A 72,089-nucleotide genomic window follows, 5' to 3' on the forward strand; every position below is an offset into this window, starting at 1 on the left:
TAAGCATCTTCTTTTTCCATGTTGACTTTTTTTTTAACTATTCCACGTTAAAACGCGAGCAGACCATGTTATCTAAGTATAGTTTCTCAGCTACTTTATCTTTAAGGAATGTCTTCATTACAAGGACATCTTCAAATTTTATTATTTAATTGACATGATGTGCTGTTTACTTAAGACAACAACAAAAAAAATCAATTACAATCCAACTGCTGAAAACAGAATTACATGAACTAACCCTAATTTATACACTGCATGGCCATATAAAACAGACATATTTAATTTCAAAAACACTGTTAAGAATAAAGAAATAGCATATCATTTTCCTGATTAAATGTATCTTAAGAGAGAATGGTGTACACTAGAATCAAACAAGTGCATTTCCTAACATTCTGTCTCTCACCATATCCAATCATCCCATTTGTCTTTGCTGTCTCACAGGTGGAAGTATTTATGATCCCCTATTTGCTTGTAATTATCTGACATGCTATTAGTTCTTTTCTGATTTACTGCCAGAATGTTTTTCACAGTATGACTCAATTTTATTTTTATGTTAGAATGGGAACAAACATGCAACACTTCAAATAGTAACATTTGTGTTCAAAAGTAATTCAAGAGTTGTCCATTTCTGTCTAAAAAGATACATGAAATTATTTTTTATATTCTTCCCATTAAAAAGCTTCCTACACCGACAATCTTATTTTTAGATTAATAGAGGGATAGTTTGACTTAGTTTAAATGCAGAGGAAAATCTCATTATACAGTGAGAAGATGAGCATTCCTGAAATTAAAGCCAAAGGTATTAAGATATCAGCTGTCTGAACAGTTAACATACTGACACTTTCTGAAAATCAAAGTTTGGTCAAAATTGTTCCTATTATTCTTGCTTAAAAAAAAAAAAAAAAAAGAGAGAGAGAAAAAGTAAAAGAGGATATGCTTTGAAAATTTTCTTTATTCAGGAACAAGCATATTATTCCACTTTTTGCATTTTCTCACTATGAATATGACCAGTGGTTAATGAAATTGTTTGTGGAGAAATGTCAGATTTTTCTGTCTTACATTATGTAAAATTGAAAGCAGTTTGATTAATTTTTAAAAGGGAACATGTATATCTGAATGAATAATAGCACACTGAACAGGGAAATTTTTTTCAATTTTATAAGTAAAATAGGGAATATTTATCCTCTTAAATGATTGGAGTAATTACAACTTTAAGATATGCATTTACCTGCTAAATGCTCCCAAAATTTAAGTGTAATGCTTTCTTTTTTCATATTTCTTTTTTTTTTAAAAATCAATTCTAGTCAATTACAGAGTGTGAAATCTGTGATTGCATGAAGAGTTTCCACCAGAAGCTTTCAAAGATTAATTTATACACAGATATGTAAACATATGTAAAGGAGATCAGCATCTATATTCATGAAGGTGATTTACACAACTGATAACTGATGCTTTCCAGCAGATACAAATAGCTAGGTCAAATTTGATAGGTAACCTGACACACAAGACTAACAATGATTCTTAAATTACAGTTAGAATCCTATTTGCATACATCTCCGTAACAGTTTGTGAAAGGAATATTTTCAATTCATCTGTGCATGGTATGAAAAAAATTATGGGATTTGTAGTTACTAGTTTTAGCAACAAAATTGATCAAAATATTGATGGAAGTTTAAGCCTCTACTACCTTACCATCAAAATCTACCTCCGATGTTGCAGGCTAACATGGTAAAATAGGAGGCATTACTTCTAGAGCAGCCCTACTGGATATTTAATGAACTGTCTCCTCTCCTCTCTTCAAAAAATTATTGTACAGGACACCTAAAAAAGGTGTGTTTTCTTATCCAGTAATCTGAATTACAGCTACAGCTTTATTCAAAAGCACTTCTTGCATTAATGTGCTTGTTTAAAAAAATAGAAATTCCATAACGGGTGCATATGTTGCTTCTTAGTATTATTTCATTTCCTCTCTCAAACTGAAAAAAATAGAATAGAATAAAATAAAAATAATAAAAAGAAAGCCACCCACTTCTAATTTTCCAAAGTTAATGTGGACTTTTTTTGTCATATCCTAAATACAGACTTTTATTTTTATTTATTTATTTATTTATTTGTTTATTTATTTTCCTTCAAATTCATATTTAAGAATATTTCACTTTTGGAATATAGCTTGTAATGACATTGGCTTACTTTTGTGAATGATAACGTTACATCTCCAGACATTTTAAATGTTCTTTTGTAAAGCTTTTAAATTGGAATTCAGGAGTTCTTGTAAATTGTTTTGAATTAGAGAAAAACTAGAGATGATTTTCTAGTAATGGGAAATCAGACAGTTTGAGGGATGTAATTCCTCAGAAATGCTATGTATGTTATTTTAGTTAGATGTGAATGGAATTTGAGCTCATTTGGAAGATTATGGTAAGCAAACTGCTTGAATGACAAGACATTATAATGGAGCAGCACAGCAAGAACAGATTGTAAATGGCACAATACTCATTACAGAATTTACGCGAGATTTTAAGAGATAACAGTTGTAACTTGTTTCCAAACTTTTCCTTGTTCTTTGTTAGAATATACTATTGAAAAACTAATGCATGTTAAACTGGTTATGATAAAGGTCCACATAAGTAATGAAAAATTTGATTAAAATAGCAAGTTATCAACTACTGGTAGAAAAACAAAATCAGTTTTGAAGGGTGAAGAACATATATCTCTAGGTTTATCTTCTAGTATTTGTATTGAGAACTAGCTAAGGGGCAAGAGCAAAATGTCAGAGGTTAAAATCAAGTAAATGCCTGAGGAATACCTAAAACTTTACCTCCACTATTACATTTTAGGGAATTTATATTTTAAGATGAGATTATCACATTGATAGGAAACATGAATGTAAACCTGGTTTTAACTTGTAACTCTATCTGCATGGTGACCAAGATTATATGATTCTGATTATAAACATTTTCAAATGCTTAACTTTCTAGATTAATTCTCCCATACAGTTTTGTAGGAAAACACAGACATTTGAGAGGACATTACATTTTTCTATTTTCCACGAGGACTAACCAATAAAGAACAAATTTCAGAGTATTAGCATAGATTAATAATTCATGTTCATACTCTCTGTATGTAATATATTTGAATATATTGGTATAAAAACAGCCTGCTATTTGAAATGGCATTGTTTTCCATTTTTACAAAGTTTTTGTTAGCTAATTACTGCATAAAAGAACCTGTAATTTTTCTGGTCAATTTCTTTTGTATAATTATTCATATGTTCATATCAGTTACTCTGATTAGAGGAACATATATTTAATTTCATCAATTATTAAATGTAGGATAAGTTACTCTTAAAGAGGAAAAGATTTGAAATTAGAAGGCATCACTCAGAATCAAAATCTCTTAGAAAAATCAAAGTGATGAATATGCAACACAACCAGCTTTACAATGTGCTTGTTTTGTTTAATATTAACAAATTTTGCCCTTTTATTTTTAATATTTGTTTGGAATGTGCCTTTTTGTACTTAGTGAATGATTCTAGTATTTTGTTAGAATCACATATTCTGTATTTATGTATTTAATAATTGCACTGAGATAACTGGCAGTTTGATCAAATACAAGCTGGTTGTCAACAAGCAACCTTAGGTCCCTCTTTGCTAGGCAGCTTTCCAGCCTTTTGTCTTCCCTCCCCTTCCTTTCCCCCCCTCTCCACTCTTATGCCCATCCATCTGCAGGGGGAGAAGGTTGAGTGGCTGTGTGGTGTTTAGCTGCTTACCAGGGTTAAACTATGTCTATAATAGGAGCTACAGGAACTTACAGTGTCTCAGAATGAACTCATCTATAAACAGGTAAAAGCTTTATTCATTTATGTATTATCAGACAGCTGACAAAGGGCCAGGGACAATATAAATATTTTCCTTAACTATTCAAGGGAAAGCATGAACATACATTGCAGTTTACATTGTTTTTTGATCTATTAATGATATAGAATATAATTGTGTTACTTTAAACACAACACAGCTTTTTTTGCTAAGAATTCACTGAATATAGCTATATACACGATACTTTATAACATCTTCACTAATGAGCTAATATTCCTTAAGGTATTCAAGCATATGGAGGTCATTATTTACAGATAAGTTTATAGAGAGGTTGCTGTTTTCCATCTATAGCTGTTGTAAAGTGAGATGGGCTGTTGAGGAGCCTCTGAAGTGTCTGTAGACTTCACATATAACAGCCAGAAAGTTTTCCCTGCCTTCTATGCTTGCTTAGTAGTCTCAGGGGGCAATAAAAGTAAAACAGATTATAAAATACAACATATGGACAAATCTGCTGTTGCAACCAGCACAGCTTTTAAAATCAGAGACAAATATCTGTTATGAAAGGAGCATGAGCGAGGTGCCTAGTCACCCTATGATACAAGCTGTTTAGACTTTCTATGAGTTGTACGTGAGTAATGAACATTTATCTGGCAACAAGCCAGTAAATTTGTCCTTCGTTTCACAATTATCTTCATGGCCTGAATTCCTACCTCCTAGTCAAGTCTTAAAACAAGGGCATGCATTTGCAAAGTCTCATTACCCTGTTGGCATGTAGGTAAATCAGATGGTTAATATACAGTAGAGCTAGTGTCTGGAAGAGTCTGAATACATGTGTTCCCATAGATCAGTTTGAAAAGTAGGGCCGAACTGACTAAGCACTGCACCATTTTTATTGACTTCAGCCTTAGCAAGTTAATATAATAATAATGCTGTGACCTTCCAGGCATTGCAGTGCTTTACCGATGCTGCTGTCTGTACTTTCTTGACATATTTTAGAGTGGTTGAGCACTTGAAAATATTATTCATAAATCTTTTTTTTCCCTTGGAAGAAAGCAGTATGTCCTATTATAGCTGTGCCTATTTTTTAACCACAAAAATGAATCCTGTCCTGATTCAAAATGTTGCCATTGAGTACATTTGTGCAATTCCAAAATTTGAAACAATATTATAGCTAAATTTTAGTCAACTTTGAGAAGAATTCAGATCTTTTCCCAGTTTTAAGATATTTTATCCTATTCCTATAATTTGCTGTAGTGAAAATGAAACAAAAAACAATACCGTACCCAAGTACCTTAGCAGAATTTATTCATTGTTATCTTGAGCAAAGCTGAAAATGTTAGGGAGTTTTTTTTGTTGTTGTTGTTGTTTTTTTTTTTGTATTGGTCTTTTTTGTTTTCCATTTTATCTTCATTAAGAGCACACTGTTATTTTATCATGTTGTAGGAATTCTGGCATTTGTTTTTGACTTTAAAACCCATACTTAAATCTCACTTGACTATATGGATTAAATACTTTTTTTTTTTTTGTGTTAAATTAGATGTTTTGCTGAATTGGGTCTTTAATTGCTAATTTTTCTTTCAGAAAAGTTTTATTGATATCTGTATTTATTTAAAAGAGTTATTTAGGATTTCAGTATAAGTTTTTTATTGTAGGATAATTTCCAAAAAAATACCTGTGTGAAAGTATTGGAGTAGTATTAATTATTGAGAATTTAGAAATAAAATAAGGCAGGAAGCAATAAAACACAAAACACATATACTTGCTTAGGAATTTTCCCTGTTCAAAGAGAGGTAAAGTATACAAACAATGCATTATTTCAGGTATGAAGTTCTTCCATATCTGTTTTCCCTCATGTACTATGGAGCAATTTTATGGCTGATAAAAACAAGAAGGTTGCTTTTTTTTTCTCCTGACTTTTTGTTCATATTTGATTGTTTGCTTTATATAAAAATCGGCACAATAAAAACTACATTGTAAAAATAAAAAAGATCTAATGAAATTTGTGTCTTCGCCCTTGTAGAAAAGCAAATTTTTATGTCTCCTTTACAAGAAAGAAGGAAAACAACTTGCAAGCCAAATGAGATATTTTAAAACTATGACCAAGATTTTTTAGTAATATGGAAAAGTAAATAATAAAATATGCTGCATAAGATAAATGCTGGAATTAACAAAAATATGTATATTTGAAACTATGATCTGTTCTACTGACAACATAAAACAGACTTGGCATAACAAAAAAAGTATAGTTGGTCACAAAACAAAAGCAATCTAGCCAGATACAGACATCATTTCTGTCAAAATGTAATAAAAGCAGAGATCTAGAGATCTTTTGGGTCACTGGATATCCTAACGATAATTATATGCATATGTGTGTGTTTAAAAGAAAGGGAGAATGAGGAGAAACCTGTAGATACCATTTAATATGATTTTTTCCCCCTTGTGCAAGTCCACTTTCAGTGTTATATTTTAAGACTTGAACTGGTCAAACCAGTTTTATATTTGGTTTTGCCTTTTCTTTTTCCCCCTGTCTGTGCTATGGGATTGCCCAGGTGATTTTGAATTCTGATGTAAACTGGGAGGAGGCTCCTATTCCTGTAGTAACTGCTGATGAATCACAAGTTGGGACAGAGGTGGTGGAGGCAGTGGGTCCTGGCATTCAGGAGAGAAAGGGGCTGCAGTGGTGATCGATACAATGTCCCTTTCAGCTAAGAGACTCTATGTAAAATAGAAAGTATCCCTGATATGTTTTGGGGATTTATAAGGCTTAAACATTTTATTTGTTTCAGTTCTCTTATTCCTGAAATTACTTTACCTTTAAAGATGTTATTTTTAAGGGAGGATCAGGAAAGTTTCATTCAGAAGTGGTCAATAACCTCTTTTTTCAATTTACCTTATATTGAATAATCCAGAGGAATGAACATACAAGACATATTGATTCTATAATCATCAGAATGGACACTTTGCAGACCATTTAAATTAATGTTTTTATATTGTTCACAATATGCAGATCTAGGTGATATTTTGTCTGTACTTCTAGTTAAAAAACTATTGCAAAAAAGGAAAACAGGCAAGGCCTTCCGGGGCAGTCAAGGCCATCTGTATAGTCACTATGCTGTTCTGTTGTAAACTTGAAACTTCTTTTTTCTGAGAGTAGAAGTGATCTTACGTTTGCCTGTGTTGTATAGATAATTCCTATGCAAACTGACAGCAGAAACAGTTTCCTACATTTCTTCTCTAATTTTCTCAATGAAACAGCTCCCATACCGCCTGGCCTTTGTTGTAGCCCTTTATACTAGGTCTGTAAAAAAAATTAAAAATGAATTTGTAAGTAATGAAATTAAAATAATCCATTTTCTACTGATGAAAATAACTGTATAGGTATGATGGAAGGCAACAGAGAAGCCAAGTGCCATACCTAGAAGCAAAATTAAACTAAAATCCATATCATATTCCAAAAACAAAATCAACTACTTGACATCATCATGTTTACCTTTAGAGTACCTTATTGAGTGTTGCAAATGAAATAGATGTTTCATTAGAAAAGCATGTTCAAAATATTTTTGTGAACATAAGACATTTAAAGATTTTTTGGTAAATTACCTAACAATTTGAAGGTCTTAATAATGCTTGTGTAAAGATCAGTGTAGATTAAAGACAATCAGAAGAGTACTTCCTCTAATAAATCCAGATCATTCCAAACAAAAAATAATAATATTTTTTTAAAAAAATCCAAAAAACAGCACAAGTCTTTTGGGAGCTGGCACTTGTTAGAAAAACAGACAAAATTCTGTCCTATTAAAAAATTGGTAAAATTCTCTCCTGACAAGAAGGAAAGTCCCTGAGGAACTAGGGCTACCATTATTTTTTCTGGGATGAACTATGCCATTTAAATAGAAAGCTGACTGCGATAACAATATGGAGGTAGGATCCTGATTATTTAGGGCAAAAAATTAGGTATTTAAGAATAACTGTTTGATTCTATTTCCTGTGAGACCCAAGGCTGGCAAATATAAGACAAGCTCTTCAAGACCTGGAGTAGCAACTGGTAAACTTCCAGGCTGCCACAGGAACTCTTGAACCTGTGTCTGGGCTCTGCAGGAGCAGCAGAACATCTCTCTGGGTTATGCTAGTTGCATGGGACAGGTTTCCCACTCCTCTCTAGCAGTTAAGAGTCAGGCTCCTCGCTGGTGGGTCTTGGGTCTGATGTTTGAATGACACTGAATCCCATCCCAAATTATTGGATTTACAAGTGTATAACCTGTAGGTTCCTTAATGAGAACTGTTGATTCTGCAGCAGCATGTGAGAATGACAGACCACCACTCCTTCAAAATAATCTCTACTGTTTCTTTTTCCTTCCCACATTGTCCCAAGTTGGAAGATTTTCCAGAGGTACCTTGAGCTGTTCACCATGGTTGTCTAAAACCATAGCTCATTACCTGAGTATTATTTAAAAAACAGTATTTTTCTCATAATGTGTGCTGTAGGTATAAAAATGACAGTTGTTCCCACCTGTTAAGATATCTGAATCCTGGTGAGGGCCGCTTGTGAGAAATGTTCAGAGGATTCAGAACAGTTCCTGTGAATTGAAACTATGCCAGGGGTTATGCTGGTGAGGTCAGTCACTAGCAATTTTAGAGGGATAGAATACACTGAATAAGAAGAAAATTATTAACAAACTGCATAGCAGACCTGCTGTGTGACAGGATGAGGCTGAGTTAAAGTTCAAACTTAGCTGAAAAAACAATGACCATGCTGTTTTTCTTACCAAGGAAACATGAACCTCCAGTGAGTGACAGAGAGCTGCAAAGAGCAGGGATACCAGTCTTTTATTCTTTTCATCAGAAGTCTAAATTTATCCAATGGTAAACCATCTTAGGTGAAGTTTTCCTATAAAGAGTCTGGAAATTAAACAACTATTTTGAAATGATGTAAAATATGAAACCAAGACAAAGCCAACATAATTTATTAGGATTCAGCATGAATGACAATGAATTAATATTGTCTTATAGTTCGTATCTTTACCCTATTAGTTGTGTACACTCTATGAAAAAAAAGAAATCATATATTCCTACATATACAGTTCAAAAGAACAGCTAAGACTAGAATAAATCTGTTTTTGTCTTATATGAACTTTTGCACAAGACAGAATGGGACAACTTGTAATTGAAGTTAACACTTTTCTAAACATGCTGTCATGCAAAATTAAAAGATGGAAAACTTTTCGCAGGAAGACAAGAAAATATCCTATGCTATATTGGGTTGCATTTTCACTTTCTGTAAGCTCTCATCACTCCTTTTTTTCCCCCACTAATTTACAGTCTATTCTCTTTACTTTGTTAACCATCTGATAGTATTTCCTGAAGAACAGAATAAGAGACTCCATTACTTGTCTTGTCCATAAGCAGTCCACTAAGTTTGAAAGAAAGCTTTCACAGCAATTTTATCAGCCAAATGCAACAGCTTGTTTAAAAACCTCTTAATTAGAGAATTTTTATCTTCTTCATGTAGGCAAAAAGTTATTATAATAAGAATTAGACAACAGACCTTCCTAATTTTTCTTTCTTTATTTTTCAATCTTGGCTTAAGTAATAGCAGTGCTAACTGACCATCTCTCTTACCCTAAATAGCACATTTCACAGGTGATACTTATAACTATGGCTGTTGAACAAAGTACGTCCTTGGTGTGAGTCAACAATTATATTCAGAACAGCAGCAGTATATAAGGATTATTTTTAGTAATTCCATAAATATTCCATTTTTAGGATTTCATATGACTAGACTGTTCATTGTTTCAAAGCATTTGTAGGTTGTAATGTATTAAATATGGTTAGATTATAAAAAATACTGAAAATACTGGAATAAATATTAAAAATACACACCGACAGGTTTGTTCCTTACTTCAAATGCCATCTTCTGGATCTGTATGCTAACTTTTAAATTATACTTTGTATATAAACATATATATATATGTATGAAAATAAAAATAATGATATTCCAACAGCACAGTGGGAAAATGCATACTATACTAGGACAATTTGCATTTGAGGACAGAGACATAAGATCGTTTGACTTTTGGCAGATACTTCCCAACACATGTTATAATACATGTTAAAGAGTTAAGTCTTTCACTTGACTAAATAATATTATGGAAAATTTGCAATCCAGTTTGTTTCATTAAACTTAAAGTGATGTTTAATTTCTAAATATGATGACATTGCCTATAGTATAAGCTAATCTGGAGTTAATTCCAGTTTCACTGGTTGCAGAAATTGTCCTGTCAGCTGTATTATATCTACTGCATTCACCATAGAAAAAAATTCCTTCGTTTGCAGAGAATAAGACAGAAAGAAGAGGAAAAAAGGATCACTTAGTATATTTTAACACGTGGCACCCATTGACATTCATCAGCACTTACAGAACATTTATGGAGATCATTGTGTGTGCACAGTGAGGTGGTTGTTGGTGCATTTCAGCAGTGGGGAAGGGGACAGTGAGTCACCTCCACTGGTGCAGATTTACAGGACAGCATGCAGACCCCTCTTTATCGCTGGTAAGAAGGCATAGTTAATAGTGGTGACTATGTTTTAAAAAGAGTGTTTTGTTGCTGAGAATTAGCTCTATCAATCAGTGTTATTGTGCTCCTTTTTTGTGCTGTAATTCCCATGGAAATAAATAGGAGGCATTACTTCCAGAGTGACCTATGTAAAAGCCCAATAGCTCAAGCAAGAAGCACTAAAACAGTTAATATGCACACTTTAGAGATTTGTCCTGGAATTGCAGAAGACTGTGAACAAGTATTCAAGCAAGAAACTTGTAGACGAAGCAAATTTTACATTGGTCTCAGCTGAATAAATTTAGTGTTACATCAGCCTTTTTAATCAGTCCAAAATGAATTCATGATTATAGTTACTTCTTACATCAATTAAACAAGGAAATAGGGTTTGTTAAGGTAAAGATATGAAGTTCTGAAATAACAATATACAGCATAAAACAATCAAGTTTTTGGGATAAAAAATAATTATTAGATTTCTTGCCTTTGGAACAAGAGTGTTTTTTTCTGAACTGTTTTCCATATGATTGAGATAGAGTCAGTTTCCTACAGTAATCCTGCATGTGGATTCATTAATAGCTCTCTTTGTATTTTTATGATTTATCATCCTGATCACTTGTGACAATAAATTATAGCTACTGTGAAAAACTCTGAGTTAACATCAACTGTAAACATTATAAAAACAGTTATTTTAATTGCTGTTGGAATTTCAGAACACACCAGATTTCAGTTGTTGATAACAGTCCAAAACACCAACTACTCTGTATACTTAAACTGTTTTCTTTACTGCTGTGCAGATCTCAGAGATGTTATAATATCTTTGTTCTCAGCAATCCTGATAGATATAAAACTGTGTCTATACAGTATTATAAATAGGAAATCAAACTATAGTGGAGATAATTGTTTAAGTCATATATTTAACATTGAAGAGAAGTGAATTAAATCTTTTAGATCTTAACGTAGGAGATAATCACTTTACTATTGATTAAATTTTTATGGGGTGAAAAGGAGTCATTTACATCAGCTCTTCTCCATTTGTATATAATACTTGTCTGATAAGATGGCACAAAGAAAAAAAAAAACAAAAAAAAACAAAAAAAAACACAATATATTATCCCTCAAACCTTAAAACATTAATTTCAAACAAATTTCAGAAAGAATTATGGAGAATTTTTAATCCACAGTAGTAAAACAGAAGATACAAAACTGGTAAGATATGGTTTTAAATATCCATACTGATATTATTCTTTAAGCTTTAGGAAATTGTATCTTTGTACAGGGATTACATTAAGACAAATAACAGAACAAGTAAGTACAGTGTACTCAAGTCAAATTCTTGGAAATGATTAATGTTTTCATTTTGATTAAGTCACATGTGAGGTCTACACCAGAAAAAAATAGAAAAAGGAAAAAAAAAAGAAAAAGGAGGAAAGTACATACTACCATCTTCTGATGCCAACTAGCATGATTTTCCTTTTCCCATAGACAACCTTCATACAAACCATTTGTTTTCAATTAAATGTGTTCAGAACACTCTAATATTTCATGAATTGCAACACTTACTGCAAACTCTAAAGTCAGAAAACAGATTTCATGAAAACACAGAGTAATTCAGGCAGTAAGGGACATTAGGTGGTCGTTAGTCCAACTTTCTTCAGGATCTCTTCTGAGATAAGACCAGGCTGGTCATGGCTTGGTCCACTTGGCACTGGAAACCCATATCCTGAAAAGTGACAAGGCGGTATTCTAAATACAGAGATTACTACTAACTTCACATAAATAAGACCATACTTCTATTGCCTAGTAGCAGTGAGCTCTGCTTAGCCACAAACAAGAACTCTGCAATGGAAGTGGCAGAAAGATTTTCTGTCCAGTATCTTGCTGTATTATGGCTGTTTTGAATTCCAGTTTATCATACTTACTGTCAATAATTACATAAAATTATATTAAAATATTTCTTTTAAATGTAATGATATATTTAATTTTCTGATTTACTTAGTGATATTGGCAGGAATGTAGAAGATGCTATTTCTTTCCAAAGCTTATTCATTAAAAAACTGAACCTAAAATTTTGAATGTAAATGTTAGTTTAACTCTTCTGTGTTTTACTATTAAACATATACGATGTCAGAAGTCAGTGTGAATATAGTTGAAAATCTTAAAACCAGGGTGGTCAGTTCTCAGATGAACAAGATACCTAGTATGAAGTCAGCCTTCATGAACTTGTCAGTGCCAGCATATTTCAGGTATATTAATTATTGCCAGTGAACTGTGAAGGATCAGTATGGGATTTTTACTGCCAAAAGCTGATTTTAGGAAACTCAAGCAGTCATAAACTATCCTTCTGAGTTTAGATAAGATCTGATTTGTTCATGTAAGTTTGTAAAATAACCTACATCAAATGCTACATGGTATTGTATACTACTGTATTCACAACTGAAGTCGGCTGAAATGGAGTTACTCTTAAAAAGGTCTCTTAGAATTAGCTCAACAACAGGACATTTCTCTGAGCTGTGGACTGCAACATGAATATAACCTTAGCCTAAAGATATTCTTTACCTGTTTTTTTATTTTATTCAATCTGTGGTTTTATAAATTGTAATTAAATCTTACTGATTCTAGGCAATTTTTCTGATGCCATAAAACCTCATCAAATTACCTAATAATTAATAAACATTTGTTCAAAAGTCATAAAAAGTTCAAGTGAAACAGAAATTCATGTTGAGATTGATATGCCCATCTTCAAATGTGGACCATTTTTTTGGCTATGGAATGCAGAAAAATATGTCTTCCTGAGTTCAACATTTTCTTCAATGGTTTTATTCCATGTCCATCAATGTAAGCCTGCATAAATATGAGGCTTTTTATTTCCTAGTAGCAAGGGATGCCTGAAACAGACACAGCTGCCCTTACGGATTCTTATTTGAGGTCATTTAGGAGGAAGATTTACTTCACATAGATAATAGAAATGATTCAATAAAACATGTTCCTCATCAGAGAATGGGTGGGGCTGCACTGTAGCTAGTAGAGTTTGAGTATGAATCTATTTTTCAGTATCCTAAGAGAACTTTTTGAGTTCTGCAAGCTGATGCCATTAACAAGCTCTGTTGAGATGAACAGGAGGCTGGAAATGTTATTATTTGAGACCCACTGCATTACAAAATCTGAATCTTCAGAGTTGTTCTCTACTGAAACCTGTTCTTTAGAGAGTAGGCAGCATTTCATTGATGATCTCATCTCACTAATGATCTACAATAAGCTGGACAAGTGATTCTGATAGCTTTTCAACACTTGCATTACTCATTGTGATACTGACAATCCAAACCAAAGACATTTTTTTGAGTACGCAGGGTTGAATTTGCTTCTGATGCTTAGGTTTTCCTGTGACCTTTGGAATTTGCTATCCTGTAAAGAAACAATTGAGTTACTGTACCATTGGCATTGATGCTAAGGCTATAAGCCTGTTATATACCTATGTTATCACAGACTGAAGGGGGACCCTGGATAGATAGCTAAAGTCAGCTTGAAAATCGATAGTAGTCCCACTGGCAGCATTAATCAGTGCTAATTTCTGTGACAGTCTGGCACACAACTAAGTGAACATTCATATATATTTTTGTAACACATGTCACTGGCAGATCTAAGCTATTAATAGAGCTCATTTTGAGGGAGCCAGTTCACAGCAGATGCTTCCTTAACACAACAGATTTAAATTTTGTCAAATGCTACCTTGCCAACTATGCTCACCTAGATTGCCCATTTGTCAAATTTTTCATAAATAATATTATATACTTTTTTTCCAGCACAGTTTTTATGCACAGAATGTTCTTCTTGTAAGAAAATAACAAAGTTCTGTTGCTAATATTTTTGAAATTTCTTCTCAGCCACCTTATGACCAGTACAAAATACTTAGTATTGTGTACATGGTGGCTCTGTAGGTCTCTGTAGTCACTGATTGCTAAGCTATATTTAATTCTTATTCACTTTAACATACTAAACAGTGCTTGTCCTAGGATTGGTGCTCTTCTAAATAGGCACTGTCCTTCTGTACTTGCTCCAACAGGGTGACACTATGCTACCTCAAAAACAAGCTGCTGGTATTATTAGTGCATAGGTTTCTGACTGTCTACCATTCAATCAAAATGAACAGATTACTTAATTATTTTGTCATATTGGATATTATCCATTTTTTATTTGTTTTTCCTTTGTAAAAATAATTTGACAGTGGTTATAGTTTCTAATTAAAGCAGTTGAACAAGATTATTTCCAGTTCTACCAGAACTGTGGTACAATGCACTTTTGGAACAGTACAATTCATTATATCAGTTATTCATGTCTTTTTTAGTTTATTCTGCTTTTCCAAATTTATTGGTAATGTCATTCTTAATAAATAGTTTTCACGACTTATCTTTAAAAGATTATGACATGAGAGCACTGACATGACATTTTAATTAAGCTTAGACCATATTTCATTTACCATTTTTTTCAGCAGGTAAAATGAGACAAGAGGAAAGGAATAGACATAAGACAACAGTACACAGCAAATTAATGGCAAAAGAACTGGGACAAATATTAAATCTGCAGAAAAAACAAAACAAAACAAAAAAAAAAACAACCCACAACCAACCAACAAATAAAAAAGGTAACATGAAAGTATGGAAAGGATTTGAAACATAATATTCTTTGCAGCTTCAGCATGCAATATAAGGTTGTACAAGGTTATTTAAACTACTATTCATAAAGGCACTGACAGTCTTGTAACACTTTAGGACCACATTCTGCAAAAAAGCTGATTGCTTTCTGACATGAATTTGTGGCAGTGATAACAAGACTTCATAAAAGTCATTGTTTTCTGAGTAAAAATCTAAGACCCAGAAGAAATGTAGAGCAAGAAATAAGGTGAGAAATGTATCACTGTTATTAAAAGTACAGTCATGGGAGCTTAGGAGAAATTGCCTGGCAAGAAAGCACATAAACCTTTTGGATAATTTAATAGAAGCCAAGGGAAATGTTAAAGAAATTAGGACAGTAAACTGAGATTTTATAAAAGAGAAAGAGGAGATTAAAAAAAGAGCAAGAACAATGAAATGGAAAGTTGTGTTCTGTAGTTCTTTCTAGAGGTTTCTTGACAGATACAGCATAGATTGGATGCTCAGCTCTACTATTGTTGTATCAAGTCTTTTTAAGTCTTCTCTGTTTCATTTTAGACCAGATTTACTTGCTGAGGTAATGGGCAGCTATTCTTGTGATCTAGTATGGGCCTATGGGGACTTCAAGGACAGTGAATGTCACCAGTCACAAATTAAGGATGAGATGCTTCCTGTTTATGGGACTGTATAGCATCCAGGAGAGGAAAAATTAACATACAACTTGTTCTATAATTTATCAATCTCCTATATTTGTTTAATGTTAGTGGAAAAGAAAATAAGAATGTCCTGATACTTTGGTTTCTTGCACATTGGCTGTAAATTATATACGATGTCTGCAAAAAACACTTATTCTTAGACAAAAAAGACCATATTTGTTGATCACTGTCTTCAGCACAATAAAGTTAGTGATGTTATTTTCTGTTGTGAAGACCTCAGTCATTGGGATTGTTTTCATTTTGTTCTCTTGGAGACAAGAGGAGAAGTGCCTGTGGTCTTGGTGGTAGTGGAATATGAAGGGAAGCAACCTGAATCTATGATAAAGAACATATTTAGTCCATTTACTGAAGGCATTTTTTCTCCAGCTATTGATAGAATTAACAGCTTCAGAATGTTGTTTCAGCAACTTCACTTTCTGCGTATAATAATACTGTTTTGAAAGGATTGTTTTAGTTCTGTTATGTTTACTGACTGCAATATATTTGTCTAGGTTTTCTATTGTAGCTTATATTTACCACTTCAAATCCAAATGACTAGAGAACTTTCTACAATAAATAATTTCAAATCCTACTGATAAGTAAGAATTCAACAGTCTGTTATACAAGCCATGTGCTGAATGGGGTACTAGGGCAAGATTAGTTATGTGAGGAGAGAAAGAAGCAGCCAGTTTCTAAACTCTTTATTAGCTGACAAAATGTCTTGTGAACTCATTCTTTCATAATCTAAGAAAAGCAGGCTCACCTTGTGAGTCTCTTTTAGCACTGTATCTGCATTTCAGCTGTGAATAATACTAGTTGTCTGCTATATTTTTGAAAGAATGTCTGAGTTACTGATTTCTTCCTGTCTTCTAAGAAAATATCTCTTAATGCCTGCTCCTGAGCACTTGTGAGACCAACTCTTTTTTGCTAATGTGGTGGCAAGTGGTGTTGCTTGAAGTTATATGAGATTAGAACCCAGCTCTGTTGAACGATATGCCTTTCAGAATCTATTCTCTGGCTTGATAACATTCAGATCATAATGTAAAAAAAAGTCTTTCTACTAAGGACAGTGGAAATGGAATCATATAAAGGCTGTTACTTCAGGCTGTGATTTTTATATTTTTAGGACAACAGCAATGATGTTCTATTTTTAAACTGAGGATAGAATCTGTTGTGTAGACCTTTGTAATACCCTTATAAGTTTATAAATCATATTAGGAAAAGATTATTTGCCAGAGGCTGCTTGGCACAGGAACAGGCTCTCCAGGGCAGCGGTCATGGCATGAATCTACCTGAATTCAAGGAGTGCTTGGACAACACTCTCAAACATATGGTTTGCATTTTTGGTAGTCATATGTGGAGTTAGGAGTTGAACCTGAAGATCCTTGGGATATTCTATTACTCTATTTCAGAATCTTGCTTTATGGCCTCATAGATCTAGCACTAATATTATGTTCTCTAAGGGGCTTCCTCAGAGTCGGAATAACTGAATGAGATTTAGAATCTAAGTCTCAAGAGAGCTTTGCTTGATATTACATTGCATGTCCTGTCTAATGTGATTTTTTTCTGTTTTTTAGCTTTGGGCTTAGAACAGCCTTCTACTACAGTGTCAGAAATAAAATGAGTCCAAGTAATGGAATTACTTAACTCTTTTATACTCCATGACTCCAATATTTAAACAACTTCTAGTCTTTATCAAAACCATATAAAATATGAAAATATTCACTCTCTTATACATGAAAGGAGAGAAAGAGTAAGGAAGTTAAATGGATCAATCTTAATTGCACAAGAAGTCTATGACAGAGTGAAGACTTGAAACAGTATTCTCATGTCCTGGGTGATGCATTTTATGCAACAGTCTTGGAATATTTGAAATCTAATCATCTGAAGTTCAAATCCCCTTGAACATAAAACTTTTGTGGTTTTGAATTAACCTTGCAGAAATGAGATTTGTATATACAAAGTAGAGAAATCCTGAAATTAAAAAAAAAAAAAAAAAAGAAGAAGAAGAAAGAAATCTTGCTTTTATTTATATTTGTCTTAAATATGTAAAACTCTATTTTTCTTCATAAGGAGTGGAATAGAAGTGGAGATCAAAAGTTGTCTGAAATACACAGCTAGACATGTCACTGCTCAGGTCAGTGAAATAAATGGTATTATAGCAATGAAAGCACCAGCCATCAACTGTATTGCTCCTAATCACCATTCCTTCATTCTTTTGCCTAGAACTCATTCAGGAGGAATTTTTTATAAGAAATATTTAGGATGATTCATCCTCTGTGAGAGAGGAGGTGTGAGGTCCACATAATAAAATGTTTGGGACGTTTTCACAGTAGAAAAGGAAAACAGTCTGCCTCTTACTTCTTTTCTCTTTTTATCTGAATTCTGAGTTTTCCAGAAGCTGTGATAATTTTCAAGCTCTGATTCATTCCATTGTCAGGCTATGACAATTGTTTTAGACTAAAATCAAAGTGATGCACTGTTTAGGTGAGCATGTGCCATAGCAGTATAGCTACGTACATTTTGAGATAGGCAACTTAGTTATCTCAAGATATAGGCAAAATCAAATATCTCATAGATAGAGATATCAGATTTGCAATACTAGCACAAGAAAGACAAAGATAGCTTTCACACATTCTCTTACACAAGCTTAAGCCATTTAAGTAACACAGGTTGTGTCTAGTTTTAGGCACAAAGGCAATTAAAATGATGTATATCAGCACTGTGGAAGACAATTTTTATATCTTTCCTGTTGGCTCTTTCATTCTTCTGTTGGCACCAGATATCTCTATTTTTATATGCTGTTATTCAGCCCAGTTAATACTGCCGTCAACCAGCTCTTCCCATATTCACTACTACTTCTCTAATATTGACTGGTTGCCTTCCACCTATTTCAACTTACATGAGTGACTACCACAGCAGTAGAATCATGACGGCAATTTCTAAGCTGTGATTATATTAATCATTTCACTTCGAATGATAAATCTGATCTTCTAAGCTCTCATTACTTACACATGGAAGGTCACTTATGTAGGTAGAGCTTGTAAAAAGTGTGACATTTAAGAATATTTTAAATTACTCATGATTTCAAAAATTATTACATATAGAACCTCTAACATTTAATGACTCAAAGGAGGTTAGTAAAAAAAAAAAAAAATAGAAGTAATCATTGCCTACTTTGGTGTATGCTTTATAAATAGGAAGAGTTAAACTGTTCTCAGATCTGTAAATTTTCAGCCTTGCACTTGCACACTGTGGTGATATATGAAATGGACTTTTTCTGGAAAGGAAGCCAGCTGCCTTTTGAATAAAAAAGTAGCAGAATACCTGTATTCAAAGGAAGTCAGATGTTGATATTCTTCACCACTCTAGACCACTATCTTACTTTTTCCTCTTGTAATGAACCAATAATTCTGCTAAGTTGAAAAATAAAATAATATTTTCTACTTCTTTATGTTCACTGCGTTATCTTTTCTTAGGGATAAGAAGTTGCACTTCTTAATTTAAACTGCACTATCTGTAGGAAAAAATAACTATGACATATGGCATTTTTTTTCACTTTGTGTTGATAGGAAAATACAAAAGCCTTTCAAAATAACAACCCTCTTTTCTTCCTCATCAATTCTTCCATCTGCCAATGAAGGAAACTCTTACCCAAACTTTTGCTCAGAAATAGGAAACTGAATTTCAGAAATGTTATGAAAATTACTGAAACATCATCTGAGATAAATGTTACTCTCAGAATAAGAATTAGAAATCTAAGACAAATTTTCTGACTCCTGGCAATCCTTTTTTTAATAGGCAACAATGCATTCTCATCACTCATGACTACTCTTTGCCAGACTGAAAGGGAGGGAAAGAAAAATTTTCCATGGAATTTAAGCAAACACTTCTTTTCTCGTTGAAATGACCATTATGAAATCCCACAAGAACATATTCAGAAGTGGCTTTTCAAGTAGAGCATAATATTGCAGCAAGAAATCTTTGTTTGCAAATTTTACTTTTATTTTCTTTTCACTCAGATTCCCCTTTTCGTTCTTTGTTTTTGGTTTTTCTTTTCAGCACTCTACGTACAACACTGTGCAGAAAGTAGAGTCAACTGCAAATGTCTCCTTTGCATTAAGGTGTGGATGATTCTAGAACAATGTAGCATCAATGAAAAATCACATTTTCCTCATAAGTTAACATAAAAAAGCAAACGAGACATTCAGAAGCTTTGTTTTACCATTAATTTTTTTGTTATAAATCATTTTGTGCAAGAGTTTATGAAATAATATATTTTGCTTAATATTTTGAAGGGCTTAAGATTCTTGAGAAAAGATCAAAATTCTCAGTATCAGATGTTACATAAACAGCCATAGAAATAAGATGAGATCCTTGCTCTGAAAAATAACGATTTTTTTTTTTCTCTGACAATTATTAAAAGACAAAATGAGACATGCTTTTCTTTAGAATTAGTTATTCAGTAGTACCCTGAAAGGTGATCCAGTTCCTCCCTGACAGCTTAATAAATGGAATAAAAAGCATTCTTTAGGATGTATAGAAAATGGAAGTCTACCTCTCTATATTGTGGACAAACTTCATTCTCTTTGAATGTGCTGTTGCTGTGAAGTAATTGCATTAATGAACATCAACAGTTAAAAGGCAGAAGGAAGTACTTTTTCATGCTATATATTGATAAAACACCAGTCAAACTTCTGATGAAAGAACTTTTTATTTACAACTGATGTTCTTTCTGAAGAGCACATCTCTTTGACTCACATATATACAACATTTCATGGGAGGACAAACCGATTACTTAAAATAATTCCTCATTTGGGATCTTTATCTACATTGCAGCGTTTTAACTGAGGCTAACACAGAACATAATGCCTGTTTCATTACAGTACTTCTGCTCTCATTGAATTTAATGACAAAAAGCCTCCCTGACTTCAGAAATGTCAGGTCAGACTTTATGTGAGCCATATACCACTGAGATATATAATCCTTTCCTCAGAGTACAGAGCTATAGCAGACTTTTGAGTAGCTTGTTGCAGATATGGGGGAAGATTCATATACATTACACAATATGTAGGACAGCAAATTCACTTTTACTTGCATTAGTAATGAAAAAGTTAAGAACCTTGTGCCCTTGCTTGAGTAAAGGATTTACTTGAGTCCATTGCAGGACATGTTCTGCAACTGTTGTATCAGAAATTATCAAAATTTGCAAGATATGCCTGTTTTTTGTTTTGATGTAAAAAAAAATTTCTTTGACTTGGTTAATTGAATCATTGGCTTTCTGAGTCCAGTGAGCAGAATTTTACATAAAAATGCATAACTTACTCTTTCAGTTGGCTACAAAGACTACTGGAAATAAAGAAAAGTCCCGTATTGCTAAAGGTGCTATAAATTTGTTGTTTATTATTGTTGTAGTTGTTGGTTTTTGCATTTTTTTGTAATTAAATAATTCTTCATTGAATAGTATTATTCAGCATATAATCAGCACTTGCTTTTTTGCAGATACTGTTTTGCCATATTCATTAGTCCCAGGTATTTAGGCAATAGGTATGGCAGTTAATACCTACATGAAGGCAAGTGAATCACACACTTGCTGCCTGCAGTGGAAGCCTTGACACCTAGTTCATGTGCAGTTGACAATTGTATTTTAGCCAAATTTTATCTAAGTAAATCAGGTGAGTCTTAACATGCTTATGTAGCTAAACTAGATTTCATTTCAAAGTAGGTCAGTCCCTGAAGCAATTAACTTTCAGATGAAGATGGCAGTAGATATAAAGCTTCATAGGTTGTTTCTAGACTAAAACTTACTGAACAGTTACCTGTACTGCAGTTCCTTTCTCTTCCCATCCCCCTTCTGCTTCCCTTTCCCCTTTCCCTTCCTCTCTGTCTCTGTTTTTCACAGTAATTATTTTTTTAAGTAAATCTATCTAGTTTCTGAAAGCAAGTTTTCAGGTGACAGCTTATTGTTTTAAACAGCCATATCCAACCCACAGCCTATCATCTGCATGCAGCCAGTAGGGTGACCTACCTGCTGCCCTGTATCATCATGGATTCATCTCTTGCCTGCCAAGTGGCCTGGTCCAGTTTCTGTCAATTCCAGAAGTTCCTCTTCACTCACTGTAGCCCACGCAAGCCAAAATTTTGGACACCAATGATTTTAAGCTTCAATTATTTCAGACTGGAAAGATAGACACTCCATTTTCTTTCTTTTCTTTCTTTTATTATACAGTTTTTGGATTGGACAAAAGAGAATCACAAAGTATCGGTGTCATTTTAAGTTGATCACTCTTAAAGAATATAGAATTTGCATTTGCTGTTCCATTTTTGTTAGAACAGTTTTTATTAGGAAAAAATATGTAAATTGAAGGAATTATTATCTTCCTGCTTAAGACAGTAGCTTTGGGTATAGAATAAGAGGAAAGTTACGTGCCTTTAAACATAGGACTCTTCCTTTCCAATCTGAGACATTCTGTGACTATGATTCTATTCTACAAACATGTCCATTTTTATTTTTATTTTTATTTTACTTTTCTTTTTAACCTTTACTCTCTTCCTTTTTTTTTTTCTATAAGATGAATCTTAAGATTGTAATAACACATCTCCATTTTTATATCTACTTAAAATTATCTTTGTTCTATTGTTTGTATTATTTATAATATTGATATTATGAATATAATGATGTTATTATTTTAATTATTTTTACAGTAGCATGGGCTCCTGTAACTTTTCCTCACTACACTCTACATCAAAACTACAACATCATCAAAAACCTGTTGTAGGAAAAAAAAAAAACAACAGGAGGGCAAAGATTTTGAAATTCAAGTTTCTCATTTAAATAACAGCCTTATTTTCTTTAAAATCTCTTTAGTGAAACATCAGTTTTATTTACATGATTATATATATTCCTTTGAAATAATTTCAGCCAACTTTTTCAAAATCATATTGCCTAAAGTATTTTTTTTTTTGGCTGTATTGAAATGGATTTTAAGAATTAATAAATCTTGAAAATAAAAGTAAATTCTGAACTCTCCAAAATGACATTACAAAAATGACAAAATAACCCGTCTTGACATAAATATTGCAGCTCAACTGAAAAGAAAAAAGTAGGTTATTCACTTGAAAATTCAATAAGCTTAAAAAAGGATGTACCTTGGTCTTCTGTAAGGATGAAATGGAAGTATTTAGGCAATCCAAAACCTATTCTTTATTTTGCCCTTGCTTGCTGAGTCAAACTGATAAAGTTGTTTTGTACTTTTGTCTGTATGAGAATCTTCTTGTTCCCATGCTTTTCTTCAGTTTCTGAGATACCTGAGGCTAGAGGGTTCAATTTTCAGTCCTCAGTCAGGACTTTCAGGCAGTACTAAGGTAAACTACACTGTATGTCAGTTTGCAGCTGCCCATATCTCCCACTGCACACGGGTGTGTTCCTGGCCATCCACCTCACTAGCCTCATCCTCACCTGACTGTAGGAGCCAGCTCTCAGCCAGATTATAGAATCACAGAATCATACAGTTGTAGGGGTTGGAAGGGACCTATAGAGATCATTGAGTCCAGCTCCCCTGCCAAAGCAGGCTCCCTACAGTATAGGTCTTAGTTTAACAGATACCTCATGTTACCAGTCCTTTATAAATCTTGCTTTTACATAAGTGAAATACATTTAAATTCTAAGTTATGGGTTAATCAAGAGTTTTTCTGCTTGCTTTCTGAGCCAAAAAGTGTATGGCACTGGCTGTGTTCTCATGCTAATAAATCTCAATTTCAGTAGGATTAATTAACTTATTTTCAATATGGTGCTACAGTCTTCACATGGTTCTTTCATCCTGGGGGCTGGGATGAAATCAAGAGATAGAAAGGAACTGTCAGCCAACATTATACTGTCACAATTCGTCTTTGTATTCATGGATCCCTTCAATTAAATCATCTGCAAAATAATTCTTTTTTTAATTGAGCAGAAACTTGTAATATCATTGAATATTTTTAAAATTTACATTCATAAATTATTTTCAAGAATGATCTTTGCAGACTATTCCTAATTAATAAAAATTCTGGCCTGTCAGGACCACCCAGGAAAAGTACCTAGAGCAGCGTACCATTTAATTGAAAACACACTTACAGATCAACATATAATTTAAAGTTAAGAACATCTATATAGCTGGAAACCAATACACACTGTAATATTTTCTTTGAGTTTACCAGCTGGGAATGAATCTCCCATCAGTGCTTCATTCTTGATATAATCCATCAGGTGTGCCTTCAATTTTCTATTTTTATAATTTGATCTGATTTTCTGGACAACTTCAAGGCTCAAAGAAGAGGTTTTCCCAGTCTAGTAACTTTAATTGCTAAAAGCAGATTCTTTATGTTGGTAATTTTTGTCTTTATAATCTCCTGGAATACAGAAAATGAAAATAAAAGACTTCTTGAAGATCTGGTTTGTCAGATATTACATTCCAAAGAGTTAGTGCTTTTACTGTATCAGAGATTTATTTCATGAACTAAGTAAATTGCTTTTATCCCTTGACATGGTGTCATGATTTGCAAATGCAATCTGCATTATTCAATAATGCCAACAGTTGATTTCCAAGAAGCACCTATTTTAACCCTCTGTTATAATGGTAAGTAAGCAGTAATCTGTTGAGCATGACCTTGCAGTATTCCTGAGGGAATACACAGGGAAGCAAATTCTGTTATCTTCCAGGAGATTATTTAAAACAATCAATATGTTCTTGTAATATACATGCCATGCATATTTGACTTATTCTTAATGGATTTTTGTCAGCATCACTCAAACAGCAATGTAGGGGTGCTTCTGGCTTGACCACAAAACTTACTCATTCTGTACAGATCCCACAGTAAGGCAGCGAGCACAAGAACTGTAGGTATAAATAAACTGGCAGAGGGTTTGAGCCTATCCAAGATCTAGTCTCTTTGTATAATCCTGGTAAGGCCATTTGGAATATGAAGTTACCTTTTTATTGGTATTAGCAAAATCATTCAAAATATATGTAAGGTAAGTGAACACTTGTCATAAACTGTCATAAACACAGCCTCTCCTCTTACAGAATATGATTAATATATTTATTCATTTTCTGTAAGCTGATATCAATCCAGAACTGTGTGTAGAAGCAGAAGTATGATCTATTCTCAGCTGAAAGTCGTGCTGAAAAATTTTTACCAGTGCAGTCAGTAGCATAGATATGTTCCTTTGTACTCAGTTTAGCAGTGTTGGAGGTGTTGTGCAATAAAGAAGGATTAAAACATTCCTGTACAGAAAATTCTAGAGTTCAACCCTGTGAGCTGCACTGTCTGATATAGATATTACTGCTAATAAAATTGCTAGGATACCATCCAAAAAATCTCTGTATGTGATTCTGGTTTAAGACTAAATGAAAGAGATGAAATACTTTTGAATCTGTCACAACTTCTCATGTGTAGAATTCAAGAAGTAGAATTCTTTACATAAGGATATCAAGTCTCAGTGAACCTACAATTCTAACTTGTTTAGTTATATTGCTTAGGGCTGAGTAGCTTTCTTAATACTTATTTTGCATTCAGTTCTCTATTAATGAGAATAGGTTGCATAATCATTGAAGGATTGTAATTGTAAAATAATTTAGCAAACATCTGTCCACTTTATCTGATCATTGTGTGTTTGCTATCTTTTTTGAACCTCAGACATTGGTTTCCAGCTTATCCAAAATGACAGCAAGCTCAGTGAATAGTGTACCACCAACAACTGTTTTGACATTGACTAGATGTTGAAAGTGATTTGCTCAGCTCTTTATTATTTCTTCAGAATTTTGTGAGCAACACATTAGCTGAATATGTGTTTAATAACAATTAAAATAAACTATTAAAAAATAAACAAGATAATAAAAAAAAATTCCTTTCTGGCATCTGTGATGAAAATTATTTATTATAAGTTTGAGCATTAGTCCTTAAACCATTTAATTGAACCGTTTTTGGTAGCTTTGACTGAAGTAGTCAGCCATTAAATGTGAAGGTCTCTTCCTCTGGTGCCTGAAGGCAACAGGCAGCCTGGGTGCAGAAGATGTATATCTCACCTTCCAGCGATTAGTTTGTCAAAGACACAAGATCTATGAATATACTTATTTAACCTGCCAAAAGGGTATAGTACAGCCTGAAAAGTCATCATCAAACTTGATGTAGCAGAAAATTTCTAACTGTTGATTAGATTCAGACATTTGTTTAATCTGAACATGTACTTCAGTGCATCAATAGGTCAAGTAGTCTATGAGTGCAGCCTAGTAATATTGGAATCTTGAGTCAGCAAGTTAATATGCCCCTACGTACCTCAAATGATTTTCTTTTGGGATGTCTCTTAAAGAGAAAGAAAGTATAGTGTAAGTCTAGAAAAATAGATAAAGGTTGTGTTCATTCTAACTGCATGATTTCTCCTCTTTTAGACAAAACCTTAAGTGGTGTACCACACGCAGACAGGAATTTAAAGTTCATTATTATTTCTAAAATAAAATTAAGCAAAATTAAGATTTTAAACTCATTCATCTTTGTAAAAAAAAAATCATATTTCTATCATCAGGGGACCTACAGTGTGGGAAAGGTTGAAAAAAAGAAGAGAAAGAAAAATAAAATGGAATTTAGCTCAACTTAATGTCACTATTGTTAAGAGAAGCATAAATTAAAAAATAGGTATGTTCTTTGAACTCCCTGAAACAGCTATATAAATAATATGCTTGGAACATTTCATTCTGAAAGGAGAAAATTTCTATGGCAATACTTTTTTTCTAAACAATGGAATATTGTTCTTACTGAGTTCACTTGGAAAGTGTCGTATCATGCGTATCATCCTAAAGCTCTTGGTTGTTACGGAATTAGTAGTATTTTCAGTTATTTGGATGAATTTTTTAACACTTTTTATTCACAATATTTTACAAATTTTGTTCCATACATTTACTTACTCATAATTTCTCTGGCCCCATGAAATAAAATAAAATAATAATTAAAAAATTAAAATAACAACCACCACAACAAAAAACTCCTTACAGGTCCAATGCACAATAATTAACAAGGTTCTGCTGTTTTAGTCAGGTCAAAGCTATGTGACATATTTAGATTACTATGCCTCCTATGTTGCAAGTTATGAAGTGTGCAATTATACAATTCATTATTGCAGATAAAGTCATTACACATACAAGCTTCTAAAAGAAGCTGTCTGTGCTACCACAAGTATTTTATGAATTAAAGTATACTCATTTACATACCTGTATTTATGCATACATATGAATTTATATTTTTATAGATGTACGTGTGCACACATATTTGTAGGGTAGTGTCGTGTTTTTACAGGTGAATATTATCTTCACTATTGCTATATGTCTATTTTCCTACATAAATCCATAAGAATTGGACATATGCATGTGCCTAAATGCTATGCAGATACTTCTTTTCCACAGGTAAAATGATAATTTAGAACGAATGTTTATATTTTAATTAAGAAAAAGATTCCATGTCTTTGAAGCTATTTCTAAAGCTCTTCTTCCCGAATTACACTGACTCTTATGCAACATTAATATGACAAACTTGTTAAAGAGGGAAATAATAGTTAAAGAGTTCAGGGATTTTTTAAAAATTTTCAAAATTTTTTTAAAAATTTCAAATGACTTTTAAAATAACTTTTGTTTATTCCTTAAGATTTCCCCCGGACGTTATTTCCAAGCTTTCTCTATTATTTAACTAAACACACCGCTGAAACAAAATGTTTTGCTCATTTCAAGGCAAGATTTTTTTCTGAATCTCATTTTTTTCTGACAGGCCGTTATCGGGAGGATAATTCTATAACTATCTGCTTTTAATCAGTCCCAAAATTTAATTAATAACTAGTCAGTAGTGAGCTGCAAAGCTAAAACTGAAATCTGGGGTGGAAAAAAGGGGAATGGAGGGGGGGGAGAGGGCAGGAATGCACTGTTCAGAGTGAAAGAGACATTTGCTGTATCTTTTATCTGTGATGAAGTTTCCAGCAGAGCAGGCAGTGGTGAAAGTTTGTGTAGACAGCTATTTTTCATAGCCTATTTGCGAATCATCGGTAACTTGTACACTTGCTTCTATGAAAGTAGTCTGAACTCTCTCTGGCGCAGGTCTATACACATCCGTGAATAACAAAATAAAGGATAATTCTGTCAACAACATGTGTCTAAAGAATTCCCTCACAAAGGAGTCTTCAAGTGACAGTTTTGTGTCCTAGATGGATTGAAACTGAGTGCTTTGTTTATTCATTTTGGGGAACAAATCCTTATTAATCAACTGTAGGCTAAATACAAAGATAAACCCCAGACAGAGGTAGTTATTTAGAGCAGCAACTGCACTAGCATATGTCAGAAGGAATTAAAAATGAATTTCTTTCAGCATTTAATTTAGACTATTAATACCAGCAAAGGAACTTTATTAGAGTGAGAGAAAATGGATTTCAGATTTCATCAGTTCAAGAGAACTAACAGACAGAGAATCTAACCATATTTAGGTCAAGGTTGGATTATAAATTCAGAAACTTCTTCTTAATAGAGTATTTCCCTATTGATTCCTTTCTTTGTGACTCCTACTGAGTCTGCATCTGTTCGTTCTCACAGAATGTGAAATAGATGCAAATATGATACAGTTTGTTGATTAAATTCTTGGCTATGTTTATCTGTTGCAAGCCTTATCATCAGACAGTCTATTTAATCAAACAGTAATCTTCAGTTAATGGTGATCTTTTCCAACAACTGTATCCACAGACCCTGTAGTATCCTGTATTTATTGAAGATCTGTGTCTTCATGGAATTTAACACAGTTATGTTAAAAAAAAAAGAAAGAAAGAAAGAGGAAAGAGGATTATTTTTAGTTACAGGCAGTACTACATATAACATTTTTCCCTGTCCCAAGATTGTAAATATTTTCTTGATAAGAACTAACATCTCTCTAGTACAGGCCAGAAAATTATTTATTACATTTCTGAAATTCCCCATGGTTATGCAAAAACATGAACAAATCAGCTTTTTTGCAGGTTGAGTCTTTTATTCTGATAGTTGAGGTTTATTTGTTGAGCAAACCTAAATCTGTCATTTTACACTCTGTGTTACACCCATGATTAAACAAGAAGGAAAAAAGTTTCTGTCTTTCCTCTTCCTCTAAAAACTTCTCTACACTTAGATGGCATAGTATTTCAGTATTCATAAAAAAATGTAGGAAGGTTGGTGTTTAAAAAAGTGAAGAATTAGAGCTGCTGGTATACTCACATTAGAAGCAAACAAACTCCCACTGTAGTAGCAGTGAGAGTTAGTGATGAGAATAGACGTGTGGGTTATAAAATAGGTATTTCTTTTTTTATCAAGCACATTTGTTTTTAATGTTATTTTGAGTGCTACCATCCTCTGGAAGTCCTTTCACCTGGCTGATTTTCAGTGTCCTGAGACCAAACAGATCAAACACAAATTTTCAAGAATCTTACTTGTCCTGTCTGGCAGGACATGTGGCTGTCTAAATTTTTCTTAAAAACACTCAGCAATGAGGCTTCACTATGTACCCCAGATAATTTATTATAATATTTCACTAGCCATTAGATATTATTCCTAAAATGCAGATTTGTTTATGATCGCTATAATTTAGCCCACTGCTTTTTGTCCTATTTAGGCAGAAAACTGTTCACTTGTTCAGCAGTGGTATGACACTGCTGTTGTATCACAAATTAGTCTTTTCATCTTTCATTTGAACAGCCCAATTTCATTCAATCTTTCCTGTAGATCAGATTCTCTAGAACTCTCTGGAGTCTCTCCAGTAGTATAAGAAGGTTCTTGAAGTGCTGCCAAAAATTGGTGACATACTCAGTTGAGGCATTGTCAGTGCAGAGCAGAACAGAATGATCATTTGTCTGTATAATATTTGCATTTTTCATAACAGCACGATACTGGTGTGCTCACGTTGTTCTTGTGATCCACCATAACCCATAGCTCATTTTCTAAAAGACTGACATCAGTATAGTTCAATTATCAGACCTGATCTTTATTCAGTTTATACATGCTTGAATGAAAGTGATGTATTTTCTGTACTGAATGATATTTTTATTACACCAATTTGCCAAGATTTTATTAAACTCCATGTACATAATCCTAACACTCCAACCTTGATGTCATCTGCAGATTTAAAAATCATTTTCTCAGCCAGACAATGATTAAGTTATTAAAAAAAACTGGAAGTTCCCTGCATGGAAAAAGGGAAACACCACTCTCATTTTTAATTAAAGTAGAAAGGAAGACCCAGGAGACTACATGCCAATGAGACTCATTTCTGTGCCTGGGAAGACCATGGAATAGATCCTCCTGTAAGCTACATTGGCACATGCAAGATGAGGAGATGATTCAAGACAGCAAGCATGGCTTCAGCAATGGCATATCATGCCTTACCAATCTGATAGCCTTCTACTATGGACTGACAGCAACTAAGGAACTAAAGGAAGAGCAACTAATGTAGTTTGTCTACCTGGACTTGTCCAATGCTTTTGATATGGTCCCACAACACATCATTATCTCTAAGTGGAGAGATGTGGATTAGAATGGTGGACTGTTTGACAGATAAATAATTGGTCAGATGGTCTCAGCCAGAGTGTAGTGGTCGACAGATCTACGTCGAGGCGGAGGCTGGTGTCACAGAGCTAACTAGATCAGTTTATGCCCGTGACAGGGGGCAGTAGGACCCTGCCCTCCCCACCCCCTACCTGGGCCCACAAAATGGGAAGGAAGGGGGAAAAGGAAAAAAACAGTGGCAACAATCTATGGAGGTAAACTTATTTTACTAACTATGATATCGGAATGCAAAATAATACAATATAATACAATCTAATTGAAATTGAGACTAATAAATCAAATAAGATATGAGAGAGAGTTCCCGAGACCGAGTCAAACCTGAAAAGCTTGGAACGGCTAAGAAAGCACCTCCAGCACCCACTGCCAGGCAGTAAGAGACCGCCCCCCCCCCGGAAGGGTCAGATCCCATGACTTCCGTAATGTATAGGGATAGGTACGTAGAATTAGAGCATTAACACTTTAATTCCAGTACATGATGTTTTGATGTGGAATATTGAAAATCAAATAAGCAAAAACCAAAACCATGACAGCTGGTGATGAGTGATGTCCCCCGGGGGTCCATCTTGGGACCGATACTCTTTATCAATGACCTAAAAAGTGGGATTGAGTGCATCCTTAGTAACACCATCCATAGAGAACACCAATATGAGTGGTGCCGTTGCTACAAGAGAAGTATGTCATTCAGAGGGACTTGGACAAGTTCGAAGAGTGGGTTCAGTTAGTCTGTGTGAAACGTGTTGCACTTGGTTTGAGGCAATCCCAGGTACAAGTTCAGGCTGGGAGAGAACTCCTTTGAGAGCAGCCCTGCTGAGGAGGACTTGAGAGTCTCGGTGGACAAAAAACTCAACATGAGTCAGCAGGGTATTCTTGCAGCCCAGAAGGTAAACTGTATCCCAGGCTACGTTAGAAGAGAGGTGGCCAGCAGGGTGAGGAAGGTGATTGCTCTCATCTCCTCTGCCCTCATGAGGCATCCAGGTTTGAGGGCCCTAGCACAGGAAAGATGTGGAGCCTTTGGAGAAGGGCCACAAAGATTAATAGAGGGCTGAAGCACCACTCCTATGAAGAAAATTTGAAGGAGCTGGGCTTGTTCAGTTTCGAGAAGACTCTGGAGGGACCTCACCGTAGCCTTCCAGTTCTTAGAGGGAGTTTATATAAACAGAAAGGATATAAACTTTTTGCATAGGTAGATAGTGATAGGACAAAAGGAAATGGCTTTAAATTGAAAGAGGGGAGATTTAGATCAGATGTCAGGGAAATTTTTCACTGAGAGGGTGGCGAGACGCTGGAACAAACTGCACAGAGAGGTGGTGGATTCATAGAGGGATTTAAGGCCAGGCTGGATAGATCCCTGGGCAGCCTGATCTAGTGACTGGCAGCTCTGCCTATAGCAGTGGGGTTGGAACTTGGATCTTTGCGGTCCATTCCAACCCATGCCATTCTATGATTATGATTCAAATGTAAGTTTTGAAGAAACTTAATGTCACTATTGTTAAGAGAAGCATAAATTAAAAAAAAATAATAAATTAAAAAATAGGTATGTTCTTTGAACTCCCTGAAACAGCTATATAAATAATATGCTTGGAACATTTCATTCTGAAAGGAGAAAATTTTGAAGAAATCAATACATGTCCTTCAATTTGATAGTGAATCCTCTTTGGAAATACTTTTCATCTACTGAGAAGGCTCCTTGTATAACACTAGAAAAATTTTGTGAGTTCAACCTTTACTTTTTTTTCCACTGAAGCCTCCCAAAAGCTGCTGCTACTTGTATGGTTCCACTATGTCATTCACTAAGCTACCTCAGGTAAGTGGAATTTTCAATAGTGTTCATGTCAGAATGCACACATTTTCCAAGATTTTATAACTGGAGTGTTGTTTTTGGGGAGAGAAAGGGGTTTTGGTTGTACTGTAGTCTTAATGTTGAATTTAAAAATATAAGTGAAAGAAAAATATTGTCTTTAAAAAAAATTGCTTTACAGAGGAGGTAATACATGTAACATCTCTTTTGCTCAAGACCAGTAAGAAGGGATGATATTCATCTATTTCCCTTAGTGTCTGTAAAAGAGATATTTATTCTGGTTACTATGATTAGGGCAATACCATTAGACAGAAGATCCATAGAAACTATAAGGCCCAGGTAAGACACAGATTGCATTGCAAGAACTGTAAAAAGTGTGCAGTAACAAATCTATGATGTATGACCAAAAGTGTTGGGGAAAATTACTACATAATTTGATTCATTAAGTTTCAAATGGTATTTTCATAGGCATGACACTTTATATGCCCAATTTTGTGCTCACTTTATGTGATGAGTTTATACACATGGTCAACTGGATATATGAGGACTGCTGCCTTCTACTTTTTTACATTAGCTCACAATGTCAGAGGCTGATTTTGGTGGCATGGCAATAGAGATGGAACCTTCCTACCAATATTCCATTACTTTTTTGTTGCCGTGAGACAGATGGCAACAGAGGGGCAGTCTGACACAAAGGCGTCTGACATGGAAGTGCAAATGAAGCAAAGGTGCATCTTTGAACTCTTCCATACAGAAAAAAAAAAAAGATGCAGATTGTTCTCCTACCTATGGAAATAAGTATTTGTAAAACACATGTAAAGAGTAGAAATAAACCAGCAAAATAAATGCTTTATATCTTCAGTTACTAACTCAAGGTACTTTGTGCAAAATCCATGTTGGTAGAAGAATACATGCTTAAAAATCAGTAATTTTGAAAACCATTTCATATAATTTTTTCTTAATTTACCAGAGCTGTTGTAGGGCCATGGAAATGCAGGATAAACAAAAAATTTCTTAGAGAAACTCAAAAACTGACGTTTCCTTTCAATATGGAGGTTTTAAATGTTCTATATCAGTGCAAAAATAATAGAACTGTAAAATAATGTAGGTTGCTTTGAAAGTTATCTTGGTAATAGTACTATTCAAATTAGAGATAACAAACACACCGGGGTTGCTAAGAGCTTTATGTCAATCAGATTTTGAAAGTTTTGAATCATGGAAGTATAACAGCCTATGTGGTAAGCAGTTGCATGGTATGACCAATCTCATTAGAATTTTTTCTTTTATATCTAATCTCAGTTCACTTTACTGCAGCTTACAGCTGTTGCCTCTTGCACTTTTGGTGTGCATATCCAAGAACTGTCTTATTTTGTCTTGCCTAAGACAAAAAACTGTCAGATTTTTGGAGACAACATTAGATTCCCCCATGCCTCCTTTTTCTTCTCCCAGTTTCTGCTCGTGCATCATACTGTTTTTCCCCATTTCACTCTACTGTTTCAAAGGATGACTGGTTTTGTTCTTGATCCCATGTAGTTAAAGGGTTTTAAACAACCAGAGAAGATGAAAACCATTCCACAAAAAAAACACTTAGGCAGAAAATTATTAAATATTCTGAACCATGTTTTCTTTTTCAGATTTCTCTTTCTTCCTCCTTTCTTTTCTTCTTTCCTTCCTTTTTTATTTCCTTCAATTTTTATAAAATATATAAACATATAGGCAGCTGTGTGAGATTTTATAAGTAACAAGCGATGTGATATCTCAAAGCCTAGCTTCATGAGCATTGTGGTGCACTCCCCAGTGTGCTGAGAGCTAAATCTTTTACTAGCTCATCATGACATAAAAAAAAGTTTGCTACTCTAATAACATTTTCCCATTAAAGTAAGACTGCATTTCTTATACATCCCTGTATTTCAGCTATCTATAGAACTATTGGTACCTGTTTTAAAAGATTTTAAGATTATACATTAAACAATTAAACAATTAAACATTAAACAAATTTTCAAAGTTGTTTAGGCAGTTATGTATATTTTGTTTTCCAGTTGTCTTTTATTTTACCAACCTATCTAGAGTCTGAGAATCATAGAATCATAGAATCATAGAACCACTAAGGTTGGAAAAGACCCACAGGATCATCCAGTCCAGCCATTCACCCATCACCAATGGTTCTTGCTAAACCAAGTCCCTCAACACAACATCCAAACGTTCCTTGAACACCTCCAGGGTCATGACTCCACCACCTCCTGGGCAGCCCATTCCAGTGAAGAATTACTTCCTAGCATCCTCTCTCCATCTCCTCTGGCACAACTTGAAAACAGTGCTGAGTACAGGGGGACAGTTACTTTCCTGTTCCTGCTGGTCACACTACTTCTGATACAAGCCAGGATGCCATCTGCCTTCTTGGCCACCTGGGCACACTGCTGACTCATGTTCAGTCTAGCATCAATCAACACCCCCAGGTCCATTTCCTCTACACAGTCTTCCAGCTACTCTGCCCCAAGCCTATAGCGTTGCCTGGGGTTATTGTGGCTTGTTGAATTTCATTCCATTGGCTTCAGCCCAGCTATCCAGCCTATCCAGATCCCTCTGTAGGGCCTCACTACCCTCAGTCAGATCGACACTTCCAGCCAACTTGGTGTCACCTGCAAACTTACTGGGGGTGCACTCAATGCCCTCATCCAGGTCATCAATAAAGATATTAAACACACCCCAGCACCGACCCCTGGGGAACTTCACTCGTAACCAGTTGCCAGCTGGATTTAACTCCGTTCACCACCACTCTCTGGGGCCAGCCCTCCAGCCAGTTCCTTACCCAACCAAGAGTGTACCTGTCCAAGCCATGGACTGCCAGCTTCTGCAGAAGAACGCTGAGGGAGACAGTGTCAAAGGCTTTAGAAGATTACTAGCACATACTCATTATTTAGTAACTGCTTGCTTTGGTGCCAGCTTCACGTTTTAAGTGTTACTTAATGGTAATAAAAGCTCTAAATAGCATTGTAATAGTTTACATTCAAGAGCATGTTTTTTGTGTTTGTTTGTTCATTTTTAATGTATTTGTTTATGATATAATACTCCTTTTTTCAGTACTGTTGACAGTATTGATAAAAATAATTTCAGGGTTTTACATCTAAAGACATGTTATTTTCCTAATATATGGATCAGTTTATATTAGTTATACACCCAGTTGAAAGAAAAAATGCTTAATGGCTGATATTTGTCATTCCTATTTGAAAAAAAAGTGGATTATTAGAAATGTTTTATTTACAGGTTATTTGTTGGTAGTAACAGTTCGGTTTCTCATTGATTGGTGTGTAAACCTATCTTCCACAGAGCTGGAAAACCTGCAGTTTACTTATCTAATCTCATTTTACTAACTGAGTGACCTCTTTCTTCTCAGATGACAACTTCTAGCTTCAAGCAAGCATTGTGCTTCTTTGTCAAAGTCTTTTTCGGATTACTACTGAATGGCCTGAAGGTGACTGATTTCTATTCTAGTCTGGTAATGCATAGCCTGTACATGACACCAAATTCTTGAAAAATCTGATGTTGAACTGTTATACTGAAATGTATGTGCATGCATTTGCTTCTTCCTTGCTTGATATTTTTTAATTTGAGTATATACTAGGGAAGTATAAAGGACTTTTATCTGAATGTTAAAAAGAATGTTGATGCAGAAATTTATTCTCTTTCTGTCTGAGCTACAGCTATAATTCCTAGCTGGTTTAGTACATTTGTAAAATGCTGTTCAGTTGCTCAGGGCTTGAATGGATGGGAGAAGATTTCAACTTTTCTAGTTGAATTTGCATGAAATAACTATTTGTTGCCCTCACTTTTATTTTTTTTTTTTAAACTATTAAGTTTAAATTGAGGAGAAAAAGATTCAATGTTATGTGATTATATCATGATGAGTTCAACAGAAACCTGTGAGGAATGCAGCTCAGAAGCAATGCCACCACCTTTTGCTTTAGTGCATAGTTTTGAATACTGATATATCACATAACACTTATTCTGGAAATGATATTCTTTCCTCTGCATTTTTAGTGTTGTTTTTTTTTTTTAAATAAAAAATATTTCATTATTAATTGCAAATACTGTGGCAAGTAGAACTTGAGTAGAACTCAAATCTCCCAACTTAGTACCCACCAGGCTCTAAAATCATTTTTATATGTTGCCCTGAGTATTCAGTGCCATCTATGCAATTTGATTTGAACTAGTCTTGTAGCATCTTCTTATTATAATTATTATTTTTTTATCATGTCATTTAGACTACAGAGGCATTTATCAAAGTCTGAACATCTAGTCTTGAACTGACAATAATATATCCTTGAAATATATTGAACATTTAGACTAGCTATTATTTTCTGGATTATTTATTAATTTAAACTGCCAATAGCACATGTTTTTTTCCTAGCACAATAGATGCTCCCAGCCATTTTGAATTTTAGTGGATTTAAATAGCATAGTTTTAAATTGCAAATGTCATCTACAGTATTTATCCTATGATTTCTTTTTAATTTCTTTTTGGAATTTCTGTGGGCAATGGAACTGGAAATAAGCTTCCTCTAGAGTATAACCACTTTTCAAGAAGTCTTAGAGAGCTAAGTATGCAAATCCTCTACTCATCTGCTCTAGTGTTGAGGCTCTTCATTAGACATGAGAAACTCAGCCCTGAAGGCATCAACCTAATCCCTGTAGACTTAACTGTACTGTGCTGTACAAAATCTCATGCTTGAGTTCACAGCTTTTTGCTTTTTTTTTTTTTTTTTTTGTCAACAAATTGCACTGGTGTGTTTCATCTCCATTGTTTCTTCTTACTCTTGCATATCAAAAATCACTCAGAGCAATTAGAAAATGTGCAGAAGTGACAGTTATTGCTGTTTTTGTATATTAAAAAATATGCTTCAGGCAGTAGCATACTACCTTACCTACAATGACTTAATCACTGATAGTCTATTTCTTCTCACTTCCTCTCCAGCTTGGATATTCTTCTTTACCTTTATTTCTTACTAATACAGGCTGATTTCTGCATGTTTCTCCACTTGTCTGTACCTAACAAATAACAATATCTGACATGAATTCCTTGTTAATACTTTACAGATGTAAAGTCACTTTAATTACTGATGTTTTGTATTTATTATACTTTCTTCACATTTTGAATAAAGAAAATCTCTTCAGATTGCAAGTGAGCAAAAAGATGCCAAAGTGTGTAAATATTTTTACATTTTTTTTTTCTGTTCTGTGATTATTGCTGTCTGCAATAATGTTTATAATGTTTTAATTCTTTACCTATTTCTTCAGTTTAGTTTGTTGAAACATTTAATTCTCCAAATTAAGATAATAGGAGATGTACAAGTAAGATATTTAGAATATATCAATATAAATTCAGAATATTTGCATAAGCATAATATTATACGCTAAGTTAATAATAATATTTAAATGTAGTTAACTACTAATAGATAGGTGTATGACAGATTAAACTGAAACAAACCAATTTTTATGCTACAAAAAGCTATCAACATAAAAACAAAACAAAACACATTCAGAATACTAGAGTATGTATAATCACTTTTTACTTTCCTGAACAAATAAAACACATTTCATCTTATCGTGGATCCTGAGAATCACTTAAGCTCATACATTACATTTCAGACGATTATTCAAAGTTAAAGTCCTGTTAAGAAACTATGCCTTGATAGTGTTATGTATCTGCTTTTATTTCTCATGCACTTCCAGGAGGATCATTTTCATGAAATCTGCATGTAGTTACATAACTGCAACAAATACATCCATGGCTAAACCACAGCAAGATTCTGTCAACTATTTCTAAGGTTTATTGAATTATAATATTCTAAGCAAACATCCTCTAAAGCCCATAGATGTTAGCAGTCGATTCAGTGAATAAGAGAAAACAACTAGGCAGTAGGTAGAGCCAGCAAGGTTAAATTTGGAGGAAAAAAGAATAAAGTAGACCACAGAGATCTTTTAGCTGCCTGTGAAAGATAGATATATGACAGGAAAATAGGACAACTGCACTAGGAATAATCATACTGTTCACATTATTTAAAGGATTCCACACTTACTGATACATCTAATAGCCAATCTGTTTTCATACTATGAATTCTCATCATGCTAATTAACAAGTTTCTTATTCTAGTAGAACAAATTCTAATTGTGATGACCTTGGCTAATAGATGGTCACTCAGTCACTTACTCATTTCCCCAGTTCAGCAAGAAGGGCGAAGGCAAATTGGAAAAAAGAGGAGTAATAAATCTTTTAGTTTGATGAAAAGAAGGGAACATTTCTTACCAGTTACTATCACAAACAAAACAGACTCAAAGTGGGGAAAAAGAATTTAATTCTTTTCCAGTTAAAATAGATTAAGGTATTGAGAGGCATACAAATGTGAAAACGTGGAATTTCTTCCAACGCATGCCTTCATTTCAGATTCTTCTATCTTCATATACATGCACACGAACAAGTGAGTCAGTTAAAAACAGTTTAATTTTTGTGACTTCACAAAGCAGTGTTTCTGAACTGACTAAAGGTTTGAAGATTTGGATGAAAGCTTAAGGATGAGTTTGTGTTTTTTCACCACAGTTCACCTGCCATTACTAGTCACTATCTACATGCTTAGATCTCAAACGGTCTATTGAGTAATCTTCCTTGCTTCTATGGTCTTATTTCAGTTCTTATGCTCAATGGATTTAATTGGCTTTTAGGGGTGACTGCCAGTGCTCTATCATTTTATCTGTTCAAGGGAACACCTCAAGAAAAACACTGGAAATGTCATTTTCTTAGTCTCCCTCTAGTCATACTGCTTTGCATGTTAGTCTCAGGCTGTGAACTCAGACTTGCTTTTTCCTGTGTTCCTGAAATGAATGAGATACAATAATTAAAAAAAAAAAATACGTAGTTTTTCATATATCACGAATAGTTTTTGTTGTATATTTGATGGGATTGCAGTATCTCCAACTACAGTAGCAGACTCCTTGGAAAGGTCTGATGTTATAAAGGTCCAGCATTTCAAGTGATCTTTATGATCGTTATGAAAAGAGCATATAACTTTTAAGTAACATGTTAAGTAAAATGCAATGAAGGTTGAATGAAAATCTTTTTTTTTTCCTAGAAAATTCCAAATGTATTTGCAGAGTAAATATAGTTTTCACACATGATTCAAGGAAATACAGCATGTACTTAAGAACAACAAAAATATTAAGTTTTATCATTATTGCAGTTGACATTCAGTGCTAGAAACATTCTGGAAGAGTTCTGGAAGAGAAATGCTAATCTCACACATGCACCTTGAAACAGTTGACAAACAAAACCTAGTGTCGGTTGTTCTTCCTCTTAAACATTTATGTAAGTGAAACATAAATTACACTCTGATCTTTCTCTAGTGATTTCCTGTGTACTTTTTTTTTTTACCAAATTAAAGTGTATTGACTTAGGAGTCAAAAAGTTTAGACAGCATGCTTTTTTGTTTTTTTATTTTTCCTTTTTTTTTTTTTTTTTTTTCCCTAGGGGCTGTAAATTTTGTAATCCATCTATCTTTACTGGAAATCAACCTTACATGAATGTATCGCACTATGTAAACAGTGGCAGAAAGCAGAGATGGAGAGAAGCACCAGTACCAAGTCATTTACACTGTGGGGAATCAGATTCCTTCTATCTTAGCAAAGGTGCAAACAAAGCAGATCTCAGCAGGTGGCAGGTACGTAATGGTGAGTGTGACCAAATCCATGACAGGAAATGTCTATGACATAGCCTGCTTGATCTGCTTAATAAATTAAACTCAGCTTTGTCACATTTCTTTTCTTTCCCATCCACTAAGAAAGGAAAAAATAAAAGTGCCAGAACACTTTGAAGCATTTTGAGAGAGAATTCATTTTACTTGAAGATGACTGACTTGAGTTAAATGGAGTAGAAAATACCTACAGTCTTTACATTTTTGGAAGTGGGAAGGGAGGGGAGGATTGAGTTGCCATAATATTGTATAAGAAGTAATATTATTGGTAATATGTGTTCTAGTATGACAAAACAGAAAACTCATAAATGCTAATTATTCCTTATTTCTATGATTATTTTTTTTCCTGTAATGGTATTCCTTTCCGTTATTGACATTATGAAGACAGGTAGTCTTGATTGCTAAACTAGTTACACACAAAGTTTAAATAAACTGTATAAATGCTTAACATAGAAGGTATTTTAAGTTAACTAATTTCCTGATTTGATGAAAAAAATAATTGTTCTGAACAAAAATAAAAAATGAAATTCAGTGATTAAAGAAATAGGAAATTCAAAAGAAAAATTTTAAGAAGAGACTTCTGTACTATGAACTCATTAGAGTCATAGAGACATGCTAGGCATCATCTGACTTTGGTTACAATCACCAGGCCTGATTCTGAACCCCACCCATATACTGACATCGCAGCCAGACCTCAGCCCATCTTCAGCCTTCAGGAAATGTAAGATGCCCGGGGATTGGGTGACAGTGACTGCACTCCAAACTGTCCTGCTCCCTAGAGCACCCCATAGACTTTTCTGCTGTTCCTAAATCCTCTATCAGTGTCATTTCAGGGCATCTTCTTTCCCTACAGGGATCTGACAGAGATTTAGCTTTTGTTCTTGCCAAATTTCATGATGTTTCTGTTTGCTCTTTTCTCCTTCTCTGAGATGACAGATCTGCTTCCAAATCTATTCAGTAAGACAACAAGGCATTGAATCAGGTCTTCCCAAGAGGCTGTGGTGCCCGTGTCTTTGGAAGTTTTCAAGGCTGGACTGGACCAAGACCTAAGGCACCTGGTCTGCCCCCAGAGCTGGTCCTGCTGATAAAGGGTTTGGATTGGAGACCTCTGAAGGTCACTTGCTGCCCAAAGTATCCTGTGATACTATTCTAACACAGCAAGAGAAGGTTGTACATTTTTCTTACTTACAGGATTATATATGTCATATAGCATCTACAGTTTTTCCCAGGCATATAGGATAAAATCAGTTTCATTCAGTGTAAGAGAAGAATAGAAATCAATGTTTTGGCTAACAGAGGGCATAATCTTTTTTGTGTTATTACTGCTGTTCACAGTATTTACTTACTTGTCATTCAAACTTTTGTAATGAAAACCATTTGTTGAAATCTTTTCTGGCAACACTGATTATATTGAATAAGCTTCAGAAAATAAAACTCCCCTAATAGTAACAGCAAGAAAATCTAAACCAGAGTGACTTGGAAGTTGATTTGAAGATATTACAGCTATTTTGAAGACAACATATTTGTTTACATTATATCATTTCCCAACCAGCCCAGCATGTGTCTTCATTATACTCATTGGGCTGTGCTGGAGATATTCTCAACCCAAATTAGATCCAAATGAGATCTCTTGAGTGTAGGCAGAATTGGAATGAGAGCCCCCAGCTATAAGAAAGATGCATAACAATATCCTGTCAATAATACTCTAGAAAGTCCTAAGTATTTAAGTTTATTATGCCTCACTAGGCAACAGCATGGGACAGAAAAGAATATATTAGGAATGAGTGGAAAGTTGGAACAGACAAGCAAAAGCTACTGAAGTGGGAAAACATATGTTCTAACAAGCTCTTCACTTTGCAATATTAAATTTTATATAAGAATTCTATAATTATAAAATCCTTGGAATACATTTCCAAGAAATTCAAGAATTAATGTGTATAGTTAAACCAAAATTCTGCTAAGCAGGTAAATGTTACATTCTTCATAGTCAGACAAATTTATACCCTTACAGGCGTAAGTAAAATCTCTATCTCCCACAACACAATCATAATAAATTCTATGACTGAAAATAAAATACAAAAAAAAAGAAACCAAACCAAACCAAAACAAAACCAAAAACTGAGTAAAACCCCAGATCAAAGTTATAATAAATCTTTATAAATAGATACTATTTAGACATTGATTAATGTTGGAAAAAAGAAGCTTATGTTCTGCCAAACACCCAGCCTGAATCTGTAAAAAACAGCATGCATTTTCTTAAATGGGGGACTTGCATTCTTAAGATTTCTTTAGATGTATAAATTAATGCAGTTTCATTAGACTGGTAATAAGATATATATTTCTTTGAAGGCATTGCAAAAAAAACAAAACAACAACAATGACAACAAAGAAAATCACAACACCAAACATACACAAAATAAATGTTATTATAAATACCCTTCATTTTAACAAAGGCAAAAAAATCTTTCTTTCTAAAAAGAGATAAAAGAGATAATCCTTTTTGAGTTGCTTCTACGACCATAAACACTGTGATTTCATTCCAGCTGTGTAATAGTAAACTGTATATTTATGACAAATGTGATTGGCTACTTTTGTTAATTGGCACATCATTGCTGATGAAAACATAGTTTCATAATGTTGCAGTACTGTCCAAGGTGCTGTATTTCAAAGGAGGTACTTCATTGATGGATTGAATTCTGTAGGTTTTGTTCTGACTATATTTGTTAAAACATCCTATGATATATCTTATCAAGCTGAGATGAGTTGTTTTTTTTTTTTGTTTTTTTTTTTTCTCCTTTAAAGACATTGGCACATGTGTTGTTACTGACATAAAAATCTCCAACTGTCCATAAGTAAACATAACTAATATTCCAAAAGAATAAAAGTTTAAAGCCCCTTATGTAACAGATTCAACTCAGCTGAAACTTAGGGAAAGACTAGTTTTCAAAATTCCTGAAAGCTTGTGAAATTTTGAGAAAATAGACTGTATTCATTTCTCTTAACATAGAGTTCTTTTTGAACCTTATATTGTTAACATGCAGGAATTTTGGATGGCAGGAAACATATTAAAATGTATCTTTCTAAGGGCTAGAAGGTAAAATATATCTATGCCAATTTTCATCAGTTTAGAATCTGGGACTACATAAAATTTCTTAAACAGTTTCTGATAGTAATAAGGGTTTGTACTGCTTATTTGAATAGAATCTATTCTCTCTTGTTTTTATGTTTAAGTTATTTTTACTTTCTTTTTCACAACATATCCTTCAATTTCTTCTGTGTCAGCTGCAACAGGAGTGGTCTAAGCTATGAAGTGCAGACCAAGCATATCTTTGACCTTCAGTTTTGTTGCAAAACCTTGGTTTTGGTATACTATTAGAGATCTTTACTTCCATGAAATAAATACTGTGAGTATAAAGACAATTAATTCACTAATTTCTATAATAAAATTGATTTCTACTATCTGACTAATTTACAGCAATGTGTTTGTTACAGATCTTTGAGATCTTTGACCAATTCTTCCAATTCTTCTTCAGAAATGTTTTTCACATGTCTACAGTAATGTTTTATTTTGCTTTTTTTTTTTTTTTAAAGCTGTAATGAAATTGAAACATCAAAATGCAAGATAAGAAAGTTAATTTTTCCATCAACCACACCTCCCATAGAAAAAGTAAGCTTTAGGTGGTGTTTCTTCCTATGAACTTCTATGCTATTATGTATGATTAGTAGATTCTATGTATTTAATTTTTCTGATTTGTTTTATGTTACTTTTTATGATGTTTTTAATTGTCTTTCATTTTCTCTTTTTCCAGTGAACTAGGATTTGGAACAGGATTAAGCCTGAATTAAAATCCTATGAACAGGTCATACATGCAAGCTGAATAGCATCTTAATTTATATTTGCAATATGCACATTAATTGTGAAATACTACAAAGAACATCAAAGCTATATTGTTGTCATACATTCATTCAGAACAATGCAGTACAGTTCTAAGTTTTGTAAGTGAAATATTACATTGAAAACATAGAAATGAAGTCATTTATCAATTTACACAATGAGGTATTTCTCATAACATCATACAGCATCTAACAACAACTGTCTTCCTGTGCAATGGATAGATTTTATATTGTCCTTTATTTTAATCTGTATGTAATTTTTTTACGACAAGTGAACGTGTACACAGGGGAAAAAGTCCCCCTGTGTCTGAAGGGACATCCTTCATCCCATAAAGAGCATCAAACCTATCTTGATCAATCAGTCTTTTTTTTTTTTTTTTTTTTTTTTTTTTCCAGAGTATTTCATTAGTGCAGAGTTGAATAGAAGTCAGCAATGATTCAAGATATTTTTTTCAGAAACTATTTACAAAAGTTGAGGTTGATATTCTAAAATTCGGTTTCATCATACTCCTCTTAAAGACTTAAAGATGTTGCATTAGCGTATGCATTTTATGAGAAATTACTGCATGTGATACAACTTGCAAAAATAACCTGCATATATATAATCTCTGATAAGTTATCATACATTAAAGGAATGCTATTATATACAGGAGGAATAGTTGTTCATAATTAACATATGAAAATATTTTTTTCCTCGCGTCATAAACCTGAATTTTTGCTTTTGGGGACATGTCATTGTTAGATTGGTCTGTCTTTTTGTTACAGCCAAAGTTTTTCCCACTTTCGTTGTATAACAGCGGTCATATCATATGGCTAGCATTTCTTTCTCTCTCTTCTCGCTAAATACCTTCAGTTTTGGCAACATCAGGAATGCTGAGTCTTTTTCTCCTAGATGAAGTCAACAAGTTGTTGGGGTTTTTTTTTGGTTTGTTTTTTTAGTTTTTGGCTGTTCACTAAAGATTGAAAAAATACTTCCTCCCTCTTGAAGTGGGAAAATTAAAATTATTGCTTTTAGAGTGGGTACTAGGAATTGGGTACTTCTAGGATGTGGTTCATTTGATTTCATTTAGACTTTCATTTTGTGATTTTTTTTCCCGTTGATTATTTTCCCTTTGAATCTAAACATCCTAGATCAGTAATAAATCAGTAATAAACTGGCTTCTAGACTTCAGGAGAATCTTACGTATGGTGACATTGAAATCAACTTTAAGGAGGTTTTTTGGAGCAGGTTTAGTTACTACAGAAAACATATGGAAAGGAAAAGCTGGAAAAGGTGAGAGAAAAAGATGGATGCAAGGGGAAAGAGGAATTTAAATGACTTAGCCTTACTCTGTATATAATAACTTATGGAACTGATGAGTCATTAGTCAGCAAAGCACAGGAAATCAAGATCATATTGTCCAGTTTAATTTACCAAGTACCGTATCACTTGCATATCACATAATTTTATAATTATGGTATACTGACTGGGTTAAAATAAATTTTTGCAGTTCATGTCAAAAACACCTACTTTTCAACGACTTGGGAGAACTTTAAAATTCTTCAGGAAATTAAAAGTTTTCACAATGGTTGCTTAGCAGCTTTTAGATTTCCCAGGCATATATGAATCAAGTCTGCTTGCTTGCATATTTGTTTTTATGTGTTCTCAATTACAGAGCTATTCATATTGTAAACATCAAGGTCAATCTAAGTTCAAATTATGTTGAAGTCTGTGCAGTGAGCATATCTTACAACAAATAATATGATGAATGTTATTTTTGGTAGTATATCATGAGAAAAATGGTAAGTCAAGCATTTGTCACAGATGGGAAGTTTTTCATTTTTGACTTTGGAAATGTTTCATATGATGCATATAAACATGTAAGAGACCACAAACATACATTATCAGTCACATTTTCCAATATGGGTACAATTAAATGTGTCATATATTTTTTATTGCCTAGTTTATACAAATTACACAATATGTTGACAAAATGGTGAGATACATCTAAAACTATTAGTGTCAGAAAATACTGACATAAAATAAGTAGACATAAAATAAGTACTTGAAAATGAGGTGCCATATTAAAGGAGGTAAACCTTAAATAGCTGCCTTGCATCAGGAAGTTTAAAGGCTACTTTTACTATGTCTTCAGTGTAGAGGAGGAGATCCTTCCAGTGTAGCAGTATTTCTGAATTGTATTCAAGTGAGATTTTCTTCTGGTATTGAACAAGGGAAGGCTAAGACTGACTCTATTTAGAAAGGCAGATTATGTACTTAAAGTTAGACTCTGTGAATAACTTCTTAAGTGCTATTATGTAACAGGAATACCTCTTTGGTACCTGCACAATAGCTTTTCATCCTCTTAGAAAGATCTGACTTAGAGAGCATTCGGACACCACTGAATATATGAATCAATCAATAAATTGTTTTAAAAATCTTAATTTGAAAGAGTTGCATCTGGCTTCTTTCCCAGTATAATTTATTTTCTTCCTGGCAATATTAGAGCAGTTGGAATCTTCTAACCTTATTTCCTCATAGCTCACAAGAACTGCAAGTTTTCATTTTCAACAGACAAGAAAATCTATGTTTTTTGTTTGTTTCGTTGGATGTGGGTGTTTTTTTTGTTTTTGTTTTTGTTTTGTTTTGTTTTTTAATGTTGAGAATATTCCTTTGATAGAAGCTGTATTTAAAGAAAAGAAATGCCTTTAGGATGCATTCATTTATTTTTATCAACTAAAACTCAGTCTGGGCCATACATCACATAATCCTCTCCTTCAGAAACTCTTTCATTAGCGATACACCAAACCCAGTGCTCAATGAAACTGTTGGGTGTGGAAGAATTAAAGGGAAGGTAATGGAAATTTTTTCAAGGTTGTTCACAGTAGCACAAGCACATCAGAATGAGAGATGAAACAGGGTTTGTGTACTGCCATGGAGATCTGCATCACAAATATAGTATTTTAGAGAAGACATGCTGTGCCATAAAAGTAGGAAGGAAGAAGGAGATTGGGAAGCTATGAAAGAGGTTATGGAGATTCCCTCTTCTTGAGGAGAGTGACAGAAACAGGAGCAAGGGGTTGTCCAACAGTGGTAATACATAAAGTTTTCTGTGCTTAAAGGCATACAGAATGAAGGCTGGAGCATTAATTGGGATTTGTCTCAAAGTGTTATAAGTAATGCTTGGTCAGCTGGCTACCTTTTACCTTTGTTAATGCTAGTGACCTTAGATAGTCAGCTGAATGTAGCTGTACCTATTCCTGAATTATTACACCTTATTGAGATACATATATATGTTGGAATAAATGATACAGCCCCTGATATTGCCCTTTAGGGAGAGTGAGGATGCTTCTTCTAAAGATAAACACCTGCTCTGTGTGTGACTCAGATGCTGCAGTCTGTTTAAAAAATTTCAAATAGACATAAATTTTGAACACAAGCCACCAAAATGCCCTTGCCTCAAAGAAGGCTAATACTGTTTTAAGCAGCATTGGGCAAAGTACTGATATCTGGACAGGGGAGGTGATCCTTCACCTCCATTCAGCAATGGTGAGGACATACCTGAATAGTCTATCTAATTCTGTTTTTTCCCCATACAATAGCAAAGTGGAACTACTGGTTGTATCATAGAAAAGAACAGAATGTACATTAATATCTTAACAGTCAGAAATGACCAGAGGCAGTTAGTACCAAAAGTTAGGGTATTATTATATTTTCCGTCCACCTTTTGCAAACATTGTTTCTCAGGCTTTCATATTTCCTCATTTTGTGCTTCCTCATGTAAGATGTCAAACTTTCCTAGTCTTAGTCCTCAGGAAACGCTGGGTATCATGTTGGGTAAAAAACTTACAGGATTTGAATCACTTTCTGTGGAACCTACCAGACAATGTCTGTTTGACATTTGATGAAAATTAAACTCTGTCTTCCTCATATTATTTGAGGAAGACAATAACAAAACAAACAGCTGTAAAGATAAATATTATGACAAAATTTTGCCTTCTAGACTGTTACTGCAAGTAGGTCAATGAGCAAAAATCCTACCAGAATGTAATTTTCAGCGGTGTATAATTATAAAATTATTTCCTCTGCTTTTAAGATACCATCTGGGCAAAATTTTCAGTCTTGTAAAGTAGTTCAAAGGACCTCTCGAAAGAAGTGTGACACTTCAAGACAAGTTGAAGGAGCAGCAAAAACCAAGACAGTTCCAGATTAGTGAACAAATGAGGATTTCTAAGCAATCAGAGAGAGTTAAATGACTCTCTTGAAACTGGGTGAAAACTCAGTCACCACTGAACTACCTGAGAGCTTTGCAATTGTTTTTCAGGGTACTGAGGATTTCACTCACTATTTTGATTCCTTGTTAATAGACTACAAGGGTATGATCAAAGAGAAATGTCAAATAATTGGTTAATGTATTCAAGGAAAGTTGTGAAGGATGGGCGTCTCCAGCCACCTCAAGCTTGGCAGGTTTATTAGACTGAAGAGTGATAGTTCTTTTGAGATTAAAGTCCTGCAAAAGCACATTCTAAAAAACAAAGGTCCCATTTTCAGTAGTCCAGTAATCAAAATCGAATTAATCTGGCTGGCTGAATGAGAAATGACTGACAGACCTTCCAAAACCAAGATACTTTCTTTTTATACATAAGATGCCTACTGGATCTGATGTGTACTTGATAAAGCTTGTAACAACATTTGATATCGGACAGATTCCATGAAATAAATAAATTCAGTCACTATTGATTTAAAAAAATAGTGATATTTATTTGTTCTCCTATCAGAGACAAATTAATAAATACATTACAAATGGTTATTGAAAAAAAAAAATCAGAATATTTATTCTGGTAATCCTAAATCACCTAATCAATTCTGATGATCATTTGGAAATAATATTTTATTTCTATGACACTTTTTCATTATTTAGGATAGTTCACTATAGACAGGAATATTTTTTACTTAGAATACTAAGGAATAACAAAGAAGCTGAAACTTTATCAGGTGCATGTAAATGCTGCCAGTGTAGTTCCAAGTGTATTTCTATACATAGCCCATGTATTAAAAAAATTTCTTAATTATGGACTCTGTATATATTTTAGGTATCAGAGCTAACTTTGAATACTTTATCTGTTGACATTTGTGACATTTCTTAGAGATTACAAAAAATCATATTAACTGCAGCTTTTTAATAGTTATATGAATCATTAAACAACATATACTTATAGCTATGACTTAGTAGTGCAATATATGGTTATTTACGGTTTTCTCTTACAATTTCTAATTTTGATTCAATGGATTTTATAATTATACAAGAAAGTTACACATACAAAATCATCTCAGCAACTCTTCTGAACAAGAGCAGGTTTATCATCAGCACTAGATCACTCAAATCATCAGTTTGTAAAAGTGCATCTTGAAAATATCCAAGATGGAGAGTCCTTTTCTGTTCTAGGGAGCCTGGTCCAATGTTGTAGTGAATAGTTTTCTTCTGAACTTGAACTTCCTGAGCTATGGTAGTGTCCATTACAACTCATTTTGCAGTCTGTGTAGTGGTTTCTCTCTGATTGGCAGTTAAGCTCCACCATGCTTCTCTCTCACTTTCCCTCCTCAAAGTGATGGAAAGAAAGTATGGAGAAAAAGGACTCAAAAGTTGGCATATCTCACCAGTTACTGTCACAAGCAAAGCAGACTGAGAGGGGGACAGCAGTGTAATTTGTTGCTAACTACTAACAGACTAGAGCAGTGAGAACTAAAAGCAAATTACAAACATGTTCCTCTCATCCATCTTCTACTCCTTAGTTTTCTTTTGATCAGAACCAGTCAGGATCACAGACAAATAAGATGACACGATATAAAATTTATGTTGACAGTAATCATAGTGTTGTTTTTTTCCCCCAGTATTTAATTGGAGATAAATTGATTTAAGCCTCTTATCCTGAATGAATTCTTATAGACCTTTCATCTAGACCATGAGTGTGTATGAATTGTTCCAGTTCAGAGCTTAATAAAAAAGGTGCTTTTCATGAAATGATTGAAAGAGATGTTTTTAAAACATAAAGCCTCTCTGGCAGTAGAACTGCTTGTAAACAGTGTACCATATGCTAATACAAATGTCAATTTCTGATACTGAAGGAAGCAAAAGTATTGACATTCAAAACTGATCCACACTGCTCTACTTCAAGTTTCTACTTCACACATCCATGTGAAATGTTGGGGTACTGAAACAACTCATATTCCATTTTTGATATAGGTTATCTGTCACTGTGTAGATCTCTATGAGAACAAATTGAATGCCAAAAATGGGAAGGCCTTTGTCTTAATGATTTTTACCACCTCCTCATCTTGTCTTTACAGGACTCCTTGCATTCCCATTCACTCAAGTAATTAAAGTAGTTGATGTGAAGCATTAGTGAATGCACCAGTATGGCAGGAACTTCACATCCGTGAACACATAATGTTCTAGAGAAGAAAAATGAGCATATCTGATGCAGGGAAAAAAGAGGGGGGAGAAAGGGGTGAAAAAAGAAAGACTGCAATGTGTAGTTAATTGTTCTATAATTTGGTTCAGTTTGTCTTAAAAAATCATATCTGAATCCTGAGTCACTGATGAGAATGCCTCAAATGTACTGTTTCAGAAAGACATAAGGTTTTCCCAAGATATAAAGGTAAGCTTTTAGACAAGCTATTGCAAGTATGTTGTTTTGCATAGGGAAAGACCTCATTACTGATCTCTGCAAGAGATCATTTTTTATGATGAAGCATGGGGCTAGACACTCATGAGTTTTTATACTGTAAATATTATTCACGGTCATAAAATTACGAATATTTAGAACTTCTTACACTTTAGCTACTCAGAGAGTCATTTGTTAACAAAAAGTTTATTCATTTTCCTTTCATATAAAATGATGCAACATATATTTTAGTGTAATGTTTTCTTCCATTATAGGTCCTATGCAAGTAAACATGTACCTTAGGTCCGTATATGTAGGCCTGTCCAAAAGTAACGCCTCTTATTTTTTCCTATTTATTAATTATTTCAATTATTGATTTCCTATTGGAAACTACAAAAGATAAAAGAGCACAATAGCACTATTTGATAGAGCAAATTCTCAGCTACAAAACATTAGTTTTCAACATAGTCACCAATATTAGCTATGCATTTTCTCCAGTGATGAACAAAAGCCCATATGCCACACTTATGAAACTGCACGAGTGGAGATGACCCACTGTCACTATTGTCACTGCTGAAATGTACCACTCACCACCTCACTGTGCTCACATCCACTGTTTGGTTTTCATCAACATTCAGCAAACATCAGTGAATGGCAGTGGGTACCATTCTTTCTGCATGGAGGAATTCAGTAACATGTCTTTGCTTCAGATGCATTTCCACATCAGCTGCCATTTTGTCTCTGCCGCCATCTACCACATGGCAGAAAAATGCAATGGAATATTGCAGGAATATTGGCTCACTGACATCTGCCTCTGACATTTGGGCCAATGTAATAAAACAGGAGACATTACTTTTTGAGCAGCCCTCCTATTTTGATGCCATAAAAGCTCGATATGGAAGATCATCCTTTTATCCCTTATAATCTTCAACTGTTATGCCAGGAAATAAAGCTCTGCATTTTGATGTCTTAGGATGAAGCAGCATTACTTTTTTAGTTTGTCACTCTACAAAATCATACAAAACGTGTTTAGGTAAAGCAAACTGCAACTAGGAGCATAAGTTATCATTGCACTTATTTCTCCAGATGATAATCAGCCACCATGTTACAATCCACTTACCCTTTAATGCATCAAACATTTGTGCTGTTCTACCTCTAAGCACTTTTACAGTTTAAAATGCAGTTAAGGCGCTGTAATAGAATTTGCTTCTCATTTGCATCTATTTTGAGCAGATGACAGAAGATAATTGCTGGCTTTTACTGATTTATTTTGTAAGAACACTATGGAACGTGGAAGGAAATCAGTGTATAATCCATTATGTAAATATTTAATATGTATGTAAATACCTACTGACCTCAGACAAATGCATGAAAGTCCAATATGTTGGATTTTTTTCGAAAGGCTTATTCAAAGATTTCATTGGTCAACAGTACAATATTTTTTTCAAGAGCTACCATTTCCATTGAGCTTAAGGATTTAAACGTAAGTCAGACCTCCAGTGATGTCTTTTGATTTTTTTCCATCTTTTTCCTCTCTCTCTCTTTTTTTTTTTTTTCTTAACTAATGTGAAATTACTCTCATAGCTCACTGATCATTTCTTTGAAGGTGGGTCAGATCCTATGTTTGCTCAGTGCTTGAATGTATCTATTTGTTGATAAAGAAATTCAAAGAATGAAAAAATTCTCAAAGCACATATTTCAAGAGTAAATTGGGAGAGCCATTTTGAGGAGTAGGTTTCTTGGAATCACTTTTGTAAAGGTACTACTACCAGATTTTCCTGCCATAAATTTTCTGTAAGAGTTATTCTTATATTTACGCAATTCTGGTATCAATTATATGTCTTTTGCAATTCATTAAGTAAGCTGCAAGGCAATTCTCAGAGCTACTCCCTTTTTCAGGGGGATAAGGGTTATGGCCACAACAGATCTATTAATCATAATTTACTGTGTCTCCCATGACATCCTGATAACAAAGCTGAGAAAGTGTGGGATAGACAAGTAGACAGTGAGATGGTTGAGAACTGGTTGACTGACCGAGCTCAGAGGGTGGTGATCAGCTGTGTAGAGTCTGGTTGGAGAGTGCAGAGTACGTAGGGAGCCTGCTTTGCAGGGGGTTGGACTTGATGATCTCTGGAAGTCCCTTCCAACTCCTACAGTTCTGTGATTCTGGGATGTTTTGTGCTAGCAAAGTTATAATACCTGATCTTGCTACCATTAGCAAAGAGAAAGTATAAAAAAACCAAGAAGTATATCACAAAGAGGGAAAGGGGAAGAGAGAAAAAGAAAATTATTCATATTCTTTTAATGGATTTAATTTTATATGTCTGTGATGGAAGTACAACCTATCAGTGTCTTCATAGAATAATTAAATTCATGTGACTATAGTTAGAATAAGTATGTATGTATGCAAATTATATAGGAACATATATACTTATACACACATGTATATGAACCAAAAACAATAATCAGCCAGAGTTTTGAAATTAATTTTCATAAGAAATGCACGCACGTTCAGAGGCAGGCACACATACCCTGAAACATGTATGAGCTGCAGTTCATCTTTAACAGAGTACATTTACCAAAAGCAAATATTTTCAAGGGCTTGGTATTTCAGTCATTATCCATGACAAACACTCTGCTGGCATGGAAAAGAAATGCCTCTGATTAGCAGGACTGCCAAGCTGTAAGTCTTCTGTGTACTTTAAATGGGCTAGTGAGTGAAAAAAAAAAAAAAAAAAAAGAAAAAGTAGCATTTAACTCTATTCATGTGTTCTGCTTGGGGTACAGCACACTACTGCTTGCGTTCAAAGAACGTGTAGTACGTTGTGCCTCCATTTCTTAGCTAGTGCAGAGATGACAGAGAATACTAACTCTAGGTGTTACTTGCCCACCACCAGTTGTTTTACTGTCTGGGAATAAAACAAAAAATCCTCTGAGGATTCAGCAGAGGTTTTTGTATGAATCCTTTGTTCATGCTGACAATAAACAAGTCATTGGAAGCACAGGTGCAAGTGAAGAGCGGGACTGTCAACCTAGTGTTTCCAGGTCAGATGCTGTTGAAAGCAATCAGTGACTTTTCAATTGATAAGACAATAATTCAGAGATGAGTGAACATGTCTAGTTGATGAGGATAGATAAAATATTCTACTTCTCTTTGAGATAATCCTTCCAACTGTAAAGTACAATATTTATACTAAATCATATTTTTCTTCTATGCTGACATGATCTGAAATATTGTGACAACTATTCATTGTTATATATTTAGTTTTCATTTTTATTTTAATAACTGCTATTTATCTGGATTTGCTTTTTATTTTTCGAAAGTATGCATGTTTGCAGATGCCTGCTTTTAAGTGTCAAAATGCTTTCCTTTAAAACAATAAAAAATAAAGTTATTCAATTCACCTTTCAGATAATATCATTCATTGAACTGACTTCCTTACTGATATGCATTAAGACTGGGCGTCCTCTGTTAAATTCTATATTAGGGAACCAAAGTACATAATACTTTTTATTCACGATCCTAAGTTTGTATCAGTACTGGTCTTCTCCTGACAGCAATTTGATGTCAAGTTACTTGCTCTTTAAGAGCAAATGACAAGAGCACCAATAATTAATCTGAACATACAGAAGATAGGGAAGAATCAGCTAGAAGTGTCTCTGAACTATCTTCTATGCAACAGAAAGGAGGAGATCCACACGAAGCTGAGGAGGAGACAACTTTTTTAAAGCTTTTCTCAAAAATATCTAGAACTTATTTCTAAAAATAACATAAGGTTCATCATTTCATGAATGTTTTAAGCTCTCCAAATTCTACTCTGGAGTCTGATTCAAACAGATACAGCAAAGGAGTTAAAGCCTTTATTAAGATATGATCTGGTTTCATTTTCTGCCTTATTCCCAGTTATGCAATGTAAAACAGAAAATTAAATTCAGAGAAACCTGAAAGGGCTCCTAATGTCTGGTGAGAATAAAAAAAAGAAATGGTAACACTAAATGCCCCTAAGAGATATTTACACAAACAAACAAAAACTTCCAGAAGTGTGATCAAATTTGTAAAGAACTTCATGGAGAATCAGATGAAGTGAGAGAAGCTATAGGCATTTCCATGTCACCTATCTTAAAAAAAATATATGTATCTCTCCAAAGCTTCATATAGATGGATGTCTTGACTGCGGATTTCTGCTTGACTTGCTCTTTTTCTTCACGTTCTCTCAGGTTCATTAATCACTCCCAGAGGCTACAGAGGCTTTTCCAGTTTTTACATCTGAGCCAACTTGACCCTGGCCTTAAACAGAAGCACAGTGATACTGGCAGTAAGAAGAAGACAGCTGTACTTTAACCTTTTTTTTTAATTTTCATAAGACAATACAGTCTATCAGATCCCTTTTCTTTAGATATAGTGAAAAACGGCTTTCATTTCTTCTGACAAAGTAATCTAGTGCTGGTAAGTTTAATGTGTAAAGTTATGAGTAACATCCTCATTACGCATTGTATTTAATTTCTACTTGGCTATTTTCATTTTCTCCTTTTTTTTTTTTTTGGTTTAATTTTAATCTTTTACCATAAGTATTCCATTCAACTTTGGTTTCCACTTGTTTTGTGAGATTCTTATCCTTTGACAATACAAAATAACTATGAAATATTCCTACAGCTCTTCAAAATCTCAACAGTTTCCAGTTAAATCAAGCAAATTATCTGAAGCAAATACTTTATTTGTGAATGCATGCAGTACCTTTCAGATTTCATGAAGCACTCGTTGTAACTGTTAACTAAGGAAGAAAATAATATAAGTCATACTACAAATATACCAAGTAACAGGCAGAAGAATCTAGATGTGCTAATCCACTCCCATACTAACAGTCAGGTTGGTTGTGTGAAAAAAAAAAAAAAAAAAAAAAAAAAAACCCACAACAAAGACCAAATGACTGTGGAGACAGAATTATCCTTTCCATGCATGATCTAGTCTATCTAATAATTTACTATTGAAGCTGTTGAACGTAGAGGAAAGGAACTGATTTAATTGATGTGACTCTCAGCATAGACTTAGTAAAGTCATATTTAACACTGCATTAAGAAACTACTGGCTGAAAAGTTAACCATGTTGTATTTTACTCATGACTTGTTGATAGAAAAAAATTTTAAAAAAATTATCTAGTTGAGCTCCAAATCTAGACAGATTGTTCAAAATAACTCACCTCTTTAAAAAAAAAAAATAAGAAATCAGTAATAGAATGTAATAGAGAAAAGACTTTATTGGTCAGCTTCTCCAAACACAGAATGAAACCCATGAGAAGTTTCTATCATTAACAACTTAGCGTTTCTTATCTGTGAACACTAGAGAGAAGTATAATTGATCTACTCACTCTTTTTCACAATAACTAAAATTTATTTGAAGAAATTACTGCTTGATTGTTTTTAAAAATAAGCAGTGGATATCTGTATAAAATGTCAAAGTGTCAAAATCTAAGAAGCATTGGACTAGACAAAATAAAAGATATCCATAATCATTCCATTCAGATGATCAAATAGAATAACTACATCCTGTTGCAGATCCTATTTACAGAGATGAAGATTACATGGTGGAGTAAACAATGACATCCAGTGGCCATATGGACTCAATGCGTTTGTGTCATTTTGGATTTTCTCATCACAACTATTTATATTGTTTAGGGGAGTTAACACTGCTATTGTTTTTAATCTAGTTTTCATTTTGTTTATTTCATGGTAGTAAAGATTCAGTAGCTGAGGCTTTTTTGGAGCCAAATAACATTGCAGGCTTGATATGCAGAATTCCATCTCTCTAGTAAGAGAAATGTCAATGAGCTTTTGAGTACAAGCTCAACTAGGTCATCAACAACAAGAATCACACTTGTAAATCTATACAAACAGTTCTTATTAATTTAAATTACCATGGAAAAGAGAGCACAAGTGCTTCTAGATCAGTATTAGAAGAACAGATACTGGATATTTATCCTGTTTTATAGAGTATCAGGGATGCTCTTGGACTGTTGTGTTAATTATTGTTAATCTCAGGTGAAAAACAATACAAACAAAATAAACACCAAAAGGGAGTCTATATTAAGGATAAATTGATTTAAATGCATTATGGTTTATCTCACTATGACTGAGACCAAAGCAAAGCCAGAAGAAGCTGACTCTAATGAAATTGTCTACAAGTTGCTTATCTGGAATGTACTGTCTGATCCTCACTTGGATGTTATGAAAGCAAATATTTATTATGTCATCTCTGGTGCACCAATCACTGTATTATCATCTCCTGCATCAAATATAATATGCCATTTCAGCTAAGGGCTGAACCCATGTCCGAGCTTCCTACTATCATATTATCATAAATTTGGAAATAATGAAGTCTGTTTTTAAATATATGTTTTCCTCATAAAATACTGATTTTCTGAATGATAAAACTGTAAATTGGGCTTTACTCTTTTTCTGCCTTTTCTTCCCTCTCTGCTGGAAATTAGCTTATGGGCATCCTAAGATAGTGGAGCAATAAGATAAAATTATTTTAGTTTCCACTGCAGTGCTCAAGAAAAGCAATGCTCCTAGTGGTAACTATAAGCCAATATCACGGTGCATAGTCTGTGATACAAGGCTACAGTTAGAACTGAGCAACGTCATGCACAATTGTCACTGAAAATGTTCTACAAGGATGATAATGTCCTAAGATATTTTACAAACAACAGCAAAATTTTATGCTTGAAGAGAACAGGGACGATTCAGTAAGTGCTGCAGATGAGAAGGTAAATAAGAAAGTTGCTCCAAAAGTAATTGCCACCTATTTTGCTATGTTTGCCCACAATGTCAGTGGCAGAGTTTAGTGGTACAGCAGCAGAGGTTGAACCTTCCTATCAGTATTCCATTACATACTGTTGATGTGCAACATACGGCATCAGAGGGGTAGCCTGACACAATGGCATCTGACGTGGAAGTGTAGATAAAGTAAAAGCATGTAATTGAATTCCTCCACGTGTAAGAAATTGCCCTTCAACAACACTTGCTGCACATTTATGGGGACCAAACAGCAGATGTGAGCATAGTGAGTGGTGTGTTTCAGTGGTAACTATGGTGACAGTGGACCACCTCAGCTGGTGCAGATTTTTACAAGCACAACATGAAGGCATTTGTTCATCACTAGAAAAAATGCATAGCTAAAGGTGGTGACTATGCTGAAAAATAGTGTTTTGTAAGTTAAAACTTGCTCTTTCAAACAGTGTCATTGTGCTCTCTGCATCTGTTGTAGTTTCCATGGAGAAATAAATAGAGGCATTACTTTTGGAGTGAACAATGTACTTCCTTCAACAGATGGTAAATGAGGAAGCTGTAATGGAAAGCAGACCTAGTAAATCTCAAAAGGGACTGAAGAACTGCTAACAGTCAGGACCTGTTATAAATTCTGCTAGGAGTTAGTTTCACTGGCAAAGATTGTGCTTGGTCTACGCAAATAATCTACACTGCATAATACATGTGTCATCCTGAATACAATAAAAACAAAAAATAACTGTGAAAATGAATGAACAAATAAGTATGGAAAGACCAATTGTGACTTTTGGGTGTTCCTTTTGTACAGATTTTCCTCTTAAAAGTTTCTTAACTGTATACTTGTCTCAAATTTCATTTTCTGACTGACACTATCTTCCCCAATTCAATTTAGTTAACATCAGTACTATTCTCTGTTGTTTAATTTTATTTCATGAAATTTCTATTGGCTGACAAGGTCTTCCAGAATTAGAGCATCTAGAATCTCCTTCAACATGTCCAGCCATCAATCTACAGTAAAAGCTGACAAATGTATTTTATAAAAATCACATTGTATTCCATTTTAATAGAACAAAACCAGTTAATTCTTTAGAACAGTGAAAGAGAAGAATAACTGAAAAGAAGAAAGTTTCTAATAAGATGTTTCCTATGCCTTCATAAATATTTGTAAAATCATTACTAATTATGTCAGCTCTGAAAAAGCTCTGGTGATATTAATACTGAGTAATAGGACCACAAAAACCTTCAGGCAGAAAGGGTCTCCAGTTCAAGCCACTATCCAAAATGACCAACTCTGTGCGATGACCTGCTCCACTGTCTCAGTTTTCTCATGGGGGAATGGTTTCTCTTTATGATTCATCTGAAACTCTCATACTTCAGTTTATACCTGTATCGCAAATAGCTCACTTGGCTAATATACTCATACCCAAATCTGTGGGAGGCTTGTTTTCATTAATACAACTGCCTGTTCCATGCATACAACAGGCCACAGAGTGAAGACGAATCAGGCAAGTTTCTGAATTCATACACCAGTGTCTTAGTTTACTCTGCCCATCTCCACAAATCAAATATGAAATGCTAATGAAAAAAAAGACTAGGGAATTCCAGATTTTCAGATTCATGAAATTGTGTCTGTAACTATACGTTGGATAAGCTTTTGATTTAAAAGAAGAGTGGAATAAAACTCTCAATTCATTTTAATAAGAACTAAAGAAAGAAAAGCAATAATGCTAAGAAGTAATTATAGTAAAGACAGCAGCTGTGTCATCTTGGGGGGTGCTTATAAGATACTGTACAGAGCTTTTCTGGGGAAAAGCTAAAAAGAAAAACCCAAACAAAATAATTACAAACAATTTATCTATAGAAGAACCCTTATTTCATTCCTGAACTGTTTACGGATTGGGCAAACTTGCTGCTGCAGCAGTTATGGCTGCACTTACCTTTTCTCAATAAAGGTGCGCAGGTGAACCTCTGTCTCTCTACGTGACCTTTCTTTACAATCATGCTTAGCATTGATTTAGTTGTATCATTTAGCATGTCCCGAGAAAAACTTCTGTAACTAGTCAGGGTGGATTTCACTCTGGGATAATGAGAAAGTCTCATCTCTCACTGGGACAAAGTTTTTAACAAAATATTATTTAATTTTTAAGAATAGCTTGCAATTGCAGTAAAAGTATAAGCTTACTGATCTCACAGTAATCCATATGTATGAATGAACATTTAATATTAATTTTGCTGCACATTCCCATAGTTTTAATTAATTCATTTGAAGTAGAAGTTGAGAATTTCACCTTGTTTTTCATTTTCTTATTTCCTTTTAGATCTCTTTTCTCACTGTCTGAAAGAAGAAAAAAAGAAAAAAGAAAAAAGGACACCACACTATGACTACCATTCTTGCTAGCATAAGGAAAAAAATCTAATTATTAGAGTTTAAAAAATTGTGGGTTATTATGAGGGAAAACTAAAAAGTCAGAGGCTTGCATGGAAGCTGTACAGGCTTCTATGCCAACACTAACATGTAGTATTCAGGGAATTTAATTAGAAGACTAGGAAGGCATGAGAACAGTGTGAGCAGAACTTTGTGTCTATCATCACTCCCAGCTGGATTCTCCAGCTACACTAAGTTTAAGAATTACCAGCTTTGGCTTCAGCAATAAGTTATATGATAATAATTCTTCACTTATTATTCAAAACGTAAAGGATGAGAAAACACAGGATATACAAGCATCAGTTCTTTGAAATAGTGAAATTACTTTTGACATATTCTTCGCAACAACAGACAAAGGATCATTAAGAATGCCAGTAACCACACATAGGAAAAACAACTCACCCAATTGATGATAGGAGTGTCTGACTACAGACCACCTTCCTTCTCAAGAAGTCATCTTCATTCAGAACGCTTTTTTTTTTTTTTTTTTTTTTTTTTTTTTTTTGAGGATAGCTCGTAAATGAGCCTAAGGATGTGTGGGCTATTCCAGTCATGTGGGAAGCACAGGTGAATTGCTTACACCTGTGCTTCCTGGGCTAGCCACCTGCATCACCAGGTGCTCAATCATCAGTTCAGGCCCTGACTATAATAATTAGGATGTGAAGTCTGAAGGTATCTGGATTTTTAAGTTAATCAGTTTTTTTTCATTAGTTTTATTTTCCTGTGATAGTCACCATTTTTCTCTTCATTGACATAAATGGTGTGATACTTACACATTTACAACCTAGTTGTAACATCAATTAGATTATAGACCCTGCCTTATGACTTCAGTCTACACAGACTTTTGATGTGTCACTGACTCGTTTCCTTTCAAATTAGAAAATTTTAGGAATTTTTTTTTTTACTCCAAAAGTTTAATCTGTTTCATTCTGTCATGTTGTGTTACAAAAGAGTGAGGAAATATGGTTAGTTTACAGCAGCTGACTTGATACTTACATCTTATTGAGTTCTAATCTTTTTTCACTGCTAAATCTTTAACGATGGACCTGAAAGACATATTAAATCAAATTATCAAGTATTTATTAATATTACTTTCAAAACATGTTGGATACTCAGCAGGAGAGTCTAAAATTTCTCAAGATTTTAACAGTTTTGGAAAATCATCTCACTTAAAACTGATCATGAAAAGAATTTGAGATCTCAAAAAAATGAAGCATACAAATAAAGGATCATTTTGGAAAATGTGGGCCATATACATTCTCAACAAGTAGAATGTAGATAATTTTCGTCATGCTACAAGGATGATATAAAATTTAACCTATTAAATAAAAGACAGTTTTCATGTTGTTGTTGTTTTTTGTTTGTTTGTTTGTTTAAGAATCATGGAAGTTTGTTGTTATTTTGTTTGTAAATCTTTTCATTAAGATCCTTATTTCTTCTATTATCCTGAGGCCAGACACCAAAATTTTTGAGATAATAAATTTAGGAGAACCACCATAGTCCTTCATTGGACTTTTTCATATTTTTGAAAGGCCTAATATTTTTGAAATGTTAAAGTAAACTTCATAAAGCTCTGTCAAGCAAACTTCAATACCAGTGAAGACACTAGATATAATGATCAGTCATAAATTTCAAGAAGCATTGTCCTTAGAAATCCTTTTCTGACTAGTTTTCAGGCTGATCTAAAAACCTGTGCCATTTCCTTCTTCTCCACTCCCAACTACAGTCATAGATATCAGTACATGCAGATACTTACACGTGGTTTTGAGTCAATCTGTGATTGTACTTACACACATGTACACTAATGCAATATTCAAGATACTATCTCAAGCCCACCACTTAAATTTTGTTCATTTTGTTCACTGTGGCAGTATTGAAGTAGAAAGGAGGCAACTTTCACAGCTAGATCATTCATCTGAGAATAATAAGGTCCAACTGTCAGTCATTAACTCACATGAGATGAAATTCGTAACTGTTAAGCAGGCACTAATACTCACTTTTCTCAGGCCCAGAAAATACCTTAACATCTATAGAGTCTCTGTAGATCTCTAGAGACGTGAGAACTGTGAATTTACAGCCATTTCAAAGGCAGTGACAAACAGGACTTCAACTAGCATAGAGACAGGGACAATTATATTTTTTCAAAGTCTCACGCAGCCACATAAGCTCAGAGTCAAACCTAGTGACATATTGAAAGATATTTCCATCTGTCCAATAGCCAGGAGTCTACACAAAGTAACTTACGTGACCTGCAGATACTCCCTGCCCAAGGACCTTCCTATGCTTACAGTCACACTGATGTCCTTAGCCCCTCAGAGACTTTAAGAAGACTGACCTGTAAAAATACCTTCTTTACAAATGTCGAGAAGAAGCCCCCTGTAGGACTGATGAACTTCTCAGTCAGTCAAGTTCTTACACGTAGTGATGTTGAACTCCATTATGTGTAATTCTTAATTATAGACGCTGGTGTCATTCTCTGAAAGGGGCTTTAGCCAGTCAGTGATCCTCACCACTTGCTACTAGGTATTTTTAAGCAACTCCCTGCTCAACAATCTGGCTCCCATGGATTCAGATTTTAGTCATTATTCTCTCCATTCATTGTAGACTGTTTCTCCATCTCAAGCTAGGCAGCAAGTCATTTAAAAGTTAATCAGTGTAGTGCTCAGCATTTCAATAGCTGTCTCCTTTTATGTGTCTAGACATTAGTTGAGGAAGCCAACTCAAAGAAATGAGCTATAGTTGCTGTCTGAGACCTCATATCTTATCCTTTCTGAATTTCAGAAATGGTTCATCAGGAAACTTGTGTTCCAGACCTTAGGTTTATTCTGAGTCAAATGCAATTCCAAAAGAGATCCTTTTCTTTGCAGTTTGCAACAATACCACTCTAAGCAGCAATCTTGAATTTTCTATCAGCCACAGAATGAGCTGACTGTATATAAATGTTTTCCACTTAGAATCAAGAATTTATGAGAACTCCTCTATATGGACACTTATTGTTAGATGACTTACTAAACTGAAACTCTAAACATTTGCCTAAATCTAATAGACTTGTAGATGCAAATATTGTCTCTCTCTCTCTTTTTTTTTTCTTTTCAAACAAGAGCAAATGTTTCTCTGGCTAGCAGAGAGTGTTAAGGAGTAAATTCTAGTTTTATAGACATGCATACATATGTATTCAAAACAAAAGACATGTAACACAAACAGTGGTCTGTTTGCCATGTTTAGTGAATAAAAAATCTAACATCTTAGGGTGTTGAACATGGTATGAAAAAAAAATTAAATATCATTTTGTTTTGACCAAAGTAGGAATATTGTACTCATGACCATTTTTGTAAGCATTTATTTATTGTTTGTTCCTTCATGTGTGATTATTTTTGGTAGCTCCTCCATAATTAGAGTGATTGCTATATAACTTGTTCATTTACAACTCTTTTCAGGAACAGTTCATTTTCTAAATAAATATCTTTAATATTGTAAATTCTCTATAGAAGTAAAAGCCTCATTTTTTCACATCTCTTTGTGTCTGTCTAGCTCTCTCCCTGCTCTCTCTCTGACTCCTTTTTTCTTTCTTTCCTTTTTTATTTTTTTTTCTTAATGAACATAAATTGGAGCTTCAGTAGGGTGGAAAGAATGCAGTCTGGTGTGCAAAAGCTCTCTATTGAAAACAAAACAAAAAGGCGCCCGACTCAGAACACAAGAAAATAGTATGCATAAAATCAGTAGAGACACTAAAAGGAAAAAAACAAACAAATGTACTTTTAAATTCTGGTTTCATCTAAAATTATACATTTTCTTTCTTTCTTGTTTTTTAGTTACTCATATTATGGGAAAAATGACCAAAAATACAGTATTCCATACTTCACTGTCAGCTCCTCAGTTAAATATCAACAAGTTTGTGTAAGTACATCTTTATTGTGTTACTGACATAACAAAAAGACCACAACAGCTAAAAATGACAGTTGCACTTTACCTAAGTGGATAAGCCAGGCACATTTGGTTTTATGTCTGCATCAATTCTGAGATATAATGCTGCTCCATAGTTTATGTTACGATATTAAATGGTAATCTGAACTTTATTCAATTCTCAGACAACTAATCTCCCTACACTGTATTTCATCATTTTCTAGAAATACATGCAGGTAACATAGAAAATAGCCATTAATAATAACTTTGTTTCATTTTGCACATATTTAGATGTGTTTTTCCCACAAAAAAGAAAAAAAATGAGAGAAAGAATGTGATATTTGCCCATGTATTCATTCTTCAAATTCTGAAGCCAGAAATGTTTAAAATTTTCCATGGGAACTTTTTCACTGTACTAACTGTTGCTTTCATGGAACAAAAAAAAATAAATATGAAAAAATAAATTAAAAAATAAAATACCCATTTGGAATACATTAGCTAAAATACATTCTTCACTGAAATGCAATCAGAGTAGTTTTATTGTACTCCAAAGCAAAAATGATGACAATTCTTTCAATAATTTATATGGGGTCATTTTGGTTTGGTTTGGATTTTTTCTCTTGGTGGTGTTGTTTTATTTGCCTGTGAAGATTTGTTCTTTGTAAATTTTCAGATTTCATATGTGCGTGCTAATTTTGATGAAAACAATTAACATCAAGAAAGGAAGAAAAAAAGCAAGTAAAATTCCCTGGCTGGCAAAAGTGATTTTCTTTTTTATTAAAAAAAATAAAGAAAGAAACAAATCCCTTTTTATTACTTCTTTGATATTTGAAATTGCCACAGAATGAGAGCTGAAATCCTATTAAGATTTTTTTTTTTTTTTTACCACATACACATAGCTCTAATTTTAGCTAAAGCTCAGACTTTAGTTTCATACTTGTTTTATTACTTTATCCTACTTTGTCTATATTAGTTCTAATTCAATTTTTGTTTCGAGAGTGAAGTTATGTCAATCTACTCTCCTTGGGAAAGAACATATTCAAACTAAAACCCATGCCAAAGAAAATAAAAATATTAAACTGTAATATTAATTTACTAGTAACTACATAAATCTTGTCTGTGCAGCATTTAGATGTATATTTTGTGGATATTGCAAGACTGGCAAACAAGGACATTTAATCCTGATTTATCTAAAGACGCATGAAAAGTATGTTTCTGACTGCCTTTCCAATGTACTTAGAGCAAGTCCTAGAAGGACTACCTCCAAAGATGACTTGAGAATGTAAACTGTTCAATAAATTTAGTAATTTTCTTTCTATTCAAGATTCCAAATTTCATTTAGAGGAGCTATTAACGTCATTTAAGGTGGTGGCTTTAGCACATAAACTATGTTCTACCAGGAAATTAACTATACCCATCAAGTCATTTTTCCAAGATATGATACAATATTATATATAGTTAATCCTACATGATTCCAAACTTAAAATTGGTAACAGAGTGAGCGGATGTATTTTTTATTGAGCTGAGTTGTTTGACTTGATGTCAGTGAAGGCATTGGTACAGAGTGAACTATAATGCAGGAAGAAAAATAGTAGCCATGCTGTGCACAACTCTTTAGAACACTTAATGACAATATGAGAACCATAAACAGCTAATTCATAGAGTCTGATGAAGTCAGCTCTGCACTTGCTACTTAAGCTGGTCACATAGAATAAATCATGTTCCACCTTCATGCACTTTTTTGCCTAAAAATAAAATACAGTTAAACACATTGACAATTTCAGGTTGAACTGTCACCTCTGAATCTAGGGCAAATGACACAGTGAGGTAAGTAGATTTTCCCAAGAGATTTAAAAAACAATATTTTTCATGATTCCACTTGCAGGCTGAAATTACAGAGCAACTGAAGCAAAGTGCCAGTTTGCATTTACTTTATTAAGATCAAATTTCATCTCATGTATAGCGAAAAGATAATTCTGACTACAGTCTACTTATTTATACTTCCTATTTAACTCCCTGTGCTTGCATTTCTACAGAAAAATGTAAACTTCAGATCATGAAATATTACTGAAAGAGTAGATAGAAGGTGATAGATCAAGAAATGCTGGGTCTTGTAAATATAATAGCTAAGACTATAAACCAAGCACAGCTGTAGAGATGTAAGAGGATCTCCCATGTCTTGGAAATGCTATCATTTCACATCTTATTTATTCACACCCATTTATACTAAAAATTAAATAAATCTTTGTCAACGTCTAGATGAACTCAAAAGTCTAAGGGCAAGAATTTAATTTATAACTCTTTCCTAAATCCTCTTTATGATAAATATTTTTACAAGGCACCTAACTCAATTTGTGAAAACGCTAGTTAGCAAATGGAAATAAAGGGAATTAATTACCCGCAGAACCTAATTTCTTTCTGATATGTAATTCTAGTTTAATTATTCATTTAAAAATTGTTGTAATGAAGCAAAGATGGTTTTTATTTTTAATAATAATAAAAAAACATTAAAATAGAACTTTATACAGAGATGTCCAGCAAGGATGGCTTTAGGGACTATGAGACATAGATACTGATTTGTTCATTGTCATTCATAAATCTAATCAAGAAATAATCATTAACTTCTGATGAAATCTTTCTGGTTGGAAAATGACTTTTTATCTGTGAACTGCTTTGCTTGTGTGAAAAAAAAAAAAAAAAGGTGTAAAAGCTGTTTCAACAGCATGGCTGCTTTATGTTGAATTAAAAAGCATTCACTTTGTTCAGGTTTAGACATGTAATTATACAACACAGTGAATTTTGTTGGAAGTTATTATTTCTTTTAGACTCATTCCAACAAAATGCAGCTCAGTGACCAGTTAATCTTTCCAGTCAAGCTTCTCTGACAAATAACAAGGTTTTATCATGTGTATTCTCTTTTGTCATTGGCCTGTGTATCTTGTATGAGACAGATTTCCTAACTTTCAAATCTCTCTTCTTAATTTCCATGACAAGAAGTCTCTTCTCTTGTGGAGATTTTTGATACTGTGTTCTTGTTCCAGATAGAGGATTTATTAGAAGATGGCATGTTAAATTATCCAGTCATAAGAGCTAAACTATTCATCATACGGATGGAAGAAAGCACTCTCCTAACAATATATTTCTGAACAAAACAAAACAAAACAATCTCACAATGCTTGTTACTTAACACTCCTTGTTCATAATAATATTGATATGGTTACATAATTGACACATGAAAGACATATTATTTATGATCTGTTATCTGGTAAATATTCAATAAAAGCTGAAATGTTCAGAAACTCATTCAGTGGTGCATTTCTCTTCTTGTTGGCTATATAATTCTCCCTCTGATGACCTGATAGATCAACACATTTTGCTCACCTATCTTAAACAAGTAAAGTTCTGAATGCTTGGTGCCTCCAGGCTGAATGTCTTTTGCTCTTATTCTCTTGCTATCATTTGGCAGCTAAAGTGAGTATCTTCTCTGCTCTTCTCTTGAAAGCCTGTTAGGCTCTGAAGGTTTAGAAATGAAATGTCCATAAACAAAATAATAATGATCTCACTGAAGAAAGTGCTGTGTCTGTTAATGTACCGGCATAAATAAATTACTATTAGCCTGGAACTACTCTCTAGCTAACACTGTGTAACCTCTCTCAGCCAGCAGTATTATCCATGAAGGAAAAGATAAATACCCGTGAAGGACTGAATAGGAATAAAGTAATGTGTGAACAATTCAGTGAACAAAATTAGAAACACGTTCTTTCAATTTTAACTTTCTGAGTAGTTTTTTATTAGAACAAAAAATAGGTAAAAACTTAGTTCATAAACATATGTGTAGTCTCAGTGTAATTTTCCAGACATCTTTCCTTTTCCCTTTATCTTTTCCTTCCCCTTCTCTTTCTTTTTTTTTTTAATTCTCCTTTTTTAATGTTCAAATTAACCTAGACTGCTTTCAGAGTTACATTCTAACATCAATACCCCATTCTGCACTTAAATAAATCAATCTTTTCACTAACCTGCCTGTTCTCTTAAAAGATTTTTTACTTATAAAGTAATTTTATATATGAAGTATATAGTATATATGAAGTATAAAGTTGATATAGTTTATTTCAAGACTAATCTCTAGGAAATGTTTTAGGGTGTTTTTTTTATTTGCTCCAATAAGTTAGTTTTACTAAAATCTAATGAACTCTTGGATTCATCACAAGACTCTGACCATGAATAAGTTTATGAATAGAGTAACTGATCACAGATTTTTTAAACACTTGCATTGTTGATATTTCCTGAAAATATATGTGTTTGTGATTGTAATCTGAGAGTTTTTGTAAGAAACAAGTACTCTTTAATAGACTTGAGATTCCAAGTCATTAAATTTTATGTTCTGAATTCATTGCTGTTTAATCATCAGCTAATACTGAGCCTTCTCTTCCTGTTTCAATAGAAATTAATTGAAATGGATCACGGGTAAAGTACAGCTTTGGTTTTAGAAATCCAAACTTTGTTTTTTTGAAGTTTGAACCAACACTAAAAATAACATTAAAAGAACAGCTATGAGGATGTATAGAGATTTACCATCAGAATAGTAAATAAATCACAAAATTATTTATTTCATAAAAAAAAATCTCAACATTAAAATATTAATTATTCTAAAATTCCTATATTATGCCAGAAAAAAAAAAAAAAAGAGAAACTTGGCTACGTGGAGAACCCTATTTTGCTTTGTATGAACAGTCACATTTAGATAATATTTCAGATATGCATTAAAGTATGGAAAAATCAAAAACTTACTAAAGAAATTTTGTGACTATCTGCACAAGGTGATATCAGATCTTATGTAAAATAATTATATTATCAACATATAACCTAAACTTCTTCCTTAAAAAAATGAAGCAAGACAGTTAACGTCTGCTTTTTACTTTCTTCCTTGTTTTCCTTTTCTCATCTTGCTTTCATTTAGTATTTTGTATTCCTGACACCCGTGCACACTGGACGTAATGAAGATAAAGATGTTCCTTATATGTTTCATTTCATTTCTTTGAGACAAAATCACAAGAGCTGTTTGTTGTTGTTGTTGCTTGTTTGTTTTTGTGTGTGTATGGGAAGTGTGTGTGGTGTGTGCATGTGTGTAGGAATGCATTGGTTCTACTACAGAAAGTTTCAATATGTTAGAGGAGTTGTTCCAGCCTGATGAAAATTTTCATATTCTGCATAAATATTCAGAGAAGTGTCACTAGAAATATGGATATTTTGAAAATACAAAGTACCTTTAATCTAAAAAATACATATGAATATATATATACACACACAATCTGAGTAAATATTTCAAACTGGCCTTGAAGTGAATTAAGATAATTGAAGACCTGTGCTATAGGCCTTGAATTTGAATTAATAGTCTCTGTGAAGCCACTGAAAAGAAAATCTACTCATAGAATGCTACTCTCCCAAGCAATCATGTTACTGTAAACTTGAACTCTTGTAACTCTGGTGTATTCAGTACCAAAATGTTACAAAATTAGAATACAGATTCAACAAAATAAAAGTGCAGAGAACAGAAGCCACATTGTCAATATTAAAATCAAGATCCCAAACAAGTTTTACCAGCTTGTAGGATCAAGGAACAGTAGTTCAATCACCATGAAACAAAAAAACTTTGTCATGTAAGATCTGAGCCCTCATTTTGTCTTTTTTATTTTCTTTCTAAAAATAAAGAGGGGGAAAAATAATAGTAATTGCTCAAGAATCCACAAAATAAAGGGACTACATGAGTGTATATTCTCACTGATTTTAGTGTTTGATTATTTAGATATGATTGCATATGCTGCAACTGAATTGTACCACAAAAAAAAAAAATGATGAGATTAAACATGCTTTTTAATTTCTGAAAATTATTGTCTAAAATAAAGATTACAAGTATAGAAGTTCAACTCATTCCAAAGACTGAGAAGTACTGAAATGGTTTGGATTGTTTTGAAACGAAGAATCACATGAAACAGTCATTGTGCTTTAAAGCCACAAAACTACCAAATAAGCTGTGCCAGAGGCTAAATAGTGTGGATCAAGCCAGTCTGCTCTAGAATGATGTAATTCAAAGAACTATGATTTAAAATTAATTATGACATTTGACTTTTGGATTAGCAGTTCATCCTTTGCCTTCTTTCTTTAGGCCTACATATATCTTAATCTCTGAATTCCTGAAGGCTGCAAAATTTTGCACAGTCCCAACATTGTGGCGTATCCCATTCTATTCAGCAGTTATGGGAATGAAAGTGAACTACTTGATGTGTTTAGGGCCTCTGGATGCACAAGAAACACTGATAAACTAGAGTCCAGTGAAAGTCCATTAACCTGTTTAGGGGGCTGGACATTATAATGTCCTTAGGAGAGGTAAAGGGAACTAGGCTTAGCCTGGAAAATTGTTTGTTCCTTGTTCTCTCAAATACAGGAGGGTATTAAATGAAACTAATCCAAAGTAAAGAGAATGAATTATTTTTTCACATCATTAGGCCATGAAGCTTGCTGCCCCATAATTTTATGCATGTTTAGCCTATATTGCTTCAAAAAGGGAATAGAAAGAAATTTCTACCAAGGCAATTAAACAGAAAGACATCATGTCTGTCATAGAAGACCATCTTGACTTTCATATTGCTGTAGCCTGTAAGAATCACAGAATCACAGAATGACCAGGGTTGGAAGGGACCTCAAGGATCATGAATCTCCAACCCCTCTGCCACATGCAGGGCGATCCTAAGGTATCATTCTGCTTCACTCTTCCTTGGGTATATGATGTCAAGTATCATCAAGAACTAAGCTAGGTGGACCTTTAACATGGTATGGTGGTGTTGCTTTTGTGTGCTGCATCATTGACAGACAGAGTGATAGGTGAAGGAGGAGAGGGAGTCTAGATCATTCCTAGTGGAAAGACAAACAACTCATGGTTTTACTGTCTTCTTGGTTATATAAGAGTAAAATCAGTTTGAGCAAACAGGAAGAGAAGAAAGGTTCCCCTTGAATTAGCTGGTCAGTTGAAGAGTCAAGTAAGTGGGTGAGCTGTGAAAACTGGATCTGTTTATCGAAGCATATTATTACAATATACACACTGTTGACTGCTGAAGTTCTCCTGCTGGGTCAGGACGGGAAATGTGGTTTTCCATTCTTTCATTTCAGAGATGCAACACTGTTCAGCATGAGTATTCTGCTGTTTGAACCATATAGGTTGTGGGCTAATAAAAACAAAAGGCTGATAATAAGTGTTCTTAAAAATGCAGTGAATGAAAAAAATGCTGAATTGGACAGAAACTGCTGGAGGTTCTTTTCATCATTCATGGATAAGAGTTTGGTTATCCAGCCAAGTTATGAAAAGGAAATAAAATATTTTCCTCACAATGTTAAATCATTTAAGATTATCTAGAGACTAAATACTAGACATGGTTAAGGATGTAACTGAACACTGTTTGGATTGGGTGGACTATTTAGAAGATCTGAGCCAGAACCAGCATATTTAATTCTATCTAATTCTGTCTTCTGTCTGTAATGTCTTCTTGCACAGCAGTAGACAAGGCATTTACAGAAGAATTACTGGCACTGCTGTAGTACTGGGAAACAATAAATCCTAGTGTTTTAGGTAGAGGAAACATATATATTATTTGGACATCAGCAGAAGTATCTTCTGCTGTTTCTCCAAATCTAAGTCAACCCAAATTACAGGGATATTGCTTTCCTGTGGATAATTAGAAGAGCTATTAGAAGTCTATTAAATTCAAGGATACTGTTAGATTGTTATTATGATAGCGTTATTATTATACTGTGCTAAAAATAGATCAAAGAATCTTGCTGCTAGGAAATGTTTTTGTTCTTGTTTTTGTTTTTGTTTTCCTGTAGTCAATTGTATTAATTTTGGTTTTCATTATGTTCATAGAGAACATTCATAACCAAGAGATTTCTTCCAATTCTTCACCATATTTAATGACTTCCATGCCTTTTGTATTGCATACTGTGTCTTGATTCCTGTCCAGGAATTATTTTAGCTATTCAGAACCATCAATTCAAAATTCTAATTTAGGATTTGGACATTTGCAAAGGTGGACAGTGTAAGTACACATGCATAACATGTGTATCACAGCTCCAGTTCCTTTCTGCTTTCTCCTTCTTCCTTTTAACAAGTAAATGTTTATTGTTTATTGTTCAAGTCACTTTTCCCCAGTATTGCTGGTAAACACTGCCAAAAGAATGAGAAAAAAAAGAGTGAGTAGAGACAATTTAAAAGTACTCTTTTTCCATTGTAGCTCCCTGTTCTCCAGCAGCCTTTCTTCAAACTCTTTATCATTTCTTGACACTCCTATTTCAACTAACAGTTCTCTCTTTTCGCATGTAATTTTCATTCTAATATATGCCAACATGGAGGCAACAGGAGAACAGTGTGCTTGAAAAATCATTAAAAAATCAATTTTTTAAATTTTAGTTATAGAATCTGAAGCCTACCTGATATTGTATGTGGTTGGAAAAAGAATCATCAACAGAATAATAAAAAAAAAACAGTTGTAGTCCTAGGCCAGAATGTTAAACTGCATGATGAAAATCAGTACAAGTTTAGGCTTT

General features: G+C 33.8%; 2 long non-coding RNA genes across 2 annotated transcripts in view; one reads left to right on the top strand and one right to left on the bottom strand.

Moving 5' to 3' along the window:
- The first annotated feature begins 3,731 nt into the window (after positions 1-3,731).
- Positions 3,732-54,824, top strand: LOC149920021 (uncharacterized). Its single transcript, XR_016463710.1, has 3 exons — positions 3,732-3,839; positions 35,497-35,574; positions 54,602-54,824. It is a non-coding gene; the product is annotated as an uncharacterized LOC149920021 (long non-coding RNA).
- A 16,638-nt stretch (positions 54,825-71,462) lies between these two features.
- Positions 71,463-72,089, bottom strand: part of LOC149920022 (uncharacterized) — a 7,771-nt gene continuing 7,144 nt past the window's right edge. Inside the window, exon 3 of the long non-coding RNA XR_016460260.1 lies at positions 71,463-71,709. This is a non-coding gene — a long non-coding RNA (uncharacterized LOC149920022). The remainder of the gene's footprint in view (positions 71,710-72,089) is intronic.

Source organism: Phasianus colchicus, chromosome 1, assembly GCF_987193195.1.
Source record: "Phasianus colchicus chromosome 1, bPhaCol1.hap1.1, whole genome shotgun sequence".
Classification (NCBI taxonomy): Eukaryota; Metazoa; Chordata; class Aves; order Galliformes; family Phasianidae; genus Phasianus; species Phasianus colchicus.